This window comes from Prinia subflava, chromosome 2, assembly GCF_021018805.1.
Source record: "Prinia subflava isolate CZ2003 ecotype Zambia chromosome 2, Cam_Psub_1.2, whole genome shotgun sequence".
NCBI lineage: Eukaryota > Metazoa > Chordata > Aves > Passeriformes > Cisticolidae > Prinia > Prinia subflava.
In genome coordinates this window covers 88,054,452-88,115,399 of record NC_086248.1, presented here as the reverse complement: position 1 = coordinate 88,115,399, position 60,948 = coordinate 88,054,452, and the positions used below count along the sequence as shown (strand labels likewise).

Below are 60,948 nucleotides of genomic sequence, written 5' to 3'. Positions count from 1 at the left end.
CCACACTCACAGTAACAAATTCCTTCCTAATATCTAACCTAAATTCCATCTCTTTCAGTTTGTAGCCATCCTTCTTATCACTACGGTTCTGGATGAAAAGTCCCTCTCTGGCTTTCCTGTCGAAAGTGGAAGGTTACTATGAGGTCTCCATAAAACCCTCTCCAAGGTGAAAAGTCCCAACTTTCTCAACCTGTCTTCATCGAGGAGATGCTTCAGTCCTCTTATCAATTTCATGGCCCTCCTCAGGATCTGTAACAGTGACATCGTAAGCAGTGAGCTTCAGAAGGGGTTTTTTTCCCGTTGTCCACGTAAGAAATAAAGCACATGGAACCCTTTGTGGTATCCCTCTGAAGGAGCAATGCAACCGTATGCCCGCCTGCGTTCTGGACTTGGCTTTGGATTTAGGCCTCTTGGAAGTGAGGAACACAGCGCAGGCAGACCCCAATAGCTGCAGCCTTGCTGGGCGGCTGCTGGCCAGCGGCTCTGTGCCCCTCCCGGGCGGGGTTAGCCGAGCACGTTACCGACACCTCGCCCCTGGCTGCTGCGGCGGCGGGACCGGGGCGGGCGGGGTGGCCGGGGCGGGCGGGCCGCGGTCTCCCGGCAACGGCGCCGCTCACAGCCATGGAGGCGCAGTCGCTGCCCGCGGCCCTGGCGCTGGTGGCCGGCGGCGGCGCGGGCCTCAGCCCGGAGCGGCGGGCGGCGCTGGGCGTCTCGCTGCCGCTGCTGCAGCGCGACTACCGCTTCGAGCGGGTCTGGTTCTGGGGCTGCATCCAGGGCGTGCGCGGCGCCTACTACATCGCCGAGGGGCTGGGCCCCGACCGCGCCGCGCCCCGCAGGCGCCTGTACAGGTGCGGGGGCCGCCCCGGGGAGCAGGGCGAGAGCGGCCGGGCCGGCCGGGGGTGGTGTCCGGCCCTCGGGAGGGAGCCTCGCTGTGCCCGCAGGGGCCTGGCGAGGTTGCTTCGAGCCCTGTTCTTTAACGGGCTGGGCCCTGAGTCGTGCTTGTCGTTGGCAGCTTGAACTGCTTGGACTGGAGCCTCCTGACGCCAGCCACCAAGGAGATGCTTGCACTGGTTGAGCAGATGAAGGGCCGCTTTCAGGGGGATCCTTCTTTTGAGTACAGCTTGCTTGAGATAAACGCAGAAGCTGCTGCAAGACTGATGGCAAATGGCGAGGAGGTAAATACAGCAAAACGTTTTCCAACTCTGTTCGCCAAATTTGCACCCCTCACGCTGGACAGGTGGTGGCTTCTCCTTCGTAATGAACAGCATGAACGTGTGGTCAGAACATCCACAATTTCCTCCTGGTTAAAGCACAGTGCTTATAACACCAAGGTTGCAATTTCAATCACTGTATGGGCTGTTTGCTTAAGAGTTGGATTTGGTGATCCTTATGGGTCCCTGCCAACTCAGAGTATTCTGTAACTGTGTCTACAATTCCTCACTATCATTTGTGTGGCAACAGCTTCTTAATTGAACTCCTATTTCAGTTATTGCTAGAGTTCAACAGGCCTCAGAAATAGTAAATATCCCTTATGCTTTATTATGCACAACTGGTACAAATCCTCACTGTGCTTTCTGAAGCTTTAATAGTAACTGCAGGCAGCATTCTTTATAAACAAATAGACAAGTCATAAGTAGATTAATTGAGAGGGAGGAAAGAATAGATGAAGGGATGGATAGTTAGATCTCTGGTAAGTCTAAACTGTCTGCTCCTAGCCTGTTTTCTGTCCTGTCTTAGGAGAGAAATGTCTTTTGAGGTCCTTGTGCCATTGGACTCCAAGATGATAAGTCCATTGTGTCACCTCAGGTTTATTTTCAGAAATGAAAACAAGGAAAGCCGTGCCTTTAAAATTTCCCTATTTTCCTTTAAAGCCTGTGATCAAGGAGGAGGCCCGCCTCATAGCTACCATAGAACAGATAGACAGAGCAGTCGGCATCGTCCCCCGGGGGGCGTTTGTGAAGACTCCTCTTGGGTCTGTGCATGAAAACAGACACTTCGAAGGTAAATTCTGATTGTCTTTATTAGGATCAACTGTACTTTGATCATAAAGGCTGTAAATTAAGATGCCTTTCTCTAACTGATGTTTTGATTTCAGTTGTTTGTTTTTTGGGGTTTTTTTCCTCTTGGATAAGATGAACAGGGAGGAGAGAATGCAGTGCCACTAATGTTCAGGTGTATGATTCAATTCTGGAAGATGGGAAAAGAGTCAGTAATAGTTCTGAGTCATTAAACTGAGTCATTTGTCTGTATAAACTGTAGTTTAGCAATTGTAGAAGTAGTGAATTGTCCATTTAGATACAAGATATGACCGAATGGGCACAGAAAGTTGTCCTCAAGTCGGTGCCCACTGGTCATCTGGGACTGGAGTCAGTATGGTCTGCAGTGCACAGCAGTGGGGAGTGCTGACACCTGATTCTGACAAGCCTTCTGTGGAGTCTACTGGAGAAAGACTGTGATTCTGTCCTGGGCATTAGAGAAACAATATTATCCTTGATAGTATAATAAATGTTCATTCATGTATGTATTAATGTTCAACAATGGCTGTTTGCAGGTCTGTCTTTGGTGGCGGCAAAAAAGTTAAGTTCCTATTTCCATTTCACTGAGCCTGTTAACCTGAAGAATAAAACCCTGCTGGAAAAGGCTGACCTGGATCCATCCACTGACTTTCTAGATTCTCTGGAGCATGATATCCCACGAGGTAAAGGTAGCAAAATCAACAGATGCAATGAAAGGGAATGCCATAGGAAATTTGAATAGCCTTGGAAACACTGAGGGGACTGGTGTGGGTTACTATGGAGGTGGTAAGAGAAGATTCTGTGAATCTGTAAAGGAACTTTATCCTTTACTAAATATTGTAGTTACCTCCTGTTTTATGCCATTCTAAATGCTTACAACAGAAAAATGTAAGCATACCAGAGCAGTCACATCCTCACAACAGGTCTGATCACTCTGCCTCAGTGCCATATTCCTTCCTGACTTCTGTAAAGCCTGTGACAACCAGTGACCCTATTGGGAGAGATAACTTCACCAGTGATAGAGGGAATTTATGTGGTTTGAAGTATTTCACACCTCTTGTTCCACCCAGTATTTCTCTTCTTTATCTAAATGGGCTCTCATTAACACCAAGCTGATATCTCGGAGAGGCTGGATTCAAATGTTCCTTTGATAAACTGTGTTGGAAGTCTGTACTGTGGCAGGATTATACACCTGAAAGGAGAAAAAATACAGGCATCCTGGATTGTATCTCCAGTTTACATCTCTACTGTTCTACTGGACAACTGCAAATACATTTAAAGTCTCTTCCAGAGATCCCTCTGGCAGGATATTTCTCTAAAGAGATGGGAGTGGCTTGTTATTTGTTTCTATCTGTTTTTTGCTGATTTGCTGCAATTTTTTGGATTGGACCAAATGTTTTCATGTCCTCTGTCTAAGGAGATTCTAGGGAAACAATTCAAACTTAGATTTGTTACTTTATTCCTGTCCAGGAGTAGTAGGATAGGATACTAGGTGACCTGTGCCAGATGGAATTGAGTGGATGCACAGTGAACTGCCAGTGTTGTAAATAGCTTTTCAGAGTCTCTCTCCCTCCCTTCCCTTCTCTTCTTACCCCCCTCTTCTTACCCCCTCCCAATCCTCCCTTTGGCAAACAAAGAACTGAGAATTGAGCTCCTGCCTGAATTCTGAACATATTTGACAGAGCATAAACCGCTAAAACCTAACCACTCTTCAGCTTACTGGAAGTGTCCTTACGCAGTTGTTTTCCAGAGGTGCAGTTGGAAAGACTGCACTTTTTAAAATACATTGGCTCATTGAGGTGGCCCTTTTGACTCAAAGCAGAATTGCAACAGGGATTAGATCCTAGATGTCTCTTAAGAAAATTCTAGCTGCACTTTTGTATGGAAGTTCGGATTTTGCCACCATTTGCCTTCCTGCCGTTCCCCCCTCTTTTTTCCTCCCTCCCTCGTGGTAGGGAGACACACCGTGTGTTAGACATGAAGATGGTTTTGTTGAAGTCTTCAAATCAAATTTGACTTGGAGCTGTATTTTACCTGGTGGCAGATGGAAAGCTGGGCTCAACTGTGCCACTGTTGTGATTGTGTTCCTGTGGCAGCCTGGTGTCTGTGTAAGCATGAACCTTTACCCCCTACCCGGGAGGATCTTGCTGCTGGTGTAGATTTCAGTATCCTTGAAAGAGTTGCCTCTGAAAGGCTATCTGAGCTAAAGTGCAGCTGAATGCTTCTCAGTGGAAGAGAAGATTCATCATGGTGCCTGTGCAGCTCTGCCTGCTCTGTCCTGAATTTGGGGATGAGGTGAAGGAGATGAAGGAGGTAAGAAGGAATTGGTTACAGGACTAGCAAGGTGTGTAGCCTCTCTCATTGCATTCTGTCACATGCAGATAGGAGCTCTGACATTAAAGAAAGATCAACCCAGCCTCCTTTAACAAGCATTCTGGTTGCCTAAAAGTACTGGTTGCTTGTGAAAATGTGGGGGGAAAAAAACCAGGACAGACACAGGCTTTCTGCTGATTTTATCAGCATGGCTTTGCCAGAGTTACTCCTGTTGTGAGATACTCAGACTCTGGTTCTCAGATTACTTTCCTTGAGCTCTGACAGTGCATGTTGGTCCTGACAGAGCAGAAAAAGTAGACAGTGCTTTTTCTGTTTACTGACATGTTGTTCACAGCTCTGGCAAATCCCCTCATTTTGACCTGAAGTTTTTCTTGTCTTTTCTGGTTAGATCCTGTCTTGAACAGTTATTGTCAGAGCAGAAGTAGGAATTCTCAAATTTATTGCATCTAGAATTGTGACTGAAGCTAGAGTTGTCTCTTTTCTCAAAAAACACATAAGTGATCTGGGGGTAAGTGACATTGGAGTGAAGCTCCCAGCCTGCATTGGCTAAATTCCCCTAGCATCTTAAAAGACCTAAAGAACAGAATGAAGAGATTAAGGGCTGATTTTAACCTGTCTAAAAGTAACAACCCTGTTGGAATAGTTTTCTCTATTAATTGGAGACTTAGCATCTGTGATGGCTGTCAAGGGGGTAACTGTCATAAGATATATGGTGTGTCATTATAGGAGAGCAGAGGTGTCTTACAGAATGGAAAGTTGGAGGCAGAGAGAACATTTTATATGACAGCTGAGAGGTGGGAAGAAACGAAGTTAAAACTGGGCTGAATAAAGGCAACAATGGTTAAAAGCAGATTTTAGTGCAAAATTGGAAAATCTGCAGTTCTGTAACAAAACTGTCTGCCATTCTTATCTTTACCAGTGATATCTGCGGAGTTTGCAGGTTCCAGATTCTGTCTGTGTGTCTGTCTATCAGGTTATCTGTGCACTTTAAAAGTTTAGAATATGTTGCTGCTCCTCCTTTAATCATTCTATCTGTTTTTTCTTAGTGTCTCAGCTCCCACAGACAAGTCACTGACTTAGCTTTTTTTAAAAAATGCATTTTTAAAAATGATTCTAGAGAAAAGTGGGAAATGAGAACCTTGTCTGACAGCGTGAACATGGAGGGGTTGTGATACAGATCTTCTGTCACCACAGTATCAGATCATGTAATGCTTCATCCTGATCCAAATGGCCAGCTGGCCAGGACGTTGCATGCTGGGATCTGTAGGTTTTGCTGGCCATATGTCTGCATTAAAGATAAGCTTGTTTGCTCTAGTCTAAGCAGACAATCTGCTCAACTTTATGCACAATTAGATGTGGCCTTTCAGCTGCTGGCACACCGCCAGCGTTGTCCTTTCTGCTGCATGGAGTTTGGAACCCTGGACGTAGCATGTCAGGAACTAGGGCTGGGGCAGTTTTACATCTGCTTGTAGATAATGGAATGGCAAGGCAAATAGCAATAATTCCTAGCATGCCTACAGCATTTTCACTTGATGACTTAATGTTGTGAAGATATGAAATAATAGACACTTTTCAGGCATTGATAATGATGGGGGAAAAGGAGGGGGAATGCTGATTTTACTGTGACCCTGGTATCAGATCAGACCATACCCCATTCTGCAAGGATAAAGAAAGGGGATGAGTGAAAGCCTGAGGTACTAGTGTAGAGTGGAAAGCGTGGAAGGAAGTGAGACAAGAGATGGAGAATTCAGTTCTCTGGCACTTTCAAACTGCAATTTGGAAAAGCAGTAGCTTGACTCTGAGGGTTTGTTACAGGTTACTGACTCAGATCACTTTGATAATGGAGGTAAGGGACACCAACAGAACACTGCTAAAAACTGATGTAGGTGGGGAGGTATGTCTAGATAGGAAAAGATATGAGTGGAAATAGGATTTATATCAGAAGACTTTGTTCAAAAGTCATAAGCCCCAGTCAGTAAATAGCTGCCTTTGGCTGAAAACCTACCACAGTTCATTTGCAGATTGAGAGTAGAAATTAGAATCAAAAAAGACACGTAAAAGGAAATTCAAAAGGTTTGGAATGATTAATGATTGATATAAATTGGAATTTATAATGAGTAGAGAATGACAAATTCTCTAGAGCCAGGATAACTGGAGTACTCTGTGACAATGGTAAGGCAGATTTTTTTTTTAACTATACTAAGAAGAAAACATAGTAAAGGTACTGGAAACTGTCACTAAATGGTGATGGTAAAAAGCTGATAAGCATGTGGAAGGGCAGAAGAACTCAATTTTTTCTGGTTTCTTTTTTGAAAGAATATGGAGTTGCATCAAGTAAAGACAATAAAATACAGTTTCAGACAGTTTCCAGGCTGTTTGCTAAGGGAGGGTAGAGTTAAACAACATTTACTGTGCATCAAAAACATTAAAATCGCAAAGACAGATAAGTTACTTCTGAAATCATTATCTCAGGAGACTTGTGGCATAATAATCTTTAATAAATCCCAACATTGCAGAATTATTCCCCTAAATTTAATCTTCCTTAGCAGTTGTGATTCAGAATTCACTGAATGGGTGTATTTCTGGGAGAGGTCAGAAAGGACCAGTGCCAATACTGATAATTCTTCAACTTACTTATAAATTATCTAAAAGTAAAGGGTTGGATGGAGAGTCAAATAATGACAAGGATGGATACAGAGACACGGAGAACTGGGCTTAAATACAGTACATTTTGGTGTACCTACCTGCAAAGTCACATGAGGAAAGTAAGAACTATAAATCAGACTTTGAGAATTGTATTCTAGAAACTGTGGCTCTGAAAGGAAATCCAGACACAACCCACTGAACATCAGCTCCCAGACTGATCCTGAGACTTTAAAGGGTAACTTGATCTGCAGATACATAAACAAGTAGAAACAGGGGGTGACTTTACTTTTGCATATACTGTTAGTGGAATCATAACTGGATGACTGCACATTGCAAAACCAAAGAGTTGCAGAAAAGAGTCACAAAATGATTCAAGGGCTGGTGAGAGACATAAACAGTTTGATCTGTTTATCTTGAGGAAAAGCCCGTGAGAATGGCTGTATTACACTGTGTAAATACTCGGTGGAGTTTAAGTATTAGGTACTGAAGCTCTATTTATTATAGCAGAGAAAGGCATAACAGGAATCAGCAGCTAAGATGAACAATGAAATAAAATTTCTGAGAGTGAAAAGATTACCAGTTAGCAAGGGTAATGGATGAGCCGTTGTCTCTTGGTATCTTAACATCACGCTGGATGTCTTCTTGGGAATTGTGTTTCAGTCAAATGCAAATACAAGTTGATAGTCCCAGACATGTGTAAGTGACTTCAGTTTAATGGGCAGTGGTTGGAGGAGTCTAGATTCCTGGTATGCCTGGCCATAAACTTGATGATGGCCGTGGAGGGGGATGTTCAGCTTGGACTTCTTCATTGTCAGTGACAGTAACACTGTCTGGGTTCCAAGTGCAAGTCAGCTCATTTCAGCTGGCATTGCTTTCTGGAGTATGATATGTGAGGGCTCAAAGGAGGACTGAGGAGATTCCTGACTTACTGCCATTGTGGATCTTTATTACTGGGAGAGAGATTTTATAGCATCACTCCAAATGGGTATACAGTGACAGGGTGAATCAGTGAGTCTTGTCTACTTGGCATTTCAAGATGAAGGAAGGGTAGAAGAAGTGCCTAGACAGAAGATCATTCCAGCTCCTTTACCATTTGACTGTGGAGGAAGTGACAGCCACTTGGATTGTAGCTCTATTTCTTCACGTGAAAGTGCAGTGGTTTTGGAGCGCTCCTTACAGAGCATTACAGACAAAGGGATTTGTGGCCATTTCTTTGGCTGAAAACTTTGAGCACGAGCTTTTCTGTAAGCTTGCTGAACAGTGGCCTCGGTTAGAACACTGACCTCCTGTCATCTGAGGTTCATTAGCACGGTCTTTATCGGTTTAGCAAAAGCTGGTGCCTAATGGGTCCTTGAAGATGAAGGGACTGCATTTCTAAGTGGGAGATAGTTTCTGTGGCTGCTCCCAAGGGCCATTTTGGTAGCCCCATCATGGCTGTCCCAAAAGTCAGGGTGCAGGAAGGAAGAAGGCCAGGAGGCACGACCCTGCTTTATCTCCGTACATTAACACAGCTAATTAACTTGCTCTCGATCCCCCTCCCTCCTCCCTTCAAGGCGATTAATCCCCTATCAGCCCCGGTCTCCAGCCATTTGAAGAGTCTGCAGAGGTATTTACAGCCCCCAGCCAGCCACCAGAGGCAAGGGCCCTTTATCAGGGCTCTAAGACAAATGGCTGCCTATCTCCCCAGAGGCCTTGCAAAATCCAGCGAAGTGCTATGCTGTGCTGGCCACCTACTTTCACCCAGCCTCCCTTCCCCACTAACATTTCACAGATGTGACCTGAGCCCTCCCCTTTCATTGCTTAACAATAAGCAGCACCTCCCCAGCACTGTGAAAGCCGAGAGCAAGAGCACTTTACTCCTTAGCCTGCCAAGAGCCACACGGGGACAAGGCTTTTCAAGCTGTCTCACCGAAATCCAAACTAAAAGACCATAATAAATGAGAGCACGGTACTTGATGTTCGCAAGGATAAAAAGAGGTAGTGAAAATGTAGGCTGAAATACCTAGCATGGCTCACAGCTATGCTCACTCCTCGTTAGCAGATACGATCCTAAGGCTTGGTGAATGTGTAAACTGAGCTACAGAATCCTATGGAGTTACCTGACATTAATACAAGTAGTTTTGACAAACAGGCTTTAGAATACAGTGTTAGCGAATGAGAAAACCAGATGAGTGTGCATCCGAACAGTAGGATTTCTGATCTGAAAATCGAACCCAGTAGCTGGCTTAGTGGGTTGTTAGTAAAAGCATTGGTGTCTGAAGTTCTCCGTTTGAACTGAAGTTGGCCGTCCCTAGAAATAATTCCAGGATGACTCTAGCTGCTGCCTTCCAGCAGGGTGCACTATGGCGCCAGCATTGTCAGTGCTGAGCAAAGAAAAGGAAATCACGAAAGAAGTAAAATGAGAAAGAAAATCAGCAAGAGCAGCATCAAATCAAGGAAAAGGTATGTCCTGAGTTTCCAGACTGTGTGTGGCATACTGGCCTCCTGAACTGTAGGTATAGAGAAGATATTCTCCCTTTCAAGCTTAGGCAATTTCTGGAATTGTCACTAGGCTTTTCATTGGTTTTCTCAGCTTCCTTAGAGATCACATGCATGCAAACAGACATACACAATATACAAGCATGTCCTCTACATTTTCAAAAATAGGGTCACTCTTAATTTTTGCCAGTGGTGTGTAGAGGCTGTTACCCTAGAAAGCTGCCTGGAGAGCAAGACAAGATGCTGTCCCACCTACGAGCTTGGGTGCTGCCAGCTCAGGAGTTCAAGATCGGACTGGAACCTCTCATGTGGCAGCACAGCAGGAGGACTCCTGGGCCAGCTAGTATTAGAGGTTCTGACTGGATGATCATGGTCTGCTTTGATTGCTGGAAAGGAGCCTGTTTTCCTTGGGCTTTGTGTGTAGGGATAATAAAGCAGTGCATTCATGGCTTTTGGGTCCTAGGTCTGTATCACCTCAGGGTCTTGTTTAGTCAGACCTTGGATGAGTTTATACTGGAAAAGGGCTGCCCATCAGCGGAGAGCTCTGGTGGAGTCCTTCACCCTCCAGACTGCTGTAGGGAGAGAATGAGGACAGAAGCAGAGCAACTTTCCAGGGTTGAAAAGGTTTTTATTTAAAGGGGTTTTTTCTCCTCAGTGAAAGAAATCATGACCCACCGTGTCTCCATTTAAGCTCCTGGTTCCTTGGACATAAAAAGATGAACTTCTTGCTAAAATGATGGGAAATGCTGGTAAAGCCTTACAGAACCAGAAGCTGTAGATTTATCACCACATCAGTCAGCCTTAGCCTAATTTTTTTCTCTAAGGAATGATGAAAAATTACTTGTGGGGGATATCCTAGAACATTTTGTGTGTCACTGAAGTCAGAACGAGGTCAGCTTTTGCTAGGAGTGATCTGTTTCTGAAGGGGCTCCAAGGAGTGGCAGCTCCTGCCTGTGCAGTCATTGCAATTGATGCCAGCCCTGCATAAAGCTTTGCTTTGCTTTTTGCTGCCCATTTGGCCATGGGGCTTTTGAAAGGAGAAAGCCAACCAGCATTATCTTATTTTATCTTGTTTTTATTTGTACACAAATATCACATGGATTGAAATTCTGCATGCTGAAGGGGTGTGTGGCAGTGTGTAAAGGGAAAAGGACAAGGGACAGTTCATCTTCGAGTATATTTGTACAGCAGTTATGCTGTATGTGATAGCCTAGCAGAAAAAGCATTAAAAGATGCTTAGCCTTAGTATTCAGAATTAGCACTGCACTGTGCTGTATGGAAATGCTCAGTGTGACAGTATTCTCAGAAATTGGTAAACCCTTTGGGTAATTTGGTTCAGAATTCGTATCTAGTTTAGTACAAAAACATCAACAGTTTATAATCTGTGCCATCTGTTCCTCATCCCAAACCCTTTTTATTTAACTAGCCTTGCTAATTTGATGATGGGGTAAGAACTACAACTGGGGGACTGACAGGGCTTGTGGCCTTGCCTCTCCTTGCAGCAGAGCAAACTGGATGTGCTCTAAGCATTTGGTGGGTTTTGAATCCCAGCATCGACTCCTTTGTGTTTTTTCAGAATTCAGAGATCAATGTGAGGTTCTTTGCCCCTAATCCAGCCCCTGTTCATCATTATCACCTCCTCAAAGTGGCCAGTGCTTTGTTAGGAGGAGAGGAAAAATCTTACAAGGTGGCCATAATCTCCTCTGAGAGTCAGACAGATATTCTCCCGTGGGTAAGAAAGTGACAGTGACCAAAAGCTCTAGGGGAAGCAGGCTAGAACAAAGCTGCCCATTGCATCCTTTCATCAAACTGTTAATCTTTCTTTCAAAGACATCACATTTGTTTGGTGACAAAAGCCCCAAAGAAGCTGAATTGAGCCTGAAATCCTGTAGCAAGATTTAGAGGAAGCGTCTTTCATTCAGAGCAGGGAGGGGCGAGAGACTCCTTTTTCTTCCTACCAACCAATGGGCTCAGAGAAACCCACGAAGGTGACGGATTAATGCAGGGGCTCCCCAGGTAGATGCTACGTGACTCCTGGCACGCTCCAAAAACGTTTCCACAGCGACCAGCTGAACGAGAAATATGGAGTGTGATGAGATCCAGCATAACCTTGTGCTTTAGAAGGAGGTGATTTGCCACTCAGAGGTTTCTAAATTTACTACAGAAAACCAAGATTCAGTGATCTGTATCGTAGTTGTCGGAATACAAATAGCATGGATTTTAATCAGTTTTTCGTACTCCTTTTAAGTTTTGATTGCATACGGTTTTGCTGTTTCCTCTAGTGCACAGCCCTATTCCAAGTCTTATTCTAATGCTTGCTGCAGAGTCTACATCTTTCTCTTAATTACAATCTTTTTGGTTTGTTTTATCAGGTGGATGTAGGACTAAAGGGCAAACTAACAGGGCTGTAAGGGAGGCTCTAATTTGATTCAGTGCTAGCTTTTTCAGTCCTTCCCATTCTCTGGTGCTCATTTGTATCTGTGTATTGTCCCTTCTTTTGTGTTGGCATTGCCAGCTGTGCAGTCAGATTCCAGCTGGAAAAATAATGTTATTTCTGTCTAGTATATTTTTCAGCCAGATTGTTTCTCCAACCTGACTCACTAAGCAGTAAATAAACACTTTTTTGGTCTCTGTGATGGGAGAATGATGAGGGTGGGGATAAGGGTTTAAGGGCAGAGGCTGCTTCAGTTGTATTAAGCAGCACTGTTGTTGGATGTCTAGGTACAGCCTGAATTTCATTTTTACTTGGAGGTACCTGAACACCGTGTATCTGGGACAGCACTGCAATCCCTGGGTCTTCCTTGTCAGCAGGAAACAGGTTCTTTGTGTGTAAATAGAAGGCCTGGGCCTGTTGAAATAATTTCTACTGCAGAGGCCTCCCCAGTGGGAGAGGATAATGGAGAGGAAAAGCCTCTAAAGTATGACCATTTTACTTTGGGGTTTGGGCACGGTGCTATTTGTGTGTCAAGGACATGGCAGGCATTAGGACCATGCAAGAGCCGCTTGGCAGCATCTGACTGTAAGCTGTGCTTTCCTGGCTCTGGAGGCTTTTAAAAATAGTACTGAACCTGCAACCAGTCTGTGTTTTTATTTAATTATTATTAAATAGTTATATGGGGAATTGGAAATATTGACAGCAGTGTTAACATATGGGGTGCAGGTGGTGTGTCAAGCAAATGGAAGAGATTTAGTTTGCAGCCAGTAAGTGGCATGAAGGAGTTTGGGCCCCACACAGGACTGTTTGGATGTGTCCTTATGGCTGGTAGGCTGTGTGTGAAAAGTCCGTGTGGCACAATTTATGGAGAGCCAAAGCACGGTGACCTTTCCTTACAGCTGCTCTGGTTTGCAATTTGTCTTTGCTCCCTACAGACAACAAATTAGAAGTAGGAAGCTCTTCCCAGAGTAGGATTTTCTGTTGGAGGGAAATGGAAGCTAAATCCCACGGGTGTAGTGAGGCTTTGTCAGCTCTAAGTGCTTGGGGTCATGCAGCCAAGCAGCGGCTGCTTTTGCAGAGGGAAATGGTTATGCTGCCCCTCTCCGGGTGTTAATATTTGTCCTGTAACTCCATACTTGACTCTCACTGAGGACTCACTGCAGCAATAGATGTTGTAACCTGCTCTTGTGGCAGCATAATGTGTTAATGCTAAGTGCAACCATGCTGTGGTGCTTTTCCCTTGAGACATTTCCTCCTTTGAAGAGGAATTGATAATGTCACTTTTATGACCCTCTGTGAGCTTTTGCAACATGGAGCCTCTCTATCAGGCTGTCTAGCTCTTAAAGCTGTTTCTTCTCAAGGTTGCACAGAAATGAGGCATTGCTGAATCACCTCCAAAGCGGCAGTGTTATGAGAGGTCATACTGCAAGCGGACCAGTTACAGCAGGAAAGTTCTTCTGCAAACTGCCCTCTTAAAAGGGTTTTGTTTAAAAGCTCATGTCTCACGCACCCTATTGCTTCTGTGGATTACAAGATTCAGCCCATGGCTGAGGCAGACATGGGGGATGAGACAGGGATTTCTATTGGCGACTGAAAAGGAAGAAGAAGCTGAGAAGGAGGTTGACTTTTGAAATTCAGCCCTGGTGTTCTGGCAGCTGTTTAAGGGCCATAAAAAAGGCAGTGGTTTAACATTGGGTGAGCATCAGGATCTTCAAAGGACTTTCTTGTTTGGGAAAGATGTAAGGAACTCCTCAGAATTCCTGCCTGTGTTTGGAGGGGTGGAGGCTGCAGCATGATCCAAAGAGGGAATAGGAAGCTCCAGATCTTCATCCAGCAGATACTTTTCCCATGCTCTTTCCTCCCACACAGCAGCTCCCTCCCTTCCCTTCTGGAGCAGCAGCAGGCAATAGTTTCAGCACAGACAGTGCTTGGCTTTCTTAAGTTTGCTGGGTGCAGTGTAAATATGAACTTGTTCTTTTAAGAAATGTATTTTGAACTTTGGGAACCAGAGCAGTGTTACTGGTACGAATCTCTCGTGTAAGAGCAATGACCCTGCACTTCAGCGAGCTTTACATGATGAGTAAAGTTAACTCTGCTGCCTGATTTAGAGACAGCACACACCAAGATGCAAGTTAAAATCAGTATCTAGGTCTGGGAAATCCAACATTAACTTAATGTCTCCTGGTTCTAGTTGTATTCCCTCCAATGCAAATAATAGTATTTTAAAATCTTTCTCTTTTTTTTGACAACTTTTATCTAGGAATCTTGGTGTACCTTACAGACTGATGCTTTGAGCTTCCCAGTCCCTCAGTAAGAGACATATTGTCTGACACAGGGACTGCCACAGAATATACTCAGACAGTGATGGAAAGGATTTGGACCCAGCAGCCCACTTCTGTATTTTTATAGTAATATAGACCTGAAGCTGTCTATGCAATGGTTTTACCCCAACAACCATCTGTAATATCACAGAAGTTCAAAAAATAAAAGAGAGAAAAAGGATGAAAGTAGCATTTAATTTTTATAGTTATCATTCCTTATTATATTGCATTATTAAATGCATTTCTAAAACTTTCTCTTAATGAAGAAAAGATGGCCTATTCATTTTAAGCTATTATTTCATACTGTTCATTAGTTACTGTTCTTCTAGTACTTCTGGAGTGATTTACGACATGAATATTTTAAACTCCTACAGGAAAGGTGGGCCTTCCCAAAAAAAAGCATCTTTTGAATATCGAGAGATTTGAACTGTGATAGAAGAGAGCACAAGTGTCCTGTATCTTTCCAAGAGAACAGCTTTCTCCATGTCTCACAAGTTCAAATTTTGTTTTATGCACCATTTCCTCAAATACTGCTGATGTGGTGAAGTATGGGGGCAAAAAAAGTAATGAGAAAACGGATTCTAATTTTTTCCTATTATGAGGAAGTCCAAAAAACCCAGAGAGGTTCTAGAACTTTAATAATGTCTCTTCTTAGAAGATGCACCAACATTGTGTATCAAATGCAGTTCTGAATGGGTTTTGTGTGTTGCAAAAGTCCAGTCTGGAAAAGCATATTGAAAAAATCACCTTTGATGATTAGGTTAGAAAAATGTCTGTAGTCATCCAGTTAGCAGAACGTAGAAGGTGGCACTGCTGCTACTCTTTGGCTCCGCAGAATCAAGAGCAGCTCTAGGATTAATCATCATTCTGGCTCAAAACAGGATGTCAGTGAAAATGACATTACAGTTCCAGACAGCCTCTTGTAATTTTTTCCTGTTCTCAACCTATATTGTGCTGGTCCAGATGGGATTGCCCTTACGTAACCTGCTTGTTTTTGTTCAGGCCCTCATTTCACAGGAAGGCTTATGCAGCATCAGCAAAACTTTACTGTTCATATTTGTGTAGGACTACATACAGAATGAAGGGCCAGAGAAGAGCTGGAAAGTATAACAATAATAATTAATATTTCCCAAAGGTCTCACATTTATGAAATGACAAATTCAAGCCCTTTGAGAGCTGGCAGCTTGGACAGAAATGTAGAAACTGCACATCACAGCCTTCAGAGATGTAGCATGAAAGTGAATGGAGCCATCTTCAGTTGTATCTGTCCATTTCTGCCAGGTGTGAAGGTGCATGGGAAGTTCCTTTGATCAGCAGAGTTAACTGCTGATGAATACTCTGCTGAGATTGATAAGCCTGTGAGTCACAAGGTAAATATTCTGAGGAGATCATGGATCCATGTACTCTATTGCCCCAGAGCACAGATGTGGGAATTTAATTATGTTGAACTTGGTTTACTCTACCTCCTCTGTGAATTTATCCAACAAAAAGATGTCTAAATCTAGATATAGTTCCTAAGAGCATTAAAAACCCTGTTCTCTCTCTTACCTTTCCCAGTTTTCATGCTCCAGGCATTTCTTTTTGTTCTGTGTAAACGGTTTGGGGCAGAGGGTTCATCTGTGCAGGTGAACATATATGAACAAGCTATCACATGTACGCAGGTTGTTAGATGCTTCCACTATGTTGAGAGGCATTAGCAAATCAGATAATCCCTAAAGGTTTTCACCACCCAGCAAGGCAAGACATAGTCCTATTATTGACAGACTTGCTTCTCAGAGGACTGGTCCTAAATCAAAGACAATGAGAGTTCCTCATTGCATTATCTTTTTGTCACAGAAACTTTTCAAAAAATGTATGGCATGTCATCATCCCCTTCCTCACAAACCAGTGTGTAAAGCTGCAGCAAGTACCACCAGTATTTGGAAGAAAGACTTGTAGATAATTTCAAGAAATTCAAGCTGAAGAACCATGTGCTGGGAGCAGTGATTCAAAGGAGAAATTGAGAGTTACTTGTCACTATTACATTCAGACCTATTTGCCTGCTACTTCTTGATCAACACTCCTATGCATGGTCTTGCTACTGTCACTAGGAAATGCTGAAAACTTTCAGAGACAAAGTTCAACGAACTGAAAGCTTGTCCTTTGACAGCAAATGCCTGTAGTGCTTCAGTCACTGATGATCTGTCTTGTAGTGAAGTGTTCCTCATCTGGGTTTCCATGCTATCCTAGTGGTGAAATTTCTTAAGAACTCGCAGATCCCCTCAGTCAGGATCTGTAATCCCAGTAGCTGAACCATAATAGGCGTTTTTACACCAGGGATGAAAAAGATCCAGTCCAGTTTGTGTCTGTAGAGATTGGGATTGCTTTGTATGTGAAACCACTGCTTAGGAAGATATTAGCTCATGTTGTACCTAGGACTTGTGTAAAGAATGTCATAGTGCAAGCAAGGTGAAAAGATGGCACACACCTGTATTGACCATTTGATATTAAGTAGTGCTCTGCTTTACTGCAACCACGGTTGTTTGTCTTTAGTGGAAATGTGGAGAAGAGTGAGTCAGAAGTAAGTTCTCCAAAGCAGGAATCTCCTGAAAAAGACTGTGAATGTCTGTTTTGTACTTCTGTCCTGCAGCTCAAGTCAGTCTGTCAGAAAGGAGGTAGGTATTGTTGCTGTTCACTGAGTTCCACATTTGCACATGACTGGAGAGGGCACTTTGAAAGGTAACAGATCAGAGGTGACACAAGACTTGCATATCATAGTATAACAAATGTGGAATTTGCTGCTGAAGGAGACAGAGGAAACAGTGGTGTCCAAGTAACCTTTGAGAAGTACAGAAATACGAAGTGAAGAGTTAGGTAACAGGTGAGCAGCACAACTCAACACCTGGTTTTACAGGGTTTACATTGTTCCTTTCTGATTCTGCAGCCACCACGTTTCCCCTCAACTTCCCTCCTTCCCACAGCCTCTGTAGTTTGCCATGAACTACACGAGACAACATCTATTGCCAGGGAGCACGCAGGAGCCCAAGGCTGCACACTGATTGCCCAGCGAGCTGCTGCCTCGTGGCTGCCAGGCAGGCCTGACAGCCTGTTCTTCCTTGCAGCTGCTGGCAGAACAAAGCTCCAGGAGCTGCAGTCAGCCCTTGGGCCACATCCCAGGGAGACCTGCTGTAGGAACCTGGGGTGGTAAAGCCCTTCAGCCCTTTGTCGGATGTGACTAAAATTGGCCAAGAGTCACAAGTGAGTGGAGCGGGAGGACAGACAGCTGACAGCAGTCACAGAAGCCCTTCCCCAGGCTAACCGTGACATGAGTAAGCATGAATCATAGCATAAATTGATGAGCCTAAAATTAATGAGCCTAAAATTATCTACAAAGATGAATACTGCTTAAATGGCCCAACACATTATGTGCTTTCTGCTTATTCTGGAATTGGCAGATTTTGGCTTTGGGTACAGATTTTTGATAGGCTGACTGCTTGACTCCAGGCCAGTGGTAGCCTGACAATTCGAACCACATTTTTTAAATTTGGGCCTGCTCCTTTTTTTTCTTTGATGGAGATTCAGCAGGAACCTTCTTCCCTACATTGTAGCCTCAAGGCATTACTGATTTGGTGCTGAAGCTGGTATTTTCTTCTCCTGGCAGCTCCTTGCCCTCCAGCACTGAATCCAAGCTGATGCTCCAGCCCCCTCCCTCTGGCACAATTCCCAAGCTGTCATGTCATATGCAAAATAAATACTCAGAGGCTCTGAGCTCCTTGCATCCAGAAGAAACTGCATTTTCACACTGGCTCTGAACCTCTTCTGTAGAGCCAAAACAAAATTAATGTGGAAACTAATCCCTTTGCCCCTACCACGCACATCCTCTTCAACAGTGGAGCCAAGAAAGACTGAAGAGAATTAACCTTTTCCATAAATTTCTCAGATAGGAAATACCCTATATTTCATTTTCTCATTTTTTTTCCAGTTGCTGCATCAGAGAAACCAGTCTTCCCTGAAGGAGGAAAGCACCTTCCTCCTCTTCCCACTACTAATGCCAGAAGTTTATTTTAAGGACAAATTTCATACCTATGCAGGATTGCTATAACTCATCTTGGCTCTCTGTAGCTATTAGCTACACCAAGTAGGTGGCAGAGCTTGTTGGAGTAACTGCTGCCCGCTCAGAAACAGCCAAGAATAGCTGCAGCCTCTCCTGGGGATCAGCTATGCCAGTCTGGAGCTCGTGGGTCCCTTCCTGTGACGCATGACCACTGCCACCACAGCCATGGGAATATGCTGCTATGTGAACCCAGGCAGACATCTGCAAACAAGGGCAGCCTGCAGTGCTGAACTGACAAAAGGAAATCAGGGCATCGAGGTTTATGTTCTCCCTGACTTCCCTCCTTCCTGAGCTGTCACAAACTCCAGTGCAGCCTTGCACCCTGGTCAGGCAGCACCCATGGCAGCCCTTCTCTCAGCTTAGGATAACTTGCTGCAGGAACGCTGCCTCTTTTCTCTTTTCCCATGATTCACTTGGACATCTTCTCACACAGGCTCCTGGAGTATCCAGCTGGAGAAGGGAGGCGCTGTGGTGGTGCTGCGGAGCCTGCTGTGGCTGGGACTGACATTCTACCATGTCCCAATGACCAAGCAATTTGGCTACGTCTACTTTGGCACTGGTGAGAAGAATCTTGATCTGCCCTTCATGCTGTGACTCTTCTGTCTGGGAGAAGGGCTCAAGAACTAGAAAAAAATCTAGATTTTATACTTAGGAAATTTTGTTTACTGCTTGTTCTAATAAAAATGTGAAACCTCTGCACTTTGAGCAGGATTCTTTTGTGCCTGGATGCTAGCCCTGATTCTTTTCCTAGGACTTCACTGCATGCAATCCTCCCTCAACTCCAGATTGAATTCAGGGAATCACAGAACATTCTGAGTTGGAAGGGACCCACAGGCTTGTCGAATCCAGCTCTTAAGTGAATGGCCCATATGGGGATTGAACACAACCTTGGCGTTATTAGCACCAAGCTCTCCCTGTAATGTGTCACTGCGGATCCTTTAGATAGTAACAAATGGCATTTTCTTCCCTGACAGGCACGCTCTAGGTCAGAAATCAAATCTAAGCCATCTGTCCGATTACAAAAGCACCTTGCTTACACAAGAACTAATTTGGAAACATGAATGAACCTGCTGTCACCTATGAATGATAAAAGCAGAGGGAGTCAGGGTAGAAAATTGATGTATACTGTAAGAGATCTGTACTAAATCCTGAAAGGCATATTGAAGAGAGTATTTTGCTTTTCAGATGTTAAGATTTCACCACAATTAGAGGGAACTTTCCAGCTCGTATCACTAAACTGTAGAAAAACAATAGCTGTGGGCATCACCTGGTCTTGAAAAATGTGCTTACTTAGGTTCATCTCAAGACAGTGGTTTAATCCAGTGACTTTCCCATTAGCAAAGATCACTGAGCAGAACTACCTGGGCTAGAAGACAGAGTAACTTCTGTATGTATGAGAATAAAGAAAAATATTTTCCTTTCTGAAGGGCTGTAGCTTTTAAAACTTTCTAAAACGGAGACAGCCAGAGATTTTATCTCAGTATGGTTAATGAAGTCTTGGCTCTGTCTCCCAAAGCAAAAGGTCTTGGCCAGCTCAAGGGGCTAAATCTAGGGCTTTCCTTTCACAAAATAAGGGTAAAAAGAACCATTTAAATCTAATTTGATTTCCTGGATAATACAGGTGTATCCTTACCTTTTGTTCTTGTCAATGCTATGGTATTAGCAGACGATTCTGATAAAAGCAATACAAGTTTAAGTGGCACAGTAATACATAAAAATTCTATATTGATTTGTAGCCCCCAGATAAATACCAAAGAAATGGAGCCAAAACCATTTATCAAACTATGATAAATTTAAAAAGCTTTTCATACCAGCTTTTCATAATTAGCAGTGGTCAGTAGGTGGAAGATCTGTATGTGTACTACACAGGAAATGGTGCCACCTTTTTAGTTACAGGATGGATAATCAGTTCCAAACTATCCCAGGAAGAAACCATATCACTGGCATGGAAGATTTATGAAAAATTTATTTGCCAGGGGCAAAAAAAAACCCAGGCCATGTCATGAAGGATGTCAACACTGTGTATTTTCCAGATTCAGAAGTGAAGCACAAGTCAGGAATTTTTAAGGGGACATGTAAGACACACACCTATTTGCCACTGCCACAGGTGTTCTGCTGCAAATCAAGGGTAGTACAGATGATAATAATAAAAAAATTAAGTTTAGCAGTCATTAAAAACTTCTGTTACTGCTGAGAAAATATAGTGCTGCAGAGAGATTTTTCTTCCATCTGTCTCACAGGTACAAGAGCACAAATGAGGCAAGTCTGAAACACACGTTAATGGGGAAACACCATTCACTGCTGGGAAAAGAAGAAAACATCCTTTCCCAAACCTATTTGTGGAACATAAAGAAACAAAAGCCTTCAAATCTTTTCTGCCTCTGAGGTAGAAGTCTTTGCCCCTTGCTTTCATCAAATCATCCTGCGCACTGAACTTTGCTTTGATGGCTCTTGTATTCTCCTAGAGGAAGAAATCACAGCTGGATACAATGTAGAGTACTAAGGACAATTTTTGAATAAGAAAATTGGAGGTATTGACAAACTTGGAAAAAAAAACCAGCAGAACATGTGGAAAACATGTGCTTACTGACTATGCCAGTTCTGGCCACTAGTGGTTTAAACAGAGAGGCTTTTGTGTATATTTGACATTATCCTTCAGCAAAGGGTGTCCGACTGGAAAGGGCTTTTTGCACCACTTAGGGCCCCTCTTCCAAATGGGCTTTGCAGATCTGACGGGCCAGCGGGTCAGGTACCTGTCAAAACAACACAAACACATTTCAGTTTGAGACTAATCACTAAGAAAATGTTCCAACTGAAGCAGAAGCAAGGCACTATAGCCTTTGCCTCCCTAACATGCCTCTTTATAAAAGGAATAACCATGAGCAGAGCTCCTTCAATTCAGGAGGGACCACTGGAAAGGAGATTTTGTTTTGGAATTTCTAAGCTCATCTCTCTACTGAACCCACTGGCACCTGCTTGACTTCCAGTTTCACAAAACAAATCAGGTGTAGTCTCCAGGCTGCTGGCAAGTTGTCCACCTGCAGCTAAACTGGAGTGCCAAAACCCTTCATTGCAACTAAGTCCAAGACTGAAGGCATTCAGCCTCTAGGGGAAATGTTATTTCAACAGCTGGTCTCAATAAGGTAAACTAATTACAAAGGCCAAATTCTGTGAGAAAGCTTCTAAAAACGAGTAAATTTACTTTGGGGGAATAATTAGTTATTATTTCTGCATGGAATGGGTTTCTGGCCTAGTTTTGTATTTTTATATGTCCAAATTTGCTCTTGTGTTCTCTGTGCAATACCACTGCAGCTTGCTAGTGCAGGAAGTCAGCACCTACAGTGTAAGATGTATTAAAAAGGAATTATCATCACAACTACAGATCTCTGTGAAGAGCAGTGTCTGGCAAATATCCTCTGCTTTTTACCATTTGAAGTTTTAGACTTGGCTTTGCAAACAGGCAGGGGATTTCAAATCCAGAATCAGTTACTGGAAATCTTACCCTGTGGCTGGGTGGCCTGGAGTTTTGTTAGGCTTTAAATCTTTTGCTACCAGTAGAGAGGGGAATAGAGGTCCTTAGAGAAAGAGGAGTCTTTTCAGACAATAAAGATCCAAACTAAAACCTTAGCATAATCTGCACAAACAATGCTCCAACAAATTAGAATTTGGAACAGACTGATAAACTTTGTCCAGCGATGTTTGCATGCCCCTGTTGAGTAATCCCATGGTCTTAATGTAACCTCAATTACTCATCCTCCCCACAAAAAGCTTTCTTACCTTTTATTTGCATCGTGCAAATTTGAGATATTAAGAACTTTGGACAGAGACCATGTAATACATTTGTTTGAAGGCATTTGGCACAATCCTGAGAACTACAAAGCAAGCCTGCTATGCCAGGCAGCTACGGACTGCATAACAGCAGCCCATTTAGCACTTCTCTTCCTCAATACTCCCTAACAGCACAAACTGAAAAATAAATCACATGTGGAGCTTTCCGCCTCTGAAATGAAGCCACTTTCAAAATGCTTTGCTTTAAGGAGTTTACGACAGTTAAAACACCTAGAAGCAACAGCAGGAGAGGTCTGGGTGACGAACACATAGTAAGATCCAGCCACTGGTTCTCCTACACGTGCATTAAACCCGTCCCTTCTGACCTGTAACGCTGTGCTAGTGCATTACTGGAATCCCTTGCATAACAGGGACAGGAAGTAGGAGACACTTTCCTGTCTCTAATTTCACATGCAAGGGGAGTTCAGAGAGACCAAACACAGGTCCCCAGTTTGGAATCTGGCAAAGGACCATGGCAATGCAGGTCCTCTGGGAGAAGCTGTAGGGGTATCGGGCACATGGACTAGGTCCTCCTTTTCATACTCCCCTTGCTGCAAGGGGGGTGTCACAGCACAAATTTTGGTATTGTAAGACTACACTTACAGAAAAGGAGGGAAAAAAATTCCCAAATTGTGTTAATGCATCAATGTGCCAAGTGCAATTCTAGTCACGTGTCCACACGATTACGGGAAAGTGCTCCTGTGATAATAAATGATCTCACTGGGAGAGAAGTGAATGTGTGAATGTGAGATACACATCAATGCTGTATGCAGGTTTAGACAGACAGTGGCTTTTTAAGAAATCCCTCTGTTTCTGTGTGGGGGCTGGAAGTGCACACCCCAATTCTGCATAGGAAGGAGGATTTAGTAATGGCCTGATTTTAAAGCTTTTGTTATTTCTCTTTTGAGCAGGTCTAATCCAGCCCTCTGGTCCAGGCTTTTGGCTTCCTTTGGGGACTGCAGGCTGGGGCTTTTCATTGTTAGCTGAAACAGACATTTGGACGCTTTCCCTTCCTGGAGCACATTTGCTTTTAGGGCTTCTAATACTTGCTTTGTCCCAAATTCAAACTTGTCCTATTTTGTTTGCTGCCTCTTTTTTTTTTTTTTTTTACCTTGATTCAGCAGTGCAAAAGCCTGATGCCTGGGAGCAGTCAGTCTACAAAGTTCCTTCTCCTCTTTGACTAACTCCATTTCCTACTGATTTCACAGATCTGGGTTTTTTTTTTTCTGTGAGTAAAAACAATCCACAAAACCCACACAGGAGAGCTTCAAAGCCCAGGACACAGGACTTTCCTGCAAACTCTGCCATCCATGTAAGATAGGGTACACCCTTTTCTAGCAAAGTCTCCCTACTTTTCATTGTATCCAACAAGGTTTGTCCTGGGGAGTTTCTATAATCACCTACAAACACACACTGGCAAGGTCTGAATTTTCTCAAGTAGCTGAAGGTTGTCAAGACAGACCCTTCAGGTAGATGCCAAATGCAGCTGGTCTGCAGTGTCCTAACCTGTCACCTCAGTGTGCAGAGCTCCCACTCTGGCAATGGGGAACAGAACTGGGAACTGTGACTCACTTGCCCCTTTGAGTATGGTAGTGTCCTGAGCATGAACAAGAATTCCTAGATTTGAAGTGCAGAAGTGAGTAGTTTGGATAAAGTGTGACAGGAACCCTGATGGGATTTCCCTGATGGGAAAAGGCAAGATATAAGCAGGATGGAAACAACTACGATTAGTTCACCTGCAGTCATTTTGATAGCCTAAAATCTCTGTAGCGTGCGGAAGTCTGTTTCCATGGATTCTGTCCAGTGGGCATGCCTTCCCACGTGGAGGCTGCCACTTAGTACCAAGGAGTAGGCACAAAGCTTCCATGGGTAAGGGAAAATGGGAAAACCACAGTCCTGTACACAGCTCAAGCAAAGGCCACGTTGGTACAGTTAAAGTCTGAACTTCTGAACCCTCACTGATTTTTTTCAATATGGCTTTTGTTTGGATTAAGAGCAGAAGGCAGAGGGCTACAGACTGCAGGAAGCACTCGATCAAAGTGCTGGCGAGACTGCCTCCTCCCTGCCACATCCCTTCCCATGACACCTCTTGGCTTTGCTCACCTGCAGCCGCTCTGGCTCTTTGCTTTTGAATACACATGCTACGCACAACACCGTTCCCATGCAGATGAGAGGAACCACATGCTGCTGGGGTGAAATGCTGATAGCAGGGAAACAGATTCTGCTCCCGGGGACAAGAGGTGTCCACAGAGCCTGAGAACTTTGTAATTCATGAGGAATTTGTAGGGAGCCTGCCTCTTGCTTAACACAGAGCAATTCCTCCAGTTCAGGTGATGGAGGAGGGATTGACTTGGATACTATCTGTGCCAAGTTATGCTCTTCCAGTAGGAAGCTGGAAATGGAGTGGCAGCTAAGCACTCAGAAACAAGTACTTCATAATCTTACAGCACCTCTTGCTGACAGACCCCAGAGTCAAGGAACCTGTGATATCCCCTAGTCCTTTTGGATAGGGAACAACTTCACGGTGTTGTGTTTTAACCAATACTTCGGACTTGCCAGAAGAACATGAGTGCTATATTCATATTCAAAGAGCATCTAGATGCTGGCTTGAATTCAGGGACTGATGTGGACAGACTGTTAGTCCACATTTTCCATGCAAAAACCTCCATGCTGAAAAGAAAACTGCTGAGCTATTCAGGTTTCTATTACTGAAAGGAAGAAGTTTGACCTACAGCTGAGCTTGACTGTTTCCCAAATGGTTCTGGTGGCCTGCACACACGACTCTGGAGTATAGGAACAGTCTGTCACCCTACACAATGCTGGTGAAATCACTTAGAACTTCCTCAGCCTCACAGGCTAGTGAAAATATTTTGTTGCTGTAGCACTTAACTGGAACATGCCAGGCTGGAGCATGAACAAATGCAGAAGTAACAGCAGGAAGTATTGAAAGGGAGAATACAGGCTGAGGATGAGGGAACAATCCTTGGCTGCAAGACAAATTTGCTTGTGGAATGATCCCCTGGAAAGAGTGAAAGCCCCACACTGGGCCAAACATGAGGAAAATGAACTGCAGGGAGTAATTCTGCATTGACAGGGTAGATTTCATTTGTTTTCAATGTCCAACTTCTGCAGACAAATGATACGTAAGAGAAGGTGAGGACATGAGAGTCAAGAGTTCATGGATAATATGGGTTACTCCCATGGCCATGTCTTCAAAAGAACCATAGCTAGTAAAGCAGTTAAGTGGTAACATTCACGAGCTATCACTGTCAAAAAAAAAAATTAGGCAGAAAGCAAAAAGGCAAAGAACTGAAGTCCAAGAAATGAGAAATAGCATAGCAAGTCTCACCTGGACAGTGTCCCAACTGCAGGGGATAGAAGAGGGAGATGCGGAATGCTTCCCAGTTGAATTCTGACCACAAGGTGTTCTTATACATCTCTGAACACCCTCAGGACCATAAAGCTTAGCATTTCACTTCCATATTATGTCTTCTTCTGCAGTTCCCAATCTCCTCCTCTGTGTTACATTACATCATGGGTGAATGTTCCATACTATGCTAGACAGCTGTATAACCAAGCACAAGGCAGGATCTGCAGGTCAGACGTTCTCAAAGCATTCCGCACTTCTTGAATTCCAGTAGTGCAAACAGGATAAGGAGATGGAGTGGGTAGAGGAAGGCCAAGTGCCAACTGACCCAGTGCAAAGCAGGGAAGTCCTTATCTCTCTGCAGAGAAATCTAGGGCATGTAGAAGGGAATGTCCAAAGTTCATACAATTGAGATACTACAACCAGTTCAGAAAACAGAGCAGGAATTCTGCTTTGTGGAAAACGTCATTGAATAAGCACCAGAAGAGCACCTTCTTGAGAGGCAGAGGAGTTCTGCGTGATAAATCCCCACTTCACAACACTACATCAATGGCATGTCAGCACCCCTGACCCTTGTTAAAACTAGGCAGTTTGCTGATAGTTCCATATGGTGGCATGATACCTTTTAATCCCAGCTAGGTGCTAGCCAGTGCATGCCAGACTCTTTGGATTTGAAGCAGGCTCACTTTAATCAGAGTGACAGTGACATGGGCTAAACATTCTGGCCAAGACAGCCACAACTGCAGTAAAAAAATAGCTGAGGAACAGCTTTTTTTTTTTTAGTGCTTTCAAAAGTATACATTAATGCAGCTTCTCATTCCTTTATATACTTCCTTAGTACTTTTGCCCAGGAGCTGTAGAGTTCCTCCCATGTAGCTGACCTGTACACTAAGGGACACATCAGTTTTTCATCAGGCTCATTTGTCCCTCTTTCAGCAACAAAGGAAGCTGCTCTCAAAAATACTGACACAGCCTTGGAAGAAGGCTGGCCACAGGGAGCACCAGCCAGAACTTTGCCAGGAAAAAAATGAAAGGGATTGCTCATCCAAGTGAAGTAATCTGCCAGACTTCAGCCAGGCCAGAGATGCTGCTCTGAGTCTGCATGCAGTAATTCAATGCTCAGGTCTGTATCATGGCAGAGGCACTGGGCTCTGACTCTCACTTCGCAATGAAGTGATGAATCTCCTTCAGTCTCAGGTGGTGTGAGTGGAATCAGTTCCTAAGGCTATCTGCAGCTTTCATCCTGTCATTCTAGCAGCTGATGGTGTAGTACGGTTAAGAGCTCTACCATGAGCAAAACACTCTTCAGCTCAGTCTAAGATGGCAGGCAGTTCCCAGGCACTACAAATTCCCACAGAATCTGTGAGGTAACATCTGGAGTAGACAGTGACTTCTCACAAGCCCTTCCTTTACAAAAGTGAAAACTTTCTCCATTCAGAGTAAAGAGACAGACAACAGATTGCTTACATTACCTGTGTTCCTGTCTTGGAAAACCTTTAACAGGGGGCCCAAGCACACTATGAGGCATCTCAGTTTCTCCCTGCTGTCATTCCCAGAGCTCTAGCAGCAGTGCAGAAAGGCACTGCTACCTCTCATCTAAGTAGAGGGGTAAAGATGGCTAGAACTGCCAATGCAGTGATCTCGAAAAGAGATGAAGCTCAAAGATTTGGAAAATACATCACTTAACTGTGTAATGCACTGCCTGCTATAATAGGATCTTTTTAGATCCTGTGGATCTCTTCTTCAACTGACACTTAAAAATCCAGTAGACATAAACACAATGAAGGAATAAGTCAGGTGAATAGCCCTGATACTACACGTTTAGAGGATGACCCATACATGTTCTGATGGCACTGAACAAGGCAGCTTGTTCCACTCCAAAGTTCCAATCCACTTCTGCCCCCTTTCTCCCCTGTCAGCTCACTTGCATTTGGCAGCACCACAGGTTGAGTGCTTCCCAAGTTACTGCAGGCTTACAGGAAGCTTTGGAAACAAGTACAGAAGCAAAGACAAGGTAAGTTTGGACAAGTCATTTATGTGGGAAACTTCTGATAAGAGCTCTGGCTTCATTCCCAAAATAAGTACCAGCTAAATGACTTCAGTCACTCAGCATGTGGGTACACTTCACGCTAGAGGAAGGAAGCAATTTGTAACTCCTGCCTTATGCCACGCCAGCTACTGTTCCAGAGAGCAACGAGGGAAGTACAGGTGCGGGTTCACACAGTCAAAACTCATGCAGAATAGCCAAGATTTTGCAAGGCTTTTTTGCAAGGCTTTGCACAGAGCTTTCCCCTTCCAGCAGGCTGAGAAGACAGTATCATGAGGGACCAGGAGAACACTCCTGAAGTACTCTGCAATTGGAACTCATTTGCGTAGTGTCAGCCCCCTACCAAAACTTTCAATCCCATTTCTTGATCCTCTTCTCTGTTCTCCACCCAAAGTCTGCCTACTTCAATGCTACTCCATATCTTCAGCAAACAGCTCTGCTCTCTTTTACTAAATTGCTTCCACCCGGCCTGCTACATTCCCTCTTTGGAAGAGAAAAACAAGGGTAGTGTAGGGAGGGGCTAGCAATGCAGTAATATCCAATTTAATTAATTTAGAGTTGTAGCACACCTACTTGCATGTAGAATGTATCCAGACCCATTCATTCTTTATTCTTACTAAAGGTCTATAAAACAATTTGTAACGGTCAGATCTGGAGTCCCGGTGTGATTCCAGCAAGATACTGCATTTACCATTTCCAGTCTCAACCTGCTACTCAGGGTTGCAATGTGAATGCTAATGAGATAATTGCTCCACCCCACAGCTGCCAGATAAGACACAGATACTAAAGAATCCCCAAGACTTGTCAGACACAGGGAAGAAGTTATTACAGTTGAAGTATCTGATGGCTACAGAGCTGCATTAAACATAGAGTCCTCTAATTTGACCCTCACTGATATCCATTATGCAGCCTGCCAACAGTTCCAAGAGCCTCTCTCAAATCTCCAGTGCAGAGTCAGACCTGAAATGCAGGAGTCTCCAGCCATCCTCAGCCTTGCAGTCTAAGCTCTCCCAGCGACAGCCCCATGGCCTCTGGTAACCCCACGGTTTGCTAATGCGAGGTTCGTTCACTGCTCTGACATCCCCATGGAAACAGAGTGTGAGGTTATAAACAGGGGATTAGCACCTCCAAGTGCCCAGCACAGAGCAGGCAGCGGCTGCAGGCTTTCCCTGCAGGCTTTGCCTTCGCCCACCAAAGGCCAGGGGCCATTCAGGCTGGGGAGGGAGAAGTGGCTCAGTCGCATGGGAAGGGCAGGCAGAGGGCAAATCGCTAACTGGAGGAAACTGGGCTGGGGCAGAAGGTAACAGGGGCAGAGGGCAAATCGCTAACTGGAGGAAACTGGGCTGGGGCAGAAGCTCGCCTGTGACGAGCCCCTGCTGGCTGCTCACCCACCCCCCCTTCACTACTGCTGTCACTGCCTGGGCACCCTCCTGCTCTGGTGGGCTAAAAAGTCTAAGAGAGAAGGGACTGCTCAGCCTGGAGAAAAGAAGGTCCAGGGACATCTTACTAATGTTTGTAAGTACCTGAAGGAGGGGTGTAAAGAAGAGAGGGGCGGGCTCTCCCCAGTCACTGGTGCTCAGTGACAGGACGAGAGTCAATGGGCAGAAATTAAAAAAGAAATTCTGTCTGAATGTAAGAGAACACTTGTCTTGTATGAGGCTGGTTCGCTGGAACAAGCTGCCCTCAGAAGAATTTGGGGAAGGTCTATCCTTGGATATACTCAGAACCTGGCTGGACATAGCTCTGAGTAAGCTGCTCTAGGTGACTCTGCTTAAGGAGGAGCTTGGACTAGGCAATCTTCAGAGGCCTCTTCCAACCTCAGCTACTCTGCGATGCTGTGACTCCATCTGTGGCACCCTCCTGTGACTGCCTTACTCATTGTCAGTGATGAGGAGGTGAGCACGGCTGAGGAAGGGCAGGCAGACTCTAACATGTGTGGCAGTTTTAATCTTGTGTGAATAAAAGGTTTATATAAGATATGACTTGTCCTTAAAAGACTGCCAAGAGAATATCGTGACAGATCTTCTCCAAAATGCTGAGTACTCTTTATGAACGCTGCTGCCTGAGGCATTTCTCACCCAGTTGTAAGGAACTGCTTTTCCCTTTCCAATTTAATCCTGAAAAAGAGAAATGTGGAAAGACAAGACTATTCACCTGTTCAGCTTGGGTTTCTTGGGAACATGGCCTTCAGGAAGTGGAGGCCTGTGGTTTGGCAACAAACCTGAAACAGAAAAAGATGTGAGAATATTTTGCAGTGTCTCTTTGCTTCTATTGCATTCAGAAGTCACATTACACCTCATAAGCCAGGCAACCCAGGTCACTACTGGGACAGCACAACAAAAGCTCAAGTACAGTAGAAAGGGTATTTTATCTTCAGTCACTGCTGAACCTGTATGCCAGCTAGAGAAGCTGGGAAGTTGTGCTGGGTACAGGGAGGAAATACACGCCAAAAACACTCACTTGGGTTCATAGCAGAGGCTTTTACAGAGGACACAGGGCACTGGTGTATAATCAGATTCCATCTCCGGGATGGAAAATCTGACTATTAAAATTCTCAGTCCATTTAACTTGGATACAACTCAGGTACCAGGCATAAAGATCAGCACAATACTCTGGACTGCGTCAACCGGCGTCCCACTCGCAGGGAAAAGTAAAAAAGTCATCACATGGCAGATGGCAGAGTTGCATGTTACTAATGGGGTAGGTCAGGCTTAGGTAAATCAAGTAATTTCAGAAGCAGGTGTTTAATCATTAGTTACTGGAGACTGAGCCACTTCCCAGATCTTTCTGCAACGCTCGTCTCATCTACAGGAAACAGAGAAAGCAGAACAAGTAGTCTCTGTTCCATCACCCTGTCCCTGCACTTGGACTAATGAGTTTGCTGGGTGACTGGACAATGACATCTTAGTGAGCTATACCAACTGGGCAGGAGACCCCTCCTAAGCAGTTCAGCAGGTACCCTACAGTCAGGGCTTATCTCTGGCAGAGCTGTGTACCTGCACGGTGAGCCATCTGCACACAGACAGCAACCTTCTTGTGCTCCTCCAAGCAGAGGCCTGTGACCCTTCGTGGCAGCATCCCTCCATCTGAACGGATAAACTGACTCAGCAGCAAGACATCCTGAAGGAGAGAGAAGGGCAAAACCATCAGTGCCCCAGCCACCTTCACTGCTGTGACTTCAGGTGTTGGGCTGAGCCTTGCGTTGTGTACAGAACTCAAAACAATGTAAAACAAAACAATGACTCCTCCCTACGCATTTTGTCTGCAGCTTGACAACAAGTGGCTTTTGCTCGCTGTCACTGCCTGCCAGTTTAGCTTAGTAAGTTCACTCAGATGGTTTGAGTCTTCCTCTGACTTCACTAGTGTAAACACATGATGTCAGCTGCAATCCCTGCTCCTTCACTGTTTCACTACTTGCTCCAAGATTCTTGCTAAGATAATGTGTCCTAGGTACTCAGGCAGAGTTACACAAGACCTACAGATGGATATTGTTTACACAACTTGAAATGCCATCACAGCTGCTGTCCTAAAGTTCACAGATATGTTAAATCACCTCTGACCCCCTCCTTGTTCCCTCAGAGCAGGACTGTTCTCTGCTATCTACTCCTCAAACTTTTATCTAATTTCCCATGGTGGAGCTTCCCTCAGGTCTCTCTGGAGGGGTGGAGGGCAGGGAAATGGTCCAAGATCTTGCATGAGTAAGCTTTATGTAAGGAAAGAATATGTGCTGATGAGTAAGGACTAATAGGATAAATTGCTGCATTCAGTCCTTCAACTGTGTGTGCATTAGGTGGGGTTGTGACAGTCATGGTGGATGAAAGGAGCACTTGAAGCATGCTGAGGGCTTGTCTGTGATTCAAGAATCATTTAGACTACGCTGCTGTTGACCTTTACAATTAAAAACTCTAGAAATGTAAAGCAGCCCTTTTAATAAAAACAAAATTAAAGGGATCTCTAGGATCAGATAGTATCACAGGGCTGGAATGACAAACTTTTAAACACAGCAGCAACAGCTGTTGCACAAGTGTCCCATTAACCGTACACAGTACAAGAGCCCAGGATTGAGATCCATGCTCTCCATTTCCACACACAACACCAGTGCAAAGATACCCCTCAGGCCAATAGAAGCAGGCATCCTTGACATCCTGACTTCAGCACAAGCTGGCCTAAAGGGCCTCCAGAGACTTCACACTTGTTTTTTCCCCTTCTCTTGACAGACTTGTTGCTGGTTGAGAGTTTACTTCTCCACGGCTCTTGTATGTTCCTGCTTGAGGCAGCAGGACCATGCAGAGGCTGCCTGGAGGCTGAGGGAACCTGCCAGTGAGCATCCAGACAAAGCGAGTTCAAACGAGGCATGGCAGAACTTTGCACCCCCCGGCCAGGGCAACAGGCGGGAACAAAGAGTACTTTTTGCTTTTCATGTTGGGTGACCCTGAGTGCCTGTTCACAGATTCACAGACCTGCTCCTGCCCCCACCCTTGCTCCTTTAGAAAGAGCTCCCTGGAGCATTCCTACCTTCATTCAATGGCCTTGCAAAATCAATGATCATGAGTGAATATAAAGTGAGTATTCAAAAATCCAGGAATTTTAGCTAGGAATTATTCACCCACCCCCACTGCACAAGACCAGCTCAGCTGTCAAGGAGGCTGCTGAATTTAGGATGCCCTTCTGGTAATGATGGATTCTGACACTGTCATGAATGGTTTGGGTTGGAAGGGACCTTAAAGATCATTGAGTTCATCCCCTCCCTTGCCCTGCTGGCCACTCTCTGTTCAATGCAGCTCAGGCTAGAATTGGGTTTCTGGCCTGTGAGTGCACATTGCTGGGTCATGTCCAGCCTCTCATGCACCAGCACCCCAAAGTCCTTCTCCCCAGAGTTGCTCTCCATCTGTTCATCCCTAGCCTGTCTTGATAGCAGGGGCTGCGCTGACTCAGGTGCAGCACTTCACACATGTTCTTGTTAAACTGCGTGGAATTCCCACAGGCCCACTTCTTGAACTTGTCCAGGTTCCTCTGGATGGCATCCTGTCCCTCAGATGTGTCATCTGCAAACGTGACAAAGGTGCACTCAATCCCTTTGCCTGTGTCATTAATGAACATATGATACAGAACTGGTCCCCAGTAAGGACCCCTGACGTACACCACTTGCCACTGATGTCTACCAGACTCTGACCACTACTCTCTGGATGTGACTGTCCAACCAACTCCTTATGCATCTAACAGTCCAGCCATTGAGTCTATCTCCCTCCAGTTTAGAAAGAAAGATATTGTGGGGACCATGTCAAAGGCTTTACAGAAGTCCAGATAAATGACATCTGAAGCCCTTCCCATGTCCACTGATGGAGTCACTCCATCACCAAAGGGCACTGGGTTTGTCAGGCAGGACTTGCCCTTGGTGAAGCCTTGTTGGCCGTATCAAATCTTCTCCCTGTCATCCACGTGCCTTAGCACAGCTTTGAGGGGGGTGCTCCATGATCTTCCTAGGCAAATAGGTGAGGCTGATAGATCAGTAGTTCTCAGGTTGCTCCTTTTTACCCTTTTTAAAAATGGAGTCCAGTCACCTGGGACACAGTGTTGGTTACAAGCGCTATAGACAAAATGCTGAGGGTTTTTATTTGTTTGGGGGATTTGTGGTTTGTTTTTGTCCTTCCCCCCCACCCCCACCCCCAATCAGTACCATCCTCACTAATATCATGACATGCAGGTTCCTTCTTCCCATAACTGACTTTCTGCATCCACTTGTCTACAATGAACATGTTCAGACTGATTTTCAGATCCTGCTCCTTTGAAAACATGGCATATGCCCACTGACATTTAGACACTGACTTGAATGTCTCCCTGATACAAAAGGACTTATCAGGCACCCTACAGAACCATGCTGTATCCAAAGAACGAGAAAAGCCCAGCTGAGCAACTAGCAGCATGTTCCTGGGAGGCCATTGATGGTTAAAAGGGAAGCAGAGTGTCCCTCAGCCCAGCTAAAACATGGCCCTGCCAAGGAGAACAGTAACCAGGGGACCAGATGGTGCCAGCTGCATTGGCAGAAACTGGATAGAGGCAAGCCAAACGTCCAAGGGCACTGACTTTTGACCACTCCTGAAATAGACTGGATTGGTTTCAAGAAACTAGAGCAAGACTCCATCCCCCTTTTTCCTCCTCTTTAGTTGTCTGGATCTTCAAATCACTAACAGCTCAATTTGCCGTTTAGCACATAACACTTCCCTAAGTGAAAAAGGGTTGTTCAGCTCCAAGTGCCTAGAAAGAGAAAAATTTGCAAGACTTTGCTAGTAGCCTGCTGCATTACTCTGTGGAGAAGAGGAAGAAGAGAGCTGATGGCAAATTTGAGGCAGTTTCAGTCTTTGCAGCCATGAAAGTCTAAGTAGGCCACACACTCTTGTGAAGGGTGTGTGTGTGGTCCAAGTGAATTCTCATATTACCACCACACCTCATGGAGTCACAGGCTTGTTATCAAGTGTTTCCATGCAAAGGGGGGTGGTGGGAAACAAATGGAGATAATATTTTTTTTCTCCCTGTGGGAATAAAAAATCAAGAAAATCTGTTCTCTGTTATCATCTCTGACCAACAGTGTCACCAACTGACCAACACCCTGGTGTGGCAGTCATTTCTTGACTGAAATCATCAGTCATGTCCCAGCTGCTAGGGCTCCAAATTACAGTCACGCTGCTTGGCTTAAAATGCTGCACACTTGACCAAAGGTTTGTCCATTTCTGAAGATTCCTCACAGTTAACAGGCCAGGTGCCTCTCCCAGAGTATTCACACAGATGGATCTTACCACTGGGAGAAAGCAGACAGGTACAGCCAACTTTGTGGGGCAGCTGTGGAGGGAAGTGAACAAGTACGTGGAGCGGTCAAATTAAAAAATATGTCTGGCAAGTTCTCATGGTGCCGTCATGTTCCATGAAATTCACATTTTGTGCTAGTGGACAGCCAAGCCTGTAACCACGGATTTGCTTTAATCACTGGACAGCTCCCACGAGGCTGGACCCAGATTCCCACCCCTGTAATCTGCAGCATTTGATGAAAACAACTTGGACTGAATTAATCTAGGGCTAATAGGCAAAGCTTGCAGTTCGGTTTCCCCTAACTGTTGCCAAAGCAAGATGACATATTTACTGCCTACTCAAACTAATGATGTTTGAAGTGGATAAGGGGGGAAATGAAAAACAAGTTTAGCCTCCACTTCTAAAAGGGCTGGACAAACTTGCTGGATGGAGCACTGTATACTGCACATTCTTGTGAATAGATGGTAACCAAAATGCAGAGGCACCTGCATTTTAATGTCTGCAGACACTTTGAAAAGCAAGATCCTTGACTGACACAGGATTCATTAAAACTTTGATTTACTGCTAGAACAGTTCTATCTGTGCAGCCAAATTACTACTAGGCTGTATCAGACAAGTCTGCCTGTCATTATTTCCAGTTATACAAGAGTTCAGTTTTTCCTTTCTCTCTTACTCCTGGGAGCTGTACACCATTCCCCACACATTTTGTATCAGAACTCTGGGTTTCAATCCTGTTGCATCCATACAGTGACCAAAATAATTTACCTCTGATGGATATGAAAAAACATCAACCGCAATCTCAGTTTCACTGGACAGACAGACACACGCAGACCACAAACTGTGGGAATTTATACCTTAAGCTCTGTTATCCTGAGCCACAGCAGAGGATCAGGATTGAACTGGCAAAGACAACTGCAGCCCTCTGCACCACAGCTGAGGCAGGTTGGAATCATGACCTGCTAGGGCTCACAATGCCTGTTCAGTTGATTAATGACTTTGGAGACACTGGTCCCCCAGTTCTCTGACAGCCAGAGTAACTCATTATGCCACTACTTTAGACTGTGCTAGTTACACATGACAAAAGGAAAGTCCTGTGAGGTCATATTACTCAACTCCCTCAGGGGCTAATTCAACACTTCCCTTTTCATAGTGCCTCATTCAGTCCAATTACAAGCATCCCAAGCAAAAAAGCTCACACTTTCCCTTCTGTGCAACCGACTGATTTCAGCTTACCAATCTCAAAGGAACCACCATCTATTCCAATCTCTCACCAAGATCAGCTTATGAACTAGGCTATATCTTTAACACAAATAACTGCTCTCAATTTACAGACATTTAGGACAATTAACCATCAGTGAGAAAATTGTCCCACTGTTAAATTGCTCACAGAGTTAAATGCCTGTGCTTTGGTACTTAGGCATCTCAAGATTCTGCTGCTCATCATGGCTACAACAAAGAATAAAATAGCAGGGAGTGCTTTAGTGTACAAAAGGGAGATTTTTATTCACCTTAACATTTAAAATCCTGAAAATCTGTGACTGGTACAAAGCATTCAAAAACCTAAGGGTCTTACACAACCACAGAAGTGGTATACTCCAGAACTCAAACTTGTCCTAGTTCTCATCGGCCCCACAGAGGAAAGCTTCTAAATATGAGGTAAGAAACTTCTACAATTCCAAAATACCAGTTCACACTGCTCTCTTTACCTTTTTGTCCAGAAGGAGTATTGGAGATATCCACACTAGATGCATTCAAAATCTATGTGACAGCTGAGATGGACATGTTCCTAGATTGTCTCTCAGCACCACAATTTCTTAGAAACGATCTTGGCAATGATCCTCAAGACTGGCTATAGAATGTCTCTTCACATTTAGTTTTCTCTTGCGTCCTTAGTGAACAGTAGAAATCAGGATCTAAGAATCAAAGTGAAGCGTGGAAGCAAACTTGTAGCTTAGTTCACTCTACAAACACATTTAAAACTCATGTTTCACACTGTCTGTTGTGACCAATCTCTAATCCTGGAACTCAGACTCTAAAGAATCACATTGTCTAAAACTTCTTTGGTCCCTGATGGATTATCTCTCCAGATATTCAGTGGAGTCTTCTACAACACACAGCAGTAGGAACTGAGTCTATGTAAGTCTATATATAACTTTCCAAGATGTAATCCACTGCCATAACTTATTTCATCCCTGAACATCAGTTTATAGTTTCTCAAGGGCTGTTAATGTGTGAGTCATGGAATGCTTTCTGTAAATCTCTAGAATTACCCAGTTTAATGATGCTGTTTACTTCTTGCATTTATAAGTCACATAAAATGATATGAACCTTAAAGAAGCATTTTCCAGAGCAAATGACTAGTTGGTTTTGATCACAACACAATTCGGCAACCATGAAAAAGAATTGCAAGGAATCTCTGCATTCGAACACGTGTGACACAAAACAGACATGATCCAGTCTTGTAGCACTTTAGAAACCTTAATGGTATTTGTCATTTCACCAAATTTATTATAATCTGCAAATTCATTCTATTTCCAAGTTTCACATGCTGTTGAGAAAGCAGGCCAGAAAACACTAAATACTCCCCTGCCCCCAACTTATTTCACTGTTTAATATAGCACCCAGCCTGAGTAAGCATCACTGACAACACTTGATTCCAAATGCCTCCATTTCTGCAACACATGCTTTGAAAGACACTAAATATATTTCATTTACACCTCACATCTGTTGTTTCACCTCTCTGGAGTAACTGCAAGTATTTTGTCTGGTACTATTGGTACTATTGCTGTACTCATATTCTTCATAATTCATGAGTCTTAATTAGTCCTATCCAAAAGGCTATTTGCTTTCACTCCTAGCTATCACCTTTTATTTGAAATTTGCAACATTTTATTTGCCAGTAAGTAGTCCTCAGCATCATTCTCCTTCCTCTCTTATCTACTTAGTGTTTCACTTGCTGTTTTCAAACCATTTGGTGATTCCCTAGGATTTTTTTTTCATCCTTTAAAAAAAATCCTGTGAGTGAAGTACTATATTTGTTAGCTAATTCTTTCAAGACCTTGAGGCAACACACCATCCAGGCCTGTTGGTCTGTACCTAATTCAATGCTTAAGTTATTTCTGTATTTGTTTTTTCCTGTTGTTTTACATTTGCAGATTGCCATCAATATACAGATACTAAAAGATAATTTTTCCTTTGCATGTGTGCACTACGACTACACAAGCAGCTCAGTCATTTTGCAACCAGTGTGGCTTTCAGTCCCCTTCTCCTCTCATTAATAGCCTTTCTCACAAACATTTCTTTTTCCCCAATGTATTTGTATCCCCTTCTCTAATCCTATTGACATTAGCTTATTCTGAGTTTTCTGTTGCCTTATCTTAGTAACAGCATGTTCCTGTCTGGTTTTCTTCTTTTCTAATTCCAGTGCTGCGTTTTGAGCATGCAACGGGGGAACTTAGTCCTTTTGTAAACTCTGTGTTTGAATGACCTCTTGTAAAGTTACATTCTGCATCTGCTACATCATGCTTCTTATTCTGAAGTGTTCGTGACTGTTGTGCTTTTGATTTATAAAGCACAGAGGATTTCCTTCCCATATTCTAGGTTTAGTGTTAGCTATCCCCTGATTAGTTAATAAATATCTCATTAGCATTTCCTGCAAAATGCTTGAACAAAACCTGTTTTATCTCTTGGAAAGTAAGTAAAGATGTATCCTTTCCTTCATACTCTTATAAAGAGTTTTACAAGCTGTATGAAACAGTTATTAACTTAGTGGACAGTGACAAATGAGAAATCGTAGTGCTTGAAGTCATATAGTTCACCCAGTCAAGTCTTCTGGCCTCTCTGGAGCTAGGCCTGTATCCACTGACCAAATGCCACATTCCTGTTTGATTCTCTGGGAAGCGCAATGCTGAAAGGCAGCTGGGCACAGAAGGGCTGTATGGCTTCTTCTGATCAGATGGCCACGTGAGTAATCAAAATCTCCTGTTTGATAAGGGTTCCCCTTTTTTCCAGGAACACCATCAGCCAAGGCAAACAATTACTGAGTACGAGACTCTTGCTGCACCCAAGAGAAGCAGAGCTGGAGTTAAATATTTTTCCTACACCCAGGAAAAGACGGGAAGGGCAGGTTGTGGGGTACGTAGATCTGAGAGCAATACTTGTCTAGCAGTGAGGATTGGAGGAACTCCTTCATTAAACTTACCACATAATCATACTTATGCTTCAGGTTCCAGCGACAGATGGGACACTGGCCAGAAGGGTTTGGAGGAGGTGGTGCTTCAGCTTCCTCTATAATTCTCCCTTCAATCTAGGAAACAATTCAAAGCATCAGGCACAGCTTACAGCTCTACCTGCACCATGAGTCAAGGAATACTTTTCATCAAGTCCCCAGTACACTGACCAGTTGTGTGTGGATGTAAGGGGAACAGTATCTGCATCATTCAACTCACTTTTCTATAGATACAACAAGCCCTTTGGTATGCTTATGCCACAGACCATAGGGAGAGGGACAAATTTAAAGGTCATAGAAAACTCTTTGGCAAATTCTTGTATGTTTTTCTAAATGTAAACTAGTTGATAGTCAGTATGAAGTTCACATATTCACCTGAATTCCATTTACTGCAGTACTCTTCTGAACCACCATGCCTTGAAAGTGTAGAGGCCCTTTAGCCAAAAGCTTTAAAATATCTTTTTTTTCCAGGAATATGAGAATGTCACAGAATAGCAGTTGCATGTTATAGTTGAAAACATGCAGGGGCTTGCTGGATTATAAATCACCAGCAAGGAAAACTCTGAGAAAAATTTCAATTTAAGAAGGGATAGTTAGGAAATGTCTGTGGGGCTTGCAGATTTATTTTATAATACTGGTATTTTATCCAGTTTAATTCTCTGAACAATTCTTTTACGAGATTATAAAATTTTCTTTTCTACATCACTATAAAGTGGTGGCATCTAATACTCAAATTTTCTGACAAGTAATATGCAAAGAGATGTATGAGGTCTGTAAAGAAAGAACTCGACTAACTGTAGATGTGTTAGAAATACAAAGTCTATGTACATGTGCATTTGTCTTTTTTTTTCTTTTTTGAGGACTTACTAATGGAAGTACGAGCTATCTCAAATTGCACCTTAATAACAGAAGAGACAATAAAACTAAGCTATTTTTTTCTCCAAGATATTTTGGAGTTTTCTCTGGTCAAATTAAGATTAAAAGCAGATTCTGAACTGTCAGCAGTTGGCTGACACCAACTGTCAGCCTCAAAGAGTGCAAGCACCTGAGTTTGAAAAGAAAACCTGGGTGGAATGCAAGGTTACTTTAAAGAAACCATCAGGTTCTGTGCCTGAAAACCTGGGAAGAGAAAAGCATGGCCTTTTCTGTAAGTGTGCATGGAAAGCTGGCATCCAGCTGAACTCACAGAACTATTTTACATGCCAGATCTCTGCCTTTCTGATAAAATGGAAACAAGTAAGGTACTTGTAGTTTAAGCATCTCAGTACCTCAGACAGAATTGTCAATTCTTAAGAAAGATTCCTCCTCCCACAAGTACAACAGCCAGTTTTACAAAAACTGGTGTATCTAGTTTTGATTCTTGCCAGTCTGGCTTCAGCCTGTACTATGACTGTAATTCCATCTTGGAAATAAACAAAGATTCAGAATGCTATGTCAGGATCAATTTTTTTTTTTTTGAGATGAATTTCAGTGTACAAGTTTTGGTAATTATTTTCCAGCTGCTGAGGATTTTGATACTGTTAATCCACTCAGTTGCTATTTCTCTGTTAAACAACTAAGAGGGAGTGTAGGGGCTCTACTTTCTCAGTATGCTGACAAAATCTGTATTTCTCTGGGATCTATTAATTGGTTCACATCAAACACTTCCTTCAATACTGATTTAAAACAAAGACACAGAAAGCTGAGCAGGGAAAGATGGATTCAGGGAAGACGGATGTAGAATTGGCAGGATAAATGGATACACTGAGAAACATATCAGCCCTTTGGTTTGTCAATTTACACCATTTCTGATTTACAAATTTACAACATTTTCCTCATGTAGGGGCACTGATGGATTCCAGATTGATGCTAGAATATTACACACCAAATATATCCAGATCTCCAGAAAGGGTTATTTTCATAAAGGGCTGGGCTAATGTAATGCTTACATTTTCTGCTTCAAGCCTCAGTTAATGTTTTGGACTTTTGAGATTATAATTTACATCCCCTTTGACACTGACTGAGTGTAAAATAGAGCAATCCACTGAGTGTGTTTTGTTGGTGTGCAGACTCCCCTCTTGTTTCAGTTAAAACAACTTCAGATCACACTTGCAAGCTCTTCAGGTTTCTGGGCAAAGACTAATAGTTTGGCCCTTGAAGGCAAGAAATAGATACTTTCCATCATACCTACTGTCACACCTTAATTTTTGTTGACTGTCTTATGACATCTTGCTAACTGCCATATATTTTAGATATGTAACATCAAATAGAGTAAGTTATCTGCTCCATGCAGGTTTCAGACACGACAACGTCCGCTAACACAAATACAACAAAACTTTCAACAAAATATATTTCTGACAAAAATACTTAAGATTTTCAAAGGCATGAATAAGCAGGTTTTTTCTGTATCATTAGCAAGCAAAATAGTCCATTCTCTTCTTAGTATTTATGTATATATAGATTAACATTTAAATGCACTCTTTTCTAGCTATTCCCAAATTTCTCCTTCACTCTCTTCATCTTACGTATACATATTTCAAAATATCTGTGTTATCTCTCACCAACCACACCTTATAGTGCTACTGCCACATGCAATGTGAGCAGAATAAAGCAATCTCCCCTCCCCTTCAGTAATATCAGTGCTTCTAAAAAATGACAACTCTCTTGATAAAAGTATAAAAGCTTGGTGCTAACTAGGCAAAAAATTGAATTTTACTGCTTTAGTCTTCTCCTTTGTATCTTAAACTGTAGCTAAGAAGATGCTCTTCTTTATGAGTTACTTCAGAACTTCTATTCCAGAAGCAATTTTCCTTTAGTATTTAGGGTCTTTCTTTGAAAACACCCCTTTCAACTATTTTTTTTTTTTTTTACCACGTGTGTTGTAAGACAGAAGCTTTGTATCACCTGAAGCCAGAATGGCACACACTGCGGTTAACAACACAGCACAGATGAAAGGCATGAGATGTGTGTGGCGAGTGGGCGGTACAGACAAGTCCTGCAATGCCACCTGGAGCTGCCACGGCAGGACGAAGTGACAGAGCCACTGGCAATCCTCCCCTGTGCCTGTCCACACTCATGATGATGCCAAATGACAGCAGTTTAGGAAACGAAGCCGTCTGAAGAATGGCCTCTAGTGCCTGAGATGCTGAATGCCTCTCCTCAGGGATTCTGACTCTACTCGGGCAGCGGTGAGGGCTCCGGTGCTCCTGGGTGGCTCTGTGGAGGTACCTGTCACCAGCACCACGGTGACGGCCCTGTCCTTCAGCAGCCAAACCCTCCACTGCTCACCTGCACTCCCCACAAACTCCTGCCTTGGCTCTGCCTTCACACCCTGAGACATCTTTCAAGGAGAAAAGCGTCCGCTCTTTTTTCTTTACTTATTGTGGGGTAGGGCACGGGCACACACATGGCTGGAGGAGGGAGAAACCACGGCAAAGGCAGCTACCAAGGAAAAGGGGAGCAGGGACTTACTGTGGTCGTGTTGCCTTCAGTGACCTCCACGACTGCAAAAGAAAAAAGAGACGGGAAGGCAGAATGAGACCCAGACAGCCTGAGAGAAGCCGCATTTTGGGGGATGGGAGGAGAGGGCGAATTACAGTGAACGCAACCATCTCTCCGAGACAGCGGCGAGCAACGGGGCGCGGGGCCGTGCAGAGCGCTCTCCGGACTCACCCTGGCGGAGGGCGCGGGCGGGCGGCGCGGCCCAGCGGCCCCCCAGCAGCCCGGAGAAGATCCGCCGCAGGCCCCCGCGGAGCAGGCTGGGCGCCGCCATCTTGCCGGGGCGGTGCTGCCGTCACGCCGCTTCCGCCAGCGGGGGCGGTGCTGCCGCCATTTCGGGGCGCGTCCGCCCCGCCCTGGCGCTGCCGGGGCACAACGGGGGCGCGGCGGCGGCCTCTCTTCCCCTGCCTGGGATCTTCTCCGAGGGCTGATCCTCCGCATTGTTTTCCTTTGTTTCTTTTAAGTTTAGTGTAGTTGGTACTGGACTTGGGTTTTCTTGGGTTGTTTTGTTTTGTTTGTTTTTTGGTTTGTTTTGGGGGCTTGGGTGTTTTGTGAGTCGGATCAGCGTGCGATCGCAGCATCACAGATCCAGCTCGGTTGGAAAAGACCTCTGAGGTCATCGAGTCCAGCCATACCCGAACACCACCACGGGACCTACACCGTGGCACTGAGTGCCACATCCAGCCTTCCCTTGAACACCTCCAGGGACGGTGACTCCACCACCTCCCCGGGTGGCACGTCCCAATGTCGAATCACCCTTTCTGTAGAGGAATTCCTGCAGCTGTCCAGCCTGACCCTCCCCTGGTGCAGCCTGAGGCTGTGTCCTCTTGTCCTGGCACTGGCTGCCGGGGAGAAGGGGCCGATCCCCGCCTGGCTCCAGCCTGCTTTGGGGAGCTGTACAGAGCCTCTTGTCCAGCATAAACACCCTCAGGCATTCCTTATAGGACTTGAGCTCCAGACCCTTCCCCAGCTCCATTGCCCTTCTCTGGACACAGTCCAGCCCCTCAGTGTCCTTCATGCAATGAGGGGACCAGAACTGGGCACTGCACTCGAGCTCTGGCCTCACCAGTGCCAAGTACAGGGGAAGAATCCCTGCCCTGCTCCTGCTGGCCACACCATTGCTGATCCAGGCCAGGATGCCATCAGCCTCCTTGGCCCCCTGGGCACACGCTGGCTCATGTTTAGGAGGATGGAGGTACATCTAGAGGTAGCGATACCTTTGTGTTGTGGAAGCCTGAGCTACACTCCTGCCACAGCTTCTGAATCTCCTAGGTCTCCCCTGTGGGAAGGCTGAGAGGTAGTTTCACTTCAACTATATGGCTCCTCTGTTTGGATGGGCTCTGGAGTGCCTCCTGCATCAAGGAGGTTTTAAGCCAGTTGTGGGCTTTTGTTTCAAATCACTGTTGTTACATCTATATGTTCCAGGGATCCTGAGGTTCCTGCCTGTTCCTGCAGTGCTTTGTGCGTTTCATCAGGTGACAATGTGAGCAATGTGTTGCCAGGCTGTAACTCTTGTAAACAGTCTAGTTTAAACACTTTCCATTTTTGTTTTAATATTGCTTGCCTTTGGCAGTTTGAAGGCTGCCGAGGGATCGCTTTTCCCATCATCTTTCTTAGCATACATCATTGCTTGACTTGTTACATCTGCCTTTGGTGACAGGTAGCCTAGAGGTGCTTGCTCAGACCCACATAGTCCACTGGGATTTCAGATACCAACAAACTATTTGTCTTAGATGGAATGCTACATCATCATGAAGAGCGTACTTGAGTTGAACTGTACTTGAGAGCAAAGGTCATTCATGGAGTTTCTCCAAGTGCTTGTTTGTTTTCTGTCATTTGAACTCTTTAAAAAAATCCAGAAAGTGAAAACTAACAGAGTAAATTTAAATCACTTGTGAGTCATGCACACTGATGGACATTCATGCTATTCTGTTTTATCAGTGGTCAACAGTGCTCATCCAAGATGTTCTGTATGTTTTTCTGAGTTTGTATGTAAAATGTGATGCAAAATGTAAACTGCAACATAAATGTAAAATTTATTGTAAAATATAATTTGATCTTCCTGTCACAGGAGGTCCTTCCGTCTCCTTCCTCTTGTGTGTTACACTTGCTTCTTGTTACAGTCTTCTTTGCAAATCTTTTTCAGTTGCAGGTCTAAGCTCTCAACTCTGGGACTTTCCAAAGAAGTGGGAATGAAGGCAGGGCTGCTGTCCAGACTCTTGTGCTTTATGCCAAGCAGGGAAAGCGGGGCCATCCCATTTATTCAGAGAACAAATTGAGTAAGAATGCTTGCCGGAAGAGACCTCTTCCTCTCTTGCTGCTTTATTCTATATAATGATTTCTAGAAGCAGGGTGATTTTCATCTTGTCCAAAAGCTTAAACATAAGAGCCAAACAAAATATTTACTGCCATCCAGTCTGGGAATTATTTCCTTATGAGGAGAAGGAACATTGCTGGGCACAGTGGTGTAGTGAAGTCACAATTTTATGAGTTGGTTGTTGGGTATTTTTTTTATAAAATGAGTTTTATCCTAGGGGAAGAAACAACCTAACAGAAGAGTTTATTCAAGGGCTTAAAATAAATGCAATTTCTTCTGCTGGCTTTGTTACCTATCGTGATTGGGAAAACATAAGGGATGGCTCTCCTTATGAGATGGAAAACATAAGGGATGGCTCTCCTTATGAGATGGAAATCAACAGTTGATAAGCGCGGTGCTGGCTCACCATGGTAAAGTTAAGTAGACAGAGGATTAGTGGCTGTTCAAAAATTTCTCCATGTCATGGGGCTTTGGAAGCAGATACTTAAGCAGCAGTGTGGCTTTTGGTCAGACAGAAAAAGACCAGCGACATGGTGATAGTTCAAAGGCAGTAAGTACTTGACTTGCTTGCCTTAATTTCAAAAAAATGCTGTCTCTAAAGGAGTTTAAGTGACAAATAATTTAGTGCAAAGAAGGAAGATTGTTGTATTCTTAAAAACCTGCATGCTTGGCTTGAGCGATTTGTCTCCTGAGATTTTCTTTGGTCTTGTGAATATTTCCTCAACTGTTAGTAGTGCAGACCATCAAGTCCCAAGGAGAAAAACAAAGCATGTGCCAATTTGAGTTGAAGCCCATAATCTATTTCCAAATTTGGAAATTTGACATATTTCTGATTTCTTGCAGATAATTTTTGAATGTGTTTATTTCATCAAGCCCTTGTGTTCAGGGAAGATGAAATATAGCCCTGAATACGATGTCCCTGCACATGAGAGAAAAGGATGTGATTTTCTTTCTGAAAGCTGGTTCAGCCGTGGTCTGTGATTTGTCAGCACTGCGGTTGGTCATCCAGTTTAGAAAGAACTGGATGTTTCCAAGGAGCAGAACAGGATGTCACTGGCTATTGAAGAATTAGTCCTTTTCCTTTTGAATAAAAATTAAACCTGTGCTCCCAAATGTGGGTTTGGTCAGGAGCAGGGAAGTACCTTATTTTAGTTGAGAAACTTATGAGCCCTAACTGCTCATGGCCTCCAGAGATTTTATGGGACTCTTCTCAGAGAAATTGTATTCTCTTGTTTAAACTGCTTTGGGATTACACATTGTTGATATTCTATAAGGCTCCATTTTTCTTTTCATACTAATTTGTGTTATTTGTTCTTATCTGAAAATGGACTATGTGGTTGGTTGGTTGTTTTTTGTTTTTGGTTTTTTTGGTGGTGGGGTGTTTTTGTTTTTGTTTTTTTTTTTTTTTTTTTTTTTTTGTTGTTGTTGTTGTTGTTGTTGTTGTTTTTTTTAATGTATTAGTTTATTTGCTTCTATCTACAAAGAAACTCTTCTGGTCCTGTGAGCCTTTTCTAGTCCACTGGATGTTAATTGATGACATGTATATTTGCTCCAGAGCCTTACCCATGCAAATAGCTTCTGAAGGCTGTTCCAACCAAACATGATTAAAAGTCATAGGAATCAAGATGGAAAAAGCTATTAGGTCAAGTAGTTCCCACACGCACCCCCAGGACCAGTGCAGGTTTGTTTCCAATGGTACATTCTTGGTGCTTTCCAGAAGGGGTCAGTGCAGGTCAGCTCTCTCTTTGCATCCAACAGCCCTTCCCCCTTCTTGAAAAATTAGGAAACCTGAATCTGGCCACAAGTAGGTTGCAAAACGTCTAGAATTCGTGTTAAAGTCTATAATTTGATGTTGGGTGATCAAATGCAGAAGAAATGTGTTCAAATCCAACAATTAATCATCCAAGATTTTAAGTGAGGAAAATTAGTGAGCTCTTCAAAATTTCTTGTTAGACATGTACACACATTACATATGTTACATATCCTAAGAAATGTTCTGGTGATGTAACAGGAGCGACACAGATTCACAGGTTTATCCTGTTGGGATGTCCATACTTAGAAAGTACATATTACTATAATATTTTATAGTTACATAAACAAAAACCTGGAAAACTCAAAATTCTCATTATAAAAGACAAACATGACAAAAAACTGTCATAAGTCTCAAGAAGGAAAGAGAGTAACAATCATCCTGCACCAAAATACAGTTCATCCTGCTCAACCACTAAGATACAGGAATGTCCTTGAGCATGGTCCAGTGTCACGAGTCCTTTAGGGCATGGAGGCTCCTGCAGGGTTCATCACATGTGAATCAGGTGTCAGAGTGAAGAGTGGCAGAAAGTTTCCTGCCTTTTGTCAGCAGGAAAGGCTGGCTCATTCCACACCACAGCCATGTACCCCAAATGTCTGCATCCACGAAGAAGTGGCAGCTAGCTTCTGAAACTGACTTTAGAGAGTGGAGGAGAATGACATTGGGATAAAAAATGAATAGCTGGAAGTGTGAAGGGGTATGAAGAGGTGGCTGGAGATGGTAAGAAGGAAATGCTGCAAAGAGAGCAGAGAGAGATGGCACTCGGGTAGAAGAACAAGTGACTCACTTGAATATAACTTGTTTATATTTTTAAGGTTTTCTTATTTTCCCAGTGGATATGGCTATTTTTCAAAGTAAAATAACCAAGGAATAATTTCATTACGTTTCCTTCCAAGATTTCAAGCTAAGTGTAAACAAGAAAAATCCAGTGGGAAAATTAATTCAACTTCCTTTTGCAAGAGCATTTCAGTTCTGCTTCTCCCCCTACCACACTCTTTATACATTTTTGCTGCTACTGTTCTTATACCCAGTATCTGTGGCATTGCTGACACCACCTAAAATACCTCAGTGATGGCATTTATTAGAGGGAGAAGACTTTAGGATCACTCAAAATTACTTCTGATATAGAAATGATAATTTCTGAGCTTCTCAGTGTTTAAAAATACTGATGACTCTCGATGCTTTGGGAATGTTCCATATGGGCATGTCAAAATGATGGAAAACAATTGAACCACTTGCACTGGATTTGATCTCTGGAAATTAATATTTGGGCTGCATGGAAGAATCATAAGGAACAAAAACTCTGTAACAACACCGTGGCAATCAGACTGGCAAACTTCCAAAGCTTTAATTTTTCCAGATGTTAAGTGCCTTGGTTTTCCAACCCAGGTGAAGGAGGGACTTCAGAAAAACAGGCAATAAAAACCCATTAAATCTGTAATGGTTGGCTGGCATAAAGACCACTGCATTGCTGAGTGTTCAGATACCGGTGTTCTGAAACACAAGCAGTCTTAATTTGCATTAAATGAAATTAGAGGCTTTATCTGCGACGTAAATCAAGATACGTTTTATAAGTTTTAAAATACATTTGTATGTTTTTATAATAAAAATATTGCTTCTTCAGATGTTTCCAGGCTGCACTGTAACAAATGCTGCGTCTGCCTTCTACAACAGACATGCTTGTAAATGGCCAGGGTGAGCAGGAGGAGACCGGAGTCCCCTGGTTCATTCACACCAGGAGAGCCCTGGGGTGGTCTTTCACTGGGGAGTCATGGAAGCCTGAAGCCAGCTGTTGGTGTCAGTGCTCTGTGCTATTGGCTGCAGCACGTAGAGCCTTGACTCAGTTTCTCTCCTGTTGCCACCAAAGCTTGAGATTTATTGGAGAGGCCTTGGGACAACATACTTTGTGAAAAGATCAGGGGCTGTGTCATAAGGATGAACTTTTCAATCCTCTTCTTCCCATATTTCACTCCATGAGTTTGGAGTGGGGGAAGCCCGTGCTGTGCTCTGATGTTGGACCATGATGGGATGTGATGGGGAGATCTCCAGCAGGGTTTTACTCTTATGGCTCCTCCAGCCAGATGGCTTCAATCTACTGACCAATTCTCTGTGCTTTGTGTGAGGTCTGTATGCAATTTAAATGGAGCCTGTTCTCAGCTAGTTTTGCCTTTTCTTTGCCCCCCTCCCCCACGTGCACAGATATTCCCAACTCACCCTTTTCATGCTTCCCTTTTTCTTTAGCCATTTGGGGAAATTATGCTGGCACCATTTTACAAATATATCAGCTGGATTTGCCTCAAAGTCCTTTACTGTTGGAGACTTTCAGTCATCTAACTCCTCTAAGTATTTCTGAGAAGAGTGCTCACTTAGCCAAGTGTGCTCTTGATGTAGTTCTCAGAGTGGTATTTCTTTGTGATGCTGCTGTTTTCCAGCTGGATAGAAATTTTAAAACATGGCACTTCTTGTACACACCTATCTATGCAACCACTCTGAGTCTCAGCAGATTTGTCTAATCCATAGAGAACAAGGTTATCTGAACCTTGATTTATCTTTGCATTCTGCAAATCTGGAAAGAATGAAATTGCTTTCTAGGTTTTTGGGAGTTTTTCTGGTGGTTTTTTTGGTTTTTTTTCAGTTTTCCAGTATTGTTCAGCATTGATGAATTAATGGGGTTTTTTTATTATTTTCCAGTATTGAAAAGCCTCAAATATTGCAACAAATAAAAGCAGGGAATGCTCTTCTCAATGCATTTTTATCACTTAACATCAAAATTGCACTGAGTAGTAAACAACAGGAGACCATCTTATTAGACAGTCTTCTAAAGAGAAGACAGTAGAAGACAATAGAAGAGTGATAACAGTGCAAGACAGTAGAACATCTCTGTTTTATTTCAGTCATCATCAAGCCTGCTTCCTGGACTGGCATGGAAAAAAGGTTAGATGGGCTGGAGTGATGATTGGTGGTCCATTTAAATCAGTTTTACTTCATCCCTAACTGTATGTGCTTTCTGCTTTGCAATCTGTTGTATTGCATTTTTAGTGAATTCTTTACTTTTATTAATCATCAACCTGAAAGACACTTGGGGGCTGCTGGAAAACCATAGTGATATCCTCCTTGCCATCAGGTGAAAACACAATATGATCTTGGATTTCGCTTTGTCTTCCAGGGTGGGTGGCTGGATGCCTGACCTGTTTAGAGACAGATAGGGAAAAGGGAATTTCCAAAAGAGTACTTTTATGACACTTTCCAAATCTCCTGGTACATTGGACTGTAGGGTCTACATGGGTCATGTTGTGCAGCTCAAAGAGCTGTTCCACTGATAAGGATTCCCGAAACGTATTGCAATGTAGTGCTTTTCATTTAATGTCTGACACTTTGTTTTTGGGAAAGACATTCTATGCCTGTTGGTGTGAGTGGTAATGACAACCAATTCCCATTTTGACATCCAATACATGGAAATAAAATACCCTCCTGGCCCCAAAGATACTTGTTTCTGGTAACCTGCAGATCTAGTGTATAAACAAGGACTCTGTGTTTGTGTGTGTGTGTGAGTGTGTGTGTGTTTGTTTTTACTCAAACAACAAAACAAAACTATTAACTGTAATCTCACTGAGTGCATCAGAGAAGAATATGAGTTTGGCATGCAACAAGAAAGCTGAGGCAGTGCTCAGCAAAGATGAAAGTGAGACACTGATGGCCATAGTTTAATTGGGTTTTCATAAAACATGCTGTTCTTCACAATTTGGCTAGCACTTGATAGTTTCTTTTTATGAGTCTGGCAAGACAATCAAACTTCAAACCATTTGCATTGCAACTGGAAAAATGAACCAGAGTGATATGCAGAAGAGCACTAGGACTCTGTCTCTTGTATTAAGAAGCAGCAATTCAGCAGCAAGGAAATGAGAGCTTCCTGCAAACATACAAGCACATTTTAGCAGTAAATCAGCTCAGCTGCAGTTCTTACCACGTGATATTCTGTAGTTACCACTGGGGAGAATTCTGCTCATCTCCAGACAAGATAGTGACTTGAGTTAATATTTATTTTCATTTTTACAGATGTGCTGTCCAGTGATGGATGGGGTGTGTTAACCTTCTACTTTTTCACACCTGGTCCACACCTGTTTGGGATCTCATTCTCTGTCCTGCTGGGCAGCAGCTCTTGAACTTTGTTGGATCCTGCATCTCAGGCCAGCTGAGGGTGATGAACAGCTTTAAAACTCTTGGCAAGAGGGCTTTTTGTTTTTTAAGTCAGAGAGGTTGGTAGGTTTTGTTTTGTTCTTGACTGAATATTCATTCTCATGACAAAAACATTTCACAATAAGCTGTTTCCATTTGACAGCCCTTTGGCAGTACATGTGTGAAACGAGTTGGTTTTTTTGTAGACCAGTTCGTAGTGAGCGAGAATATCCCTTTCTCTGAAAGGCATTGGACTTTCATTGCACTCATTGACTGTTTAATCAAAAAAGTTGTGGACGAATGTTACTCAGAGTCTAAACTCACCAGGGAGCATAGAAGTCAATTCTCCAGCACACAGTGAAGAATCTTGTCTTGCCTGTGCAGCTCCTTTTGAGTTAAGAAGGGGACTTTGGTCTCCAGGGCTGTGGATTCAATAGCATGAAATTCAATACCAAAATTAAAAAAAAAAAAGTATTGTTTTGAATCCTTTTATAGCATGTTTTTTTCATTTGCACTGCATGAGCTTTAAATATTACTATGTCGCACTAGCCAGATTTAGTTTAATCAAGACTAGAGAGGAGTTCAGAGAGACCCAGCTTAAACTTACTGAAGAGGACGCTCCATGGCAAATGGGGTTCCCTGCAGAGTGCCAGAGACAGTGCATGATTTGAGAGAAAACTCATTTGTTCAGACATCTTGAATTGCTCTAATTTAATTCTATTAGTTTAGGAAAAGACCTGAGTAGCACTACTCAGTGCACTTATAGTATTACTGTTTACTTGGTTGGGCAGTGTGTGAATGGCAAATATGTGGAGAATCACTGTAGTTATTTACAACATAATTGAAAGCCAGAATAAACATGATGTTTCAGCTTTTAAGCTAATGTCAGTTCAAATTTAGATGGTAGACAGGCTACTAAGTGGATTTTAAACCCTCCCCTCTCTAGTCTGGTAGCTTTTTCAGAAGGTAAAATACTGAACTATGGAGACCTTGGGACTGATACAGCAGAGCGACTCACATGTTCCACATCTGCTGGTTTATGTCTGTATGGGCTAAAGAAGGTGGTAAATTGGGACTGAAGTGCAAGGAAGGAGCTGAGCTGGGAAGGAGGGACAGGAACAGTTAGGATGTCATGAGCAAAGGCCAAGGCATGCAGCAGAGATGGGTTGTGGGATCCCAGAGCTGAGCTGTGATTAATTTGTGAGTAGTCCAGCATGTCACTGTCACACTGGCTGTTGATCAAGGCTCAAAGACAACTATTGGGAAATATGTCGTGGTTCCAGGCCTGGAACAACAGGGAGAGCTGCAGGTTAGCAGAGCTTCTTGTGGTGACACCAGGGACCAACAGAGGAGGGGAGTTGCCAGTCAGGAATGAGAGATGTTAGCAGAGCTACGTATTTGGACTAACTGGTTAGTGCTGAGGTGCTTTCTTCTTCCCTGGGTGCCATTATGTGTCAGTTTTTCCATGTTTGTTTTTGTTTTTTTGGTTTTTTCTTTCCAATTTTCCTTTAAGAATCTGAATCCCCCTGAGCAGCAGGTGATCTTAACTATAATGTAGAGGAATAAGCTTGGGAAAGTTTTGTTAAAAGAGAGTGGGTTATAAAAACAACCGTCTCTGCATGGCTTGAACCTGTCAGCGTGACGCTGCCGACGCTGCAGCTGGAGGGGAACGCGACAGGCCCCACTGCCCTGAGACAGAGCAGCCCACACAGCCTGCAAATGTTATGGGCCTGAGGTGGGCTTGGGGGAGGTGTGCCTGCTTTGCCAGGTGGGCCATGCATGGAAGTCAGGTGCTTAACTAGCTGTAAGCCTCTAATTAAAGCAATCAGTTTGAATCACAGTTCTGCCAAGAGTTTGAGAGAGGTGAGGAAAGTGCCTGAAAATCCTACTGAGCTCATCTCCAAAGTACAGGGTGGTTTTGAGTGTCTGTTTTGGGCCTAATCTTTTGACCCCTTGCTAGATGAGAGAACTCTTAGTAATGATAGGTCTTGCTGCAAGTGGCTGCAGCATGCAGTTGTGCTGGTGTCCAGGCTTGGGGCAATCAAATAAGCCTAGAAAGAAAGTGGCCAGGGGCTGGAAAGGTTTGTGTCTTTGTGGCATGGGATGCTGGTCTGCCCAGGATATCTTAGTGTCCGGCTCAGAGGCAGCAGCCTTAGAGCAGGGGTTGCTGCAAACGTTTTCATCCAGACAAGTTGACTCTATTTGTTCCTGTTGGCTTTGTTCCTGTCTCCTCTGTGTTCCAGAAAGGGAGAATTTACCCTCTGCGAATGCAAGGCTTACACACAATTTTCCTGGAGCTCAGTCAGTCAGCCAAATCAGCGGGAGCTTTTTGGAAATGATAGGAGCCAGCTGAGGTCAGTTTTGATCTGATGAGAACTTTATTAAACCAGTATTGGTTAGGAGACACTTTCAATAGACCAAATCAGTAGGAACTGTAGAGAGCTGGCTGAAAAGGTGTAATTCCTGGTGAGGAGCTCTTGGATGAAAATCCTCTCTTAGATGAAGGAGTCAGGGCTGTGCTGAGTTATTTTCTGTCAGGAAGGTCTTTGTTCTTGACCAGATGAGCTAGACTAGTCTCTTCAAGATTTTTTTTCAATTTTCCTCATTGTATACTAAGACCCTTTCCAAAGAGGCAGCAATAGCCTTACAACTGTTGTGCAAGGAGCATCAGAAGTTGCTATGCCCTTTGAGGGTGCCCAGAGGCCAGAACCTTCTCTTCTTCCAGCTGCTGTCCCAATCCCACTCTGTGGTCCTCACTCCAGCTGCGTGGAGGCTTCTCTTGATCTTCAGAGATGCTGCAGGAAACTATTTGCTCTCACTGTCCTCAGAGCTGTCCACTTGGAGAGGAGGTGTCACAGCCCAGCACGACACACCAATGTGGGTAGTGCTATTCTGCGGAATATTCAGCAAGCCATGACTCCAGCCTTGCAGCACCATGTATGAGCATGCCCTGGCGTCTGTTGGTTGAGGTAGCTCACCTTTTCTGGCAGGATTATTTGTGTTTGGTTTTCTGGGTTGTTACATTCTGATGATGGCACAGATTTTCTCGGGGTGCTTCCAGGCTGTCCTGTTTCTCATGCCTCATCTGATCCATGTTCCTAGGGACTAGCTGGGGACACAGACCACCTGGCCTCAATTCTCTGCTTTGCTGCAGACTTCCCGTGTGACTATGAAAAGTCATGAGGTGATTCTTCCAACATGTTTTTTCTTGTGAGCAATTAAGGGACATATTTATAGAAGCTGAAGTCAAACTCCAAGATAATAGCAAAAATAAACGTTTGCATGCTGTCCATTCAGGAAGTAGAGAGTACCTACAAAAGCGTGTTTTTAGTGGAGGAATAATAAGTTATTACTTATCAGGATAATAATATCAGGAGCATAACAACATTGGCTGAGCTAGGGGGAATATGGTCTGCATGTCTAGAAGCTGGACTGGGCATTATTTACTGCCTTTTTTCCCAGCCTTGAGCCATTTCCTTGTTTATCTGGTGACAAAAATGAGGACAATATAGAGTTGCATCAGTTTGAAGACATCGACATGAGAGGTTTTGCTGGCACAGTTACATCAGCAGCCCTCTTTGGCTGAATGAGCTTTGCAGTGTGGGATAAACCTTAGTCTTTTGAGTTCCTCAGGGACTTAACCATAGTTGGGACATAATTGTGCCTCTCTTTCTTGTAGGTCTGTAGGAAGATGAACACATTAAAATTAAGAGTTGCAAAAGCTGTAGCTGAAGGGACCGTTGAAAAACTTTGATAGGTATAGTATCATTTAACCAAGACTTCATAAAATGTACAATTCATGAGATGACTTGAAACGTGCACTTGATAAGTGGAAGTGAAAACAGGCAGAAGGTAGAAAGGGAGATCAGTTCAAACGTTTCCCTAATTATAAATATCCTTTGCAATGCTACTAAGGCACTTATGTTTATATACAAGGAAGGAAAATGTAAAACAGAAGAGCATGAAGGTGTTTACTGTTTACTTCTAGTTACTCACCTGACTTTCACAGTGTTTTGGTTGTTGGTGGTCAGTCTTGTCTCTCAAACAGTAAAATCATTGAATTGGGGATTATCAAGGGGCAAGTGTGGATGATGCTATTTTACTGCAAATTTGAGGCCTTTCAGATAATCTTTATTAGTCTGTGGTACAGGGCTAATAGTTCTGAGACTTAGTAACCAATTAGGTTTCTTCCAAAATAAAATTGTGAGATGGATTCAGCTTCATGATTGAAAGCTACTGCTGGGGGAAGTTCTGTGACCTGATCCATTCCTCCCCAGACCAGACTCTGTTATAGGAGCTTTTTCCAGCATGGCCTGTAAAAGCAGCTCTTTCTCTTGGCCTGAAAACTGATGGTCCAATTGACCTACCACTTTTAGCTTCAGTGAAAGGCCATGATCCCACTGGTTTAAAAAAAAAAAACAAAAAACATTCCTTGTGGCTGCTTCCTGAAGTCAGCATTTCACATCAGTGCACACTTGGTCTTTACATTTTCAAAGGTTTTTTTGGGTGGTTTTTTTTGGTTTTGTTGTTGTTTGTTTGTTTTGTTTTGGTTGTTTGGGTCTTTTTATGTTGTGGGTTTTTTTAGTGTGGGGTTGTGTTTTTTGTTTTGTTTTGGGTTTTTTTTCTTTTTTTTTCTTTTTTTTTTTCTTTTTTTTTTTTTCACTTCCAGATACTTGGGAACAGGCAGTTCAGAATGTTTGGTGATGCAAGAGCGGGGTGATGCCAGGGGCTGTATTGCTGGCAGCATAAACACCCTTGATGTATAAGCTGCTGCCAAATGAAGTTCTTAGAAAGCCACAGAAAGACTATCTGGAAAATCAACAAAGGTGTAACATGCAAATGAGCCACCTTCCTTTTTGTGGCTCTCAAAACAAATCCTTCTTCTGCAAGGTGGTTTGGGCATTTTAGGGAGTGGTAAGTGAACCACACCTCTTCTTCCAAATTCTTCTTTCTGACCCACCACTAGGCCTTTATTCTGCCAAGCAAAAGTCTTTTAAAGTTCAGTGTCAACAGACAAGTGTTGTCTGTTCTCTGTAGGGACAACATGTATCTGAGAGATCTAAAAATATCATTCAGTGTGGAGAACAAGAAAATCTGTGTTCTTTATAGGGACCTAAGTTACACAGAGTAAGTGAAATACAAAAACTATTAATTTGGTCCAATAATTACTTGTTGGTACCATGTGAGGACAGTTTTCAGCAAAGACCAGTTTTCATTCTTGGTTTCCTGAACTAATAGAGTGGAACTGTCTGTGCACTTACCTGCCTACATCTGCTGGACGTGCATGAGATTATGGTGAAGAATACAGACCTGAGCTAGATTCTGCTTTAGATTATTTGCATATTTATGGCATGCACACACATCTGGGAGAAATCAGGAAGCCAAATGCAACTTTCTTGTCATATGGGAGAATCACAGATGGAGTGAGGCAGTTCTCTTTTATACTACTGATGGTTAAACTCCATGGACTCTTATTCTGATTAATAAATGGATGTGATGAAATAAAACAGAATTTGTGAAGACTTCTGCCCTGTTAAAGCATCTCTTCACTGTCCCTTTACACTCAGAGTCCTGACAATATGCATTGAGTTATGCAGAATGGCAGGGATGGCAAAAAGACTGATGAGTGGTATGTAGTTTCAAGCCATCAATCCCAACCCAGAAGTCTTTCCATCCCACCTCACTCCCTATGTTTTTATAAATGGCAGGGAGGAACTGGACTGTAGCATATGAGCCATGTTACTTTTTGTTGATTTTTTTTATTAGTATACATTGTAGACTGAATTGTGACATAAACTGCAAATGCTCTGTAAAGGGCTTTTTTGCCCTTCAATACAAAGATTTCAGTCTGTGCCCCAGTACAGCTCTGCCTCTCTCTTTTAATGGGAGGCCTCAACACGGGGAAGCACATGCTAAGAAAGCACAACAACAGGGCGGGAATTAGTCAGATGCAGTGGAGAGCTGCTCGATATTAATGGCCAAATAGGCTCTGACAGCCTCACACCAACGAGCCACTCTCTTCTATGGGGAGTTTACGAGGCCTTGGCTTGTGTGGCCACCTCCACTTATGAATTAAAATCAAAACCAGATTGATGCCCCCCCTCCCAACAGCAGCTGCCTGTTTTTTTGCATAAATCATGCTCCCCGGCCCCTCTCCAGGGGAGCTCCATAAAATAAATGGATTCATTACATACGGATTTCCTTTTCCTTCTTCTCTGGAGAAACAAAGAGCCTATTAGACACAATATGGAAATGCACATACACATGCACACACGTGCAGACAACATGAAAATGTGCACGTGCACATGCAGCTCCCTCCCATCTCCCTACACGGGCAATGCCATAAAATACATGGACAAAAGCCCTTCTCCTTTATGTGCACAGCTCTGCCGAACACACAAGCCTGTATTCATTCATGCAGATCTGCAACCTAAATTCTAAACTAACAAGGACAGGAAAGCCCAGGGCAAGTTGCCTCCTCCCAAAAGGTGAAGGACTGCGAGTAAGCTGAGTGGGGGTTGCTTCCTTTTGCCAAAGCCTCCCCCAGTGCCCAGGAGCTGTGTTTTTACCAAGAGCGTAAGGGCCCCGTCCTTCGCAGAGCGAGGCTTGCAACAGGCTGCACTCATGGGATATTGTAACCACAGAAGCTGGGAGGCTGCCAGACTCCCTCCAGCTGAAATAGAGGAGGATGCTTTGTGGCTGAGAAAAGGCAGAGGGATGGAGGTAAGGAAATGGCTGGGAGCCTTCATTCCTCTCATCTCCAGGTGGCGGCAATACTGGCACAGAGAAGAGCTGGAAAACACGCCTTTCCTGGAAAGCTGTGCCTGTGTGCAGCAGCCACAGGTGCAAATCTCACACACGTGTGTACCGGGGTGAGGGAGGCACTGGAAACCCCTCACCGAGCAGGTTACATGAAGTTAGGAGATGTGTACATTCACCTTCAAGATTCTGCTGTAAGATGTTGGCCCCAGGACAAGACTGTAGTATGTGAACCTGTTCACATGTATGCTAAACCTGGGTCAGAGCCTGAGCTTGAGCATTAACTTGTTTCCCATGCAAATTGTGAATGCCCTAACCCTCAGGTCCAACTCCGTCTTCAGTCAGAAAGCCTTTGGGGTTCCAAAAGCCCATCTCCAAAAGCATGTTGTGCTGTAGAAACAAAAGCCAAATTACAGCAGCAGTGGAAAACTAGTCATGACCTTTACCAGCTCGTGGCTACCTCTGCTAACCTGACAGGGGAGCCAGGAACGGAGGGGAGGAGGAAGAGGAGAGCTGCTTTTGCTGCCTGGGCAGGGGATGCTGTGCTCTGAGATAAGGGAGAAGGACACAGAACTCAGCGGGAGGCAGACACAGCAGTGACATTTGCTGGGACAAAGCTCAGGGCCATACTAAGGACATACTACTAGTGCCTGAGCTGGACTGAGTTTGGTGTTCAAGAGAACATCTATCTCCTTCTTTTAGCCAGAATCCATACTGCTGTGGAGCACATTTTAGCCTTTTAGCCTTTCTAGGAAGCAGCAATGTAAATTTAGAATAGCAAATGGCATAACAGCAGGCTGGAGGCAAGAGAGACCCATGTAAAATCGAGGGCTGGGGAGAGCAAAGTTGCCAGCAGAAGGGGTTCAGATACACCATCCAAGACCTGACTCTCTCAAATCATAAACGTCTCAGTAGTGCAAGAAGACTGGTGTTTTTCTCAGGCCTTCAGTATTGGGCTTTTGGGTTACAGTAGGTCTCTCTTGCTAGCTTTTCCTGGCAGCTATGAGGAGTAGGAACTTTTCCTTATATGATGTAAGTTTTCACATAATTGAGTGAGTCTGAGAGCTGGAGCTTTAAGAAAAACAGTGACTTCAATGAGATATGTGATGAAATCTAGAAAGTCAGCAGCGTAAGGGGAGGCAGACCCTGCAGAGGAGAGCTTCTGAAGAGCTGCTGAGCTGCCCTGCAGCTGAGAGAAGCTAGAAAGAACTGAGATTTACATTGCCTTAAATTCAGTGTTCTAAGCCCCTAGGGTTCAGATGTTTTAAGCTGGACTACAAAAATTTGTGGTAACTGTAAAATCATGAACTTTTGTAGAAGAATAAATGCAATAAATGTTATCTCTTTGCCTTGGTTTCTGAGCCTTAGAGTTGCCTTTAAATAGCATTTTTTAGTTTCTACCCACAGTGAAGACTACTAGAAACTTCTCTTGTGTAGAAAACATGCTGCATTAGTATGGCAACTTTTGGTTTTCCCCACACACAACAGACTAGAAACTTGTCTTATGCAGATAACATATTTCTCACCTAATCATCTGTTATCAGGTTCTGGAGCTTTAAGAAAAAAACAGGAACAGGATAATGAGATCCCAAATCCATCATAAACACTGGCAATGGTGCTTCAAATGCTTCACTTCCCTGGTATCTGCAAAGACTTTATATACACAAATATAGAGATTGCAATCTTGACCCTGGAAACACTGGCACCTTGAAATGGTCAAACTGGGTGAGCCCTGAAATCCATTTATTCCCAGATCCTGTCACTGATAATCTGATGCTTTCTCCGATGCCTTTGCCAGATGCTTCAGGGGAAGGTGCAAGAACATCTGCAGTAGGCAGATGTAACATAATCTGTACAACGCTTCACTTTCTGGTTACTCTCTGTTAGAGATGGGATTGGGACCAGGAGGATACATTTTAGCATATTTTCCAAAATTGTTGTTAGCTATCATTAGTGTGCTTTTCTGTTCCTTCTCACTAACATCATTGTCCAATCTTTTCATAAGGTTTGCTAAATGCTTGTCTTCTGCATCTTCTTGTGTTCGGAACGGCTTAGACCAGATGAGTGAAGGAAATCAGTTACTTTGGTGAAGTTTGGAGTGGTCACTTCATCTAATTGAATATCTGTTTGCCCTTGTGTGTCCAAGGACAGCAGCAACACCCAGTCGCCTTTCTCTCTGTGAGTATTTTGTATGCTTTCATCAGGATGCCTTCTGGTTGCAAGAATAAATGATGCTGGGGATTTGTCCAGGGAATCTCTTTGTTAAAGTCTCCCATATACTTTACCTGCTTTCTTTTACAGACCCTGCTTGCCCTCAGTGTTTTTCTCTCCCTACATATGTTACCCTGTAGCTGAGCACTCAGGCTGGACTGAGACAGCCTCTGATGTTTCCTGCTGGGACCTTTTGCATCAGCATCTGCTCCTCCCTAAGCTCTGAGGCAGGGATTAGCTTCTGTGTATGTCTCTGCCTGCAAACCATGATTTCCACTGGAGCCCCTCTGTTCTGCTGCAGTACACACAGCAAATAGTAACAATTCACACCTAAATAAACCCTGCACTGCTGTTCACAGGGTTAAGTTGGCAGTTCCTTCTTTGTGGTGTCCAGGCTTGGTGGTGGGGCTCATCCCTGGAGTGCAAGGAGGCCAGTGTCGTGGAAGGGATGCAGGATGCTCCTGATTCTTCTTGGGAAAACAGAGGATGTGCTATTCTCTCTAGAAACAATCCTGCCTCTGGTCTCCCTCCTTTGCCTCTTATCTCTGAGAAGATTTGTATGCAAATAGGGTCAAATGTTCAGAGATGTGACACAGACTGAATATTCAAGTGAGTGAGGAGAAATGATAGAGGCAGAGGATCAATCCATAACCCCTCTCTGACAGTCACCCTTCTTTCTTACACTTGGGAGGGACTTGCTGCTGTTTCTGGAACCAATACCTCCCTTGTGAATGGAAAATCCAGCTGGAGATGTGCCTGTGATATCTGACACTTGTAATTCATGGTATGTTGGTCGGTTCTGCAAATTGGATTGGGAGCACAAACATCCCCTCATGACTTGCCAGCCACGTGTGGAATTCAGCAGTCACACCGTGTGTGGGCTCCTTAGAGAGGAGAAACCTTTCCAAGCACCAGTGTACTGTGACAAGGATGATAGGTGGGAGGAGTGATGATTCCCCAGTTTGGATCTGAGCAAAAAGGCAGGTGAGGGTTGATGACTTGCAGATTTGCTCAGGCCCAGGAGCTGGTGAGGATGTGGAGGTGGGAAGCTGAGCAGCTAGCAAAGGAGACAATCTGATGGAAGGAGGAGTGAAGATTTTGTCTGTGCTTGTGTGAGGCTTTTTTGTCTTCCTTCTCACTGCAGTTTGCCTCCAGGATCTGGAACTGCAACTTCCACCACAGAGTTCAGCCTGGGCTCGTCTTGAAAAGTAACTTGTGGCTTTGATCAACCATAGCCATGTGCCTCCATCCCTGCCTGCTCCCTGAGCATGGAATTCAGCTGTTCAGACAAGAAGTGGCAGCTTGGCTGGAGTGTGACATGGGCCCTGCTGCTGTGACAGCCCTGCCAGAGCCAGCGCTTGCTCTTGGGGCAAAGAGAAAGATGCTGGCCAGCCCAATTGCCTCTGGTGTGCAAGGGGTGTTCAGTTCAACTCTGCTGCCCAGACCACCCCACAAGTCCCCCCCCACCTCCTTTCCTAGGAGGAAAGGGCCAAAGTAGCCTTGGAGACATCACTGTCCTGCTTCTTAAGGGAGACTGGGATGGTTTGTAGGGGTGGGACAGAGACGAAAATGACCAAGGCAGCTGGAGGGGACCATGCTGCTT

General features: G+C 43.8%; 2 protein-coding genes across 2 annotated transcripts; one reads left to right on the top strand and one right to left on the bottom strand.

The window, feature by feature from the left end:
• Window positions 1-586: 586 nt before the first annotated feature.
• Window positions 587-19,016, top strand: RSPH9 (radial spoke head component 9). The gene is made up of 5 exons (XM_063390925.1): window positions 587-848; window positions 1,013-1,175; window positions 1,872-2,001; window positions 2,552-2,698; window positions 18,755-19,016. The coding sequence occupies exons 1-5, from the start codon at window positions 622-624 to the stop codon at window positions 18,913-18,915; spliced, it is 828 nt and encodes a 275-aa protein (XP_063246995.1). The 5' UTR covers window positions 587-621; the 3' UTR covers window positions 18,916-19,016.
• A 1,253-nt stretch (window positions 19,017-20,269) lies between these two features.
• Window positions 20,270-42,387, bottom strand: MRPS18A (mitochondrial ribosomal protein S18A). The gene is made up of 6 exons (XM_063390927.1): window positions 42,247-42,387; window positions 42,046-42,077; window positions 38,569-38,673; window positions 30,560-30,683; window positions 29,718-29,784; window positions 20,270-21,074 (listed from the first exon to the last, which is right to left on the bottom strand). The coding sequence occupies exons 1-6, from the start codon at window positions 42,344-42,346 to the stop codon at window positions 20,930-20,932; spliced, it is 573 nt and encodes a 190-aa protein (XP_063246997.1). The 5' UTR covers window positions 42,347-42,387; the 3' UTR covers window positions 20,270-20,929.
• Window positions 42,388-60,948: the final 18,561 nt, after the last annotated feature.

Excerpts from the sequence above, each read along its gene's own strand:
- RSPH9 (XM_063390925.1), top strand. The coding sequence starts at position 622 with ATGGAGGCGCAGTCGCTGCCCGCGGCCCTGGCGCTGGTGGCCGGCGGC. Across the intron at positions 1,176-1,871 it reads TGATGGCAAATGGCGAGGAG|CCTGTGATCAAGGAGGAGGC; the intron begins GTAAATACAGCA and ends TTTCCTTTAAAG. Across the intron at positions 2,699-18,754 it reads GGAGCATGATATCCCACGAG|GCTCCTGGAGTATCCAGCTG; the intron begins GTAAAGGTAGCA and ends CTTCTCACACAG.
- MRPS18A (XM_063390927.1), bottom strand. The coding sequence starts at position 42,346 with ATGGCGGCGCCCAGCCTGCTCCGCGGGGGCCTGCGGCGGATCTTCTCC. Across the intron at positions 38,674-42,045 it reads CTGAAGGCAACACGACCACA|ATTGAAGGGAGAATTATAGA; the intron begins GTAAGTCCCTGC and ends ATTGTTTCCTAG. Across the intron at positions 21,075-29,717 it reads AAGAAACCCAAGCTGAACAG|GTACCTGACCCGCTGGCCCG; the intron begins GTGAATAGTCTT and ends TTGTTTTGACAG.